Source organism: Aptenodytes forsteri, unplaced genomic scaffold, assembly GCF_000699145.1.
Source record: "Aptenodytes forsteri isolate BGI_AS27 unplaced genomic scaffold, ASM69914v1 Scaffold61, whole genome shotgun sequence".
NCBI lineage: Eukaryota > Metazoa > Chordata > Aves > Sphenisciformes > Spheniscidae > Aptenodytes > Aptenodytes forsteri.
The window spans coordinates 2,137,523-2,207,640 of record NW_008794443.1 but is presented as its reverse complement, the minus strand read 5'-3'; the positions used below and the strand labels follow the sequence as shown (position 1 = coordinate 2,207,640).

Below are 70,118 nucleotides of genomic sequence, written 5' to 3'. Positions count from 1 at the left end.
CAACCGGCCCACAGGCGGGTTTGCTACCTACTGAGCAACCAAAATATTAAAAATTGCTAACATGTGGAATCTATTAGGACATTTAGAAGGAATTCACATTCATTGTTTCACTTGAAATATAAAGGTTATAAAACTTAATGGCCACATGACAAGGAAACTATATGAAACACTCGGAGATTTACAGAGCAACTGCTATGCTCTTTAGGCATGTGGGCTGAAAATTGCTTTACAATAGGCAATGCAACTCTGGTTTGAGCGCTGAGGTTTTCTGGCAGTTTTCTTTTTCTTTCCTTTTTTTTTTTTTGACCTTGCAGACTGGTATTCAGTTACCACAGCAGCTCCAAAGTAAAACAGAAACACAGCTTGTATCTTCTTTCAAGTATTTATTTCTTTTGTCCTGTTAACATCAAATAATGAAAGGAATTGTAAGGATTTTGAAGGGGGGGTTAAAAAGAATGAAAGCAAGAAAAAGGAAAAAAAATACCAACATAATGGCTTATTTCTCACAGCATGTGCAGCACAAATGAACAGTAAACACATACCACAGAAAAACGCAAACAAAGGCTAAAAGTTTGCTAAAAGTTCCAAGAAAAAAAGCCATCGTGAGTGCCCCCAAGCAAACATTTCTGTGATTAAATCCTCAGAGCCTTTGCATTTCTAGGGCAATTTAGCACAGCAGATATCTTCCCCTTCCCCCAAAACACACCTCGGCCAGCCAGCAGGGAGGAGCCAAAGGGCCGGGTTTTCAAGCCTTGTTTTGTTTTCAGGCATGGAAATGTTGCAGTTATGGCGTTAAGAGGAAGCTGTAATCTAATCTAAAGGGTCAATACAAGCGTGAAAATCCGATTACAAATTTGCCACTAGGGTTTGTCTATACAGAGTGACATAATTAAGTATGAAACAGTTCATGGGCGAATACCGTGTTTTGCTGTGCTTGTCAAACCTGGAGCTTAGCAGTGGCAGCACTTGCACCTGAACCGTAGGCCGGGAACTTACGATCTAGGCTGCTATCATCCAAAGGCCTTCGGGTGATCCGAAGGGTTATACCATCAGTGCCATCATATATTGTCTCATTGTGTGACACCAGGCAAGACTGTGCAGTTTTCTGTTTCACCCTTGCCCTGTGCATATAATAGAAACTGAAACGCTCCGGTAGGGCAAGGTTTGCAAAGGTGTACATCAAAGTACTATGCTTGCACTTCTGATATAGGAGTTTCAAATCTATGCTCCGAAGTTGGAGTGAAGAGGGAGAAGATGAACATCAGGTGAATAGAATTATGCTCAGCAGCAAGCACAACCTTTCTGCTAATGCACCTGTGTTCTCAGTGCATTCAGACATTCTGCTCTTTTTCTACGTTTGCTCACTTTCCAAATTTAAGTGGCAGTAAAACTTTATTCCACTTGTGGTTTTATTTTCTTAAATGAACTAGGGGTGAGTATGCAGCAAAACAAATCCCAAAAAATCATCATGCCATTCCCCTCGTATGGAAATATGCCATGCCCTGATGTCAGGAGGTCACTTTTACATTAACTAACTATTTCCAGGATCAGCACAGTGCAATTTTTTTCCCCCCTGACAATCTGAGTCTAAGAAAGAGGTGAATCCAGTGAAAGAAACAAAACCAAACTGTGAAAATTTGCTGCTATAAGTAAAGGCAAATGCACTTTTGACAGTATCCCAAGTTAGGTTTTTTTTCCCTTGAAAATGTCTATAAGCACGTTTTCGATCACAAGATTGGAGTATGTCATGAGAACGCATTCAAGTATGCATTTGCATTAATATTGTTGCCAGAAGCCATCTCACAGTCATCATCAGACATACTGGAGCCCCTAGAAAGCTTTCTGTGGGATTGGAAGGCATCCAGCCAGGGGAAAGCAAAGCCACCATGTGATTTGGATGGCCCGTTCCACAGGAAAACTATACATTAATGAATGGCAAGCACTCAAAGTGGTAGTTAATGGTGAATAGCTTGCAAGCAAATCATTGGCCGAGAACCATTAAGTATATAAAGTATTTGATAAATGAAAATTTGAAAGAAGGCTATTTAAAAATAATCCATTGAAAGAAAACAGGCTGATTTTACAGCAAGAATTGCCCATGTCAAACAGAACTGCTAGCTGTAATGAGGATCACTAGAATATGAGTTGCCCATCCAGCCTTAAAGCACATCCAACATGATACGTACTTTATCCTGCAAAAGGACACTTTTAGGTATCGTTAGAACAATCTATTTTAATATTCCTGAATGGTAAATTATCAGAAGCAATCAAACAGCAGTGCTGGGTACCCTGCAATTCAGGGCTTGCACCATATTTCCATTATTCACACAGATGGAAAGGGTTCATGTGCTTTACTGCCCGTTTATTTTCTACTTCAGTACTGACCTAGAAATGCCAGTAGATCTACAGTTCAATTCTTTGTCCCAGAAAGCGGGGATGTTGCACCTAATCCTACCGTTTGCACCCTCTGGACTTTTCATGCATATACTGCCCATTTCAGCAAACCTTCCTTCTTTCATTGCTTGACTTTTAGCTTACGGTTCCCCCTTTAACTATAACGTGACGTTCTGGCCAACCACTACCTAACAGTCCTTCCCAGCTCAAATTCAAATCCTGCAGGTCTTAAAAAGGATATGCAGTTATCAACTCGTTAGGCAGAAATAATGCTAGCTCTCTGGGCTTTTGGTACACTTAATGCTTTAAAGGAAGCTAATTCCGAAGATATTTAGGGCAGTTTGCAGTGTTAATGTATCAGAAGGTGTGGACGCAGGCACACACAGGTGAGAGACTGCCTGAAGGGAAGGCGCAGAGATGAATAATCTGCACGCACAGCATTCTGGCTCAGAAACTCTCAAAACACAGTCCTCCCCAACGGGAACAATTGGAAGAGACAGGCAAAATGATGAAAAATGAAGGGATCAGCAAAAATCAGACCTAATATAAATCCAACTAAAACAAACTCAGCATGGCTCCTGTGGCTCATTCAAAAGAAGGTCTTCTCTGAGACTTCATTTGCAAGAACTCAGTTCGCTGAAGAAAGACAGAATATAACTTCCTCTGTTGTGTGCTGTTAGGAGCCATTGGCAAATCTGACTGACAATATGAAGAGGATTTTAAAGGGAAGTACTGAAGATTGCAACGCTACCTATCAGATTGCATCACAGGAAACATGACATCTCCTGCCAGGAAGTGTCAGTGCTCCTAAATACTAGGCTTAAGAGTTTGAAAGAATAAAGATTGTTTTCTTAATTGATGTAGGGAATGAGAGCTGTGGGGAGTACTTGTCTGAATTGAAAAACAAATTATAGTTTTTACATAAGAAAAGTTACAATTCTGTAATTTGTTTGAACAGTGGGGACGTGTATCCGGGAAACCTATTTTTAAAACGAATGAAGGTGTATTGACTCTGAATGTTTAAAGCAATCAAAATGAGGTCAGAAGGTTCAATGCATAATCCTGTAATGATGGAACAGCGCATTCTATTGAATGATTAAATGTAGCTGTTTGTACATGACTTCTTTGTTTTTTTAACATATGTAGCAACTTTTGCTGCGGGACATCAACACTTTTTTTTTTTTTAATTATTTTTCTGTGTCGGCATCAGATTCCTCCTAAAGAAATTCAAAGCTGTATTTCATTTGATTAACATCCTTGTTAAACCTCAGCTATGCCGACAGGACAACAGAGAAGCTGAATGTGTTTTAGGGTTCAAAAGTATTATAATAGTTGATGTGGGCGAAGAAGGTTTTTTTGCAATAGCAGGCAGTTGATAAACATGTCAGATCGCTAATACTGAACATTCAAGAATATTAGAATATTGAAAGCGACAGACTATTCAGCTACCAAAGCACACACAATATTGCTTGCTGGTGTCTCTCTCCCTACTGTCTTTTGCCCAGCCCTTAGAATAGTTAACAAAATACTGCCCAGCTCTGCAAGTATTCTCCATGAATTTGCAGCCCTGATGGGAGTCCAGAAGAGACCACAAGGTATTTTATTGCTGGGGGAAAGCAAGCCAAGCAATAGCTCACAGACTGATTTGTGATTCTGTGTAATCCTATTGCTGATTTGAGTCAATCATATTCTTCCCAGTTTATTTATTATTAACAAGGGGAAATGTGACCTGAGACCTCAAGGGATCAGCTAGGAGATGCAGTGTCTTTTCTTTCTGGTACCCGAGAGAGTCTTCTCCGTTACCTAAGGCTGACACTGAACCGAAGAATTGCTTTGTTCTCTGATGAGTGGATTTTTTTTTGAAAAAGCTCTTATTTTGCTACATGCAACAGTTGAGAGAGCAGAGACAATGAGCTTGTCACCTCTGCTATTACTTATAATAGGCAAAGTTGCAGGGGGTATAATGACCACGCGAGTGAACTGGCTTCACTATGGCATGTCTGCGTGAAATCAGCATTCCCAGAAGGCTCCAGGAAGAGGAACTGCATGTATGGATATCACTTGTTTTCCGTTATGACCATTTCCATCTTCTGTCAACATTCTTCTGAGATGAGCCCTTATTATTATAAACCTTTATTCCACAGGACAGCATTTTTCATGTAGCCAAAATATTCCAGAAACCGTATCACCCCTGCATTTATTTCAGTCCTCTCTCTGCATAAAGGCACACGTAGTTGACTTTCCTGGAAAAGATAGCAATGAATCGCCTCCTTTTCTTACAGCTAATGTTAATACTGCAATGTGCCAGAACGGTATCTGGGAACACTCATCAGATCAATAGCAATGCCCGAAGCAGAAGCAGCAGGTGGTGGCTATACTCCAAAGTGCCTGATGCTAAAAAAGGAAGATGAAGAAGCGTTTCAGTTAGTGTATTCACAATGCCCAATGTTCGCACATGGTGGTTCAAGGGAAGAAGCCAGTCAGGGGTCAAATCTAAGGCAGGACTTCTGGGAGTCACATAGGCTACTCTCAGGCACCTAAGGGCAACTAGAGACCTCTAGTACCTGCAGTACTTGGTTTTGTACTGGCTGTCACATGTCATCTCATTTTTTTTTTTTTTCCCCAAAAGTGTCCTGTGGGACCAGAAGTTTAAATCAGTTTGTTCAGTGATTATATGTACTGCAGCTTTCCATGCAGTCTTCCTCTGTACTAGTGCGCCGTAATAGCGATTTGCTCAGGTAACCAATCTCAGTGGCAAACTGCCTCAGAAGACATGTAGGAAGTCAATTTTGGAAGCAAGGGTCATTTTCATGCAGAAGCCAGCAGGCTTCTGAGATGTCTAGATTTACGGCATTGATATTCCAACAGTGTTCCTCTACATTAATTCCACATTGCTTGGGGAAGAAGATGCTTGGGGAAGATGTCAAACAGCAATCTTTCACTTTTGTGTTCTTTCCATTATCATTTGATTAACATAGACAGGGAAATTTCATGCTTAGGATGCCTGTCTGTGAAAAGCCTGTACAATACAGAGGCAACTCTTTCAGATAAATAAAATGCAATTAAAAAAAAAAGCTTTTGCATAAGAAAAAAACGGGAAACTGAACCACATCTACTAGTAGCACTAGGTCAGGATGATTACTAACACAAGCCAGAGAACCCCATGTCCTTGTAATACCTAGGCATGATGGATGACCTTTGCAGGTGGCTAGGAAAAAGTGAGTGGTGAGTCAAAGTGACCCTTCCTTGTTTTTACTTGTACGGGTTGCTTTCCCTTCCTCAAAAAGACAAGAGGCAGCAAACAGTAACTGGCGTATTGGGGTGTTCCGAGCCAGCAAGCTACAAAGTTAATGGACTACTTTCTAGGGCACGGTGACCCATAGGAATGAGCAGGAGTAACAACACGCTTCTTTTATAGACTTGGTATTTGGATGGAAATCACTTCAGGAATATAAGGTGGCGTCTTGCCTCTGTCTGTTTAGGGCCACCACACTCCCCCTAAGATTGCATCTATCTGCTATTTTGTTTTCTCATATATGTACTCTTCGGTCACTCTCAAGCTCAAATTAGAGTGCTTTCTTCCCTCATTTAAGAAGGAAATGTTCTTTTCCAGATTTATGCAGAAAAATCAGCATATACATTTGCCTTGATTTTTTTTTCTGTGTTAATACGTCACGATGCCCATAGCAAAGATGAGCATAAGGAACGAGTAAGTTTGGACTCTTTGGGAAGGTGTGAAGATATAAATTGTCTCCTCAGAGGTCTATTCTTTTCAGTTGTATCCAGTCCACACAGGCTGGATCAGTATGTTTCTGCTAAAGCGGATCTGTTACAGAAACGAAAGAGGGTGTTACGTTTCAAGAAAAGATGACAGGAGCAGGGGGAACTCACTACCTTCTGTGGTACTGGCAACATTCAAGTTGTGTCCTGTGTCTTCCATCTGTAGTCTACAGGCTGGGGTACCTCAGCCCCATCAAAACAGAGTCTGGTCTTCTAACACGTTGCCTTGCTGATCTGACTCTGCTCAGGAATACAGAAAGGGCTGTTTCTGTTGAGGCTGTCAACTCCCTGAAGGTATTGAAGAAAGGTACTGAGGTGATCTTAGTAGAATAGAAGGTGGGAAGAGGGGCAGTTTATCAGTCAGAAAAGTGACTGAACACTGGATAAAAGAGGACGAGTAGCAGGGAGAAGGTAAAGTCCTGGTTGTCTTCATGTCTTTTTCTAAGTTAGTTGCTGAAATCTGTGAGAGACACCTGCCACTATTCACATCTCAAAATCTCCTTCAGAAAAGGACTCTAACAAAGAGGATTCTGTTCGCTAGAGAATATAACTGCTGCTTGTGACTGACAGGTTTCACTCAGTCTCCAAACTCCAGCAGGCTGAGAAGCAATACCGGGTTGAAGGATCTTAGCACCACGGAGGTGAGAGCTACAAAGACAGTCCAGAATATTCTGATTCTCGGGGCTGATGGTTGTTTGGTGAAAAATGCAAAAGATTACATTTGACATAATCTTGCTTTACCCCCAAACTTATGAACAAGTGTTGTCAAAAAAAGTGGCTGTCACACAGATTAATTAAATCCACATGAAGACATAAAAACAAAATAGATGATCCAAGGTCACCCTGTATTCTTTCTCAACAGTCGCATTTCAGCTAGAAGAAAACACTAGGCCAAATTAATGTCTCCTACAAACAGATGTGTTCTCTTTGAAATAAATGCACCCACTTATGCTTTGCCTGCATTAAGTCTGTTACCGGGTTTTTATGAGATTTGGCAAGTGCGGTGCTATCTGTTAATATCTGAAGGTGGGAGTGTTCAGGGAGTTGTCTGAAAGGCTTGCAAGACTAGATCTGATCATATCCACCCACACTAATTAACACATTACATAAAAGTACAACAAGTTTCTCTTTGCAAACATCAGAATCACTTGCCCAGGCACTTTCTGTGAAGTTCTAGAAGAACTATAGGGATGGACTCTCTCACTTTTTAACCTCAACAGAACAATGGATGAGTAGGTAGGGTATAGTTCCCACTTTCAGGGCTCACTCCTTTTCTTCATCCTGCTAAAATCATGCCATCAGCAGGGATACAGCTGGAAGGACCTTTCTAAAGTTCACCAAGGGTGCATGAGGGAACATGATTTTTTTTTCCCCTCATCAAAAACAAAATACAAGTCAAATATTGACCATGAGGAATCAGATTTACTTACAAATGACGACTCCTCTCCCTGCCCTGCCTCGCTAATTCTGAAAATTACTCTGTACAAACACCAGCCTCTGAAAACACCTGGAACTGAAAAATCCTTCCATTTAAATAGGGTCTTTTTATGTCAGGAGAACACGTGTTCCAAAATGGCTAACATTTCTCTATCATTCAAATTTTAAACCACCAGCAATCTCCTGTATAAAAGTGATAGTAAGGGGTCTTCTTCATAGATGGGAGCAAGTAAAACTAATTTCGTATGAAACTTCTGTGACCTGCTCCTACAGCTTCACCGATTCCTCCAGCAGGATAATAAATATATACCCTGATTTCGATTTACTCCAGACTCTTTGTATGACATCTGGCTTCAAGATGGTGGCACTGAAAAGTGCAGTAATGACATAGGAAAACAGAAGGGAAAAAAATAATTGTGCAGTGCAAAGCAGGAGGCAGTGGAGAGAGCAGGAAAAACCAAAATTAAAATAAGTCAAAGGGCGGAAATTCCTTTGAGAAGGCCTTAGGCTTCAACAAAGCTTGTCCACATTTGCAGCACTTCAAGATTACCCAATACTAACCTTATGTAAAAAGGGATAGTAGACCTCAGCAGGCATTCCCCAGGAGCCTTTCTATAAAAAAAGTCTTCAAATGTATCCATCCAAATTTGCAAGTAGCTCACTGGACGGAGAGCATTCTATCTTGCAACACTCACAAGAGAAGAAACGCTCTTACCCAACTCTTCCTTACTATCTGAAAAGCAAAGTCAATGTTTTCCTCATTATTTTCTGTTTGCTGCATACCTCTCCCCCACTGTGACTGCTATTTGACCTGTTGTCCGCTCAGAGACCCTGAGGGAAAGAGAGAGGGAAGTTTGTGTGTATGTGTATGAGAGGAGTGAGATGACGAGAGTCTCAGCTACGTTCTGAGTTGTTTATATTCACTAGAAAGAAATCAACAGCACTTAGTATGTAAGACAACCTCTGAAGATAGGGAACATCTTTCATGCAGTGCAGGAAAAGAGCAGATTCATCTAAGGGACAGGATTTGGGAATGAATGGGGAGTTAATTTCAATGTGTGTACTAGTTTTTACCTCACTTTTGCATTAGGATGTCATCAATGAATAGAATCTCAGCATAAAGGTTTAATTTAAAGGGGACACTGCGGGGGGTGCCCTCTTTCACCAATTCTGTTTGCTCTTGCATCTACAAGCCTGGCATGCCTGACTGTGATTAATGAGAAACTAGAAAGGATTAGCATTACCTCCCTTAGCATAAGGGGAGGTACATATAATCATCCCTTTCCCTCCCAAGCGTCTCTTGATAAATGTGGTACCTTCAGTATTCCTGGAAGATCCTGGAAGAGTTCTCCCCTGATTGCACTTGTGTTTTCAATGAACTGGGTTTCTTCTCAAAAAATTGACAAAAAATAAAGCTGAAAGCACCTATTAGCGTGGGCGTCAAAATCACAGAGATCAAAGTTTCTTTTCATGCTCTCCAGAGAGCCTCAGACATCTAGGAATTCAAAACAAAACTCCATTGTAAGAAACCTTTTCAAAGCTGGCACAGTGCTACAGCTTATATGTTCTGCACTCAGAAGGAAAGCACTGACCCAGATAGGCGAGCTCCTCAAAATACCCATGCAGGCAGAGGGGCTTGCATCAATGGCACTTTTGGCAATATCTTCCTCCTGAACTGCTCAAGAAGAGATACATCTACTGATTTGCAGTAAGGTTCAGACCTTCAGATTTTAACATTCACATCATTGCACTTAAGTAGTTGGTCTCCATTCTACGTGGCAGAACCAAAGGAGTATCTCAAATACAGCTCAGCTTTTCTGCTGTAACTCAGATCTCTTTTAGGAAATTATATACTTCAGTATATGGGTTTTTTCCTCTTCTAAATTTTTGTATAGAACCTCTTGGTTTATGAACAAATACTGCTTTTCCTTTCTATAGCATGTTCCATTTGAATTTGCTGAGCTTTTGACAAACATTTAGGTAGTCAGACTTACAATTTTTGAGGTAGGGAAACACTAGAAATACCTGCTTTGCAGGTCAGGGTGCACCTTGAAATTATGCAGCTGGCCCCAGGTCACACCAGACATCTATGGAAAAGCTCAAAATTCAAGTCAGGAGCCCTAAATTCACTCCTTTCTTTTAACCACGGGGCCTTCCTTGAGGCGCTTCATTCAGGTGTTCTCCAGTTAGGCTTGCTACTTTCCTGTATTGCAATTATATTAATTCCTCTTTTAGTAGTGTTCCAATATGTTTCAGCTACATTACTATGCCTAGTGCTGCACACTGCATCTGGCATAGGAATGCAGTGTTGCTCTTACTAGGCTGTCAAAGAGAATATATCATTACAAAAATAAATAATGTCTAGCTGCTTCTGGCATTTCAATCCAAGCAGTATTTATCACTTTTGGCTGATCAGTGCCTGATTCAATGCCCCTAAAAAACAATGGGTGTATTCCCAGTTGAATTCAACGTGCATTTAATCAGGTCTTTGCTAACTGTGCTTCCAAACTTCACATTTCATGAGCACTACAGTACTGTCTCTTCTATTTTTAGAGCATTATTCCACTTACTTCACTGTGCAGATTGATACAATGGACTTTCCTCTGCATGGATTATGTCAGTGAATGTATGTTTGTACAAGCAGGCTCTAGTGTTAGTTCTAGATTTAGTTCATCCCCAATGTGATGCTGCCTACATGCGTGGCAATCTGGGATTAATGCTAAAAATATATATATTTTATCATAAATGAACAAAAATATTCAGAAAGACAATTAAATTTCATATGTGAGTTCAGTGACAGAAAGAATCTTCCACTGTTCAAACTGTCTGTTCTTCTGACTGAGCATTCCTCTCCAGCCTTCACAGGTGAAGTAAGACAGCCTTCTTGGGCCCAGCACAGTCCTTCCAGACAGAAGTCCTGGGTGGCCTTTAATAAAGAAAACATTGCTCCACAGTTAGCTCCTTCTCTGAGTTGGGAACAGCTTCATCAACGGATGTGAAGTGAAGGAAGGAAAGGAAGCTTTCATTAAATGTCCGTAACTTTTAGTTCTTCAAAGTATTTTTTAAGTTCCCCATTCAAAAAGCTGAAATGAAACCAGTAGCAGTTTGTAATTGCAGTTCCTCTGAAAAGAGGGGATAAAGTATGGGGTGTGATGTACTGCCTCTCAGCTGAGACAGCCTACAGACACTTTAGAAACAAAAATTACATCTTAAAACTATGAGTAGATTTAACAATTGAACTCTAAAGAATTAAACATCATATAAACATTTCACACTTTTTGTTTTTCTTTCCAAGGGTCCATAGTCTACTCATTCAATCCTGTGCAAAGGTCATGTTACTATGGATATGACCTACAAGAAATGTGTTGCCTCAGAGCAGTGCAAGTCACATGAGCAGGCTAAAAGCCAAGACTGCTGATTCACAGTCTTGTCAGGATTTTCATGCTTGTGTTGGTTTCACTGAAGAATAGTCCTTGCACCATCAAGTCTATGTTCGTCCTTTAAAAGTGTTCATGCAGGTGTAGCTCCCAGAAAACTTGTGGATTTCTTCAAGTGCTGCCTGAGGGAGAATGCTGCAGGAGAAGCAGAAAGAAAATAAGCAGACCAGCCAAACCTCTTAGTCTATTCTAATAAGAGGATGTGTAAATATGTGTTTAGGTACACACATACATAAGTACACATATTCTCAAAAATCAGCTAGTGAGAGTGCACAGACAAAACGTGTCAGTATCCTGCTGTGAGTAGGCCTAAAAGGAGAAAGTTATATCAAGTCACTCTTTCTCTACAGAAATACTTATCCAAAAAGGTCTGTAAAAACTGTTAACTTGGAAGATACCAAAATGTTTTATTCTTCCCAAACATTGTGCAGGATCTTGCATTCCGAAATACACAAATTTAAACTGAGCTCTCTGGTTAACTTGCCATCTATTTGTGCTAGGCATGTGGCCTCCTTATCACAAGGTATGGATATAGATCTAATTTCCTGACAGCTACCGTAATGGAAAATAAATGATCAATTCTCACAATAAAGGAGAAGAACAGCCCTTTTTCAGTCTGTAGAATTTCTGGGAACTTTTGAGAGTATCCCAAATTTTACATTCAGAGCAAAGCATTTATTGTGAATTATTTTTTCTTGTTTGAAATGCAATATTGTAATTATTTTCCACAGAAATCTCATGGCCTTGTTTCAATTCCTGACTGAACCAGGTTTTCCAAAGGCTTTAGTGCAAACTCTCATGGAAAGATGATGTTGAACGTCCTTTCTCTTTAGTTGTTTCAGGATATGAAGTTATGACTTTCTTTCCTTAGGGACTTCAAAATTCCTGTCCTAATCATACACAAAAATATTTTTTTTATACTTTCATTGCTTTAACACAAGCAATGCTCTCTAAATATAGCTGTGATGTACATACCTTATTGTACAGAAATCCTTTACAATATAAAACCCAGAGTCCAAAGAGTGCCTTACTAAATCAAAATCAACTACATGCACATGTTAATTGTTAAGAAATTTCCTAAATACAAATACCAGTTCAGACTTCAGGAATCCAAATTTTGGGAGTGAAACTGGTTTCGTAACAGGGTTATAACCAGGGAAAACATCTACAAGGGGAATCTCGGAAAGTTTTCTCCCTTTTGCTTCTATGACTGTCTTTCATGGGAAGGGATGAACCGATCTGTTCCTGGATATCGTGTTACAGTCAAACTGAGGTTTGCCTTGGTGGACAGGCATAGAGGACTGTAAGCCAGCCTTGCCTAACTGGCTAGGCCATTGCTGGGCAAAGGAAATACTTACCTTTTTAGGATGACAAGAACATGCATTGTCCATGGAAGGAGCAGGAAGGCTTGATTCATCTGAACGGCTTCTACTGTCCTCCTAGCCACTGTCTCTGGCTTGAGAGGAGGAAAAAGATTAGGGAACCTGAATAAATAAAGTAAAAAATAAAATAATTATTTGTTAACCAAAATCCTTCTTTAAGATGTCACTGTCCAAGTCCTGTTACTCACTAAGCTATCACTGGTTACTGGCATTCAAACATGCCCCAAAGCAGGCTGGAAGAAGCAGAAAGTTCCAGTTCCAGCCAGAAAGCTAGAAAGCAGAAAGCCCAGTTCCAACCGGTACTACGGGGTTAGCTAAATGGTTAAGAACGTACATGTTGGTGCCTTTAGGGAGAAGTGGCAGAGTGTATTCAGAACCTTGATTCAGGGAGTTTCTTAAACTGTATGCAAACCAATACCAAAATACTGTCTTTTCAGCAGTGGTGTTTTTCCTCTTCCTCTCTGTTGCTCTTTGCTTGATTCAAATTCTTCACAGGTGAAAGACAAATATTATCCCCCATTGCTTTTAAAACCAATCATAAGGCTTTTCCCAGCTCCAGCAATAGCTTGACACTGTGTTTTTCTTGACTAAGAGAGCACAAACTATATTAACAGGTTACTTTGTCCATTGTAAAAGATTAATTTGGTCAGCCGTTAGTCTCTGAATTTAGCTTGTTCTCTTAGATAGAGGTAAAAAGCAGGTACTGATAGCCTTACTTCAGTAAGTGGCTGTCATTCCTTTCAGTGGGAAAGAATTAAGTATTTCAACGAATAAAGAAGGAATTTGTACTGTTCGTTCTCAAGTAATTTGTAGACTGCTCCTTTTGAATGACCTCAATTTTCAGATTGCCTCCCCTCCCTCTCTGGTGGCTACATATGGCCCAAATACACTCAGGGAAAAATAGCTTTCAATTTTCTTTGTAGAAGCAAATGTCTCACTCAGTACAGGCACGCTGTATGAATATGCCAGCAAACCGAGGGAACCAGTCTGATGAGTCCCAGGTGGCCTAGAGTGACCCTCTGTTCCCAGGCAGCCAAGTGAGACATCAAATTCTCTTAACTAAATGAAGTATTAATTAGGAGTGTATTCTGATGATTCATTTAAAGTGAGATGCTTTATTCTAGTTCCCCTGGACTGACCTGATTCTCATGCCCTGAAACATCTCTGTGCTCGTGTGGAAGGGCAGGACTGTTGTGGCATTCACTCCAGGACAGTCTAGCAGCCCCAAGGTCAGGCTCTCCATAAAGGCAAAGGACGAGGCTTTGGAGGTGCAGTAGTCAATGGCACCAGGGATGGCTGACAAGGCCAGGACAGAGTTCAGGCAAACAATGTGTCCATTCTGCAACTCCAGCATCCTTGGCAGGAATGCTTTGGTGGTCTGAAGAACAACAGAGTGGGGAGGGGAAAAAAAGTTTGCTCAGCAGAGATACAACAAGAATTATAGTTACTGAAAAAAATAAGGTGACACAGAGACAACAAGCCAAACTGTGTTGTTCATTATGCTAGGAAAGGAGTGGGAGAGTACCTTGTTGCTTTGTCATTTTCTGAAAGATTCTAAACAGGCAAAATTTGTGTAGAACCAAAACAAAATCTTTCCTAGCACGTAAGTAAGCAGTACCCACAGATAAAGGCCATGAACAGAATGCTTTGTATGTTTAAGAACTTCTTGTAAAGGATGAAGTCTTCAACGAAGTGATGAAATCACAAGAAGCTCTTTTTTTATTACTATTACCTAATTCAAAATGGAATGAGTTTCACACTAGTTTCCTTCCCTGAGCAATACAGTCTCATGCTCCTCTGATGTTCCATACACATCACTGTACAGAAAACTATCCTCTGTGAGCTCAGGCTTTCTCAAAAGAAATCAAATGTTTTACTGGAAATCACAGAATGGGGATAGAAGAGCATCAAATACTGTGTTACTACTGGAAGAATTACATTTTTTTTAGACTTCTTTCCTCTGGCCTTTGTCCCTCACATTGCTTTTTTCTGTCTCCTTTTCACGTCAGACTGATTTTACCAACCATCATTTAGAAAGACCTAGTAGCAGCCAAGTGTTTACTGGCTGTAATCTGTCACTCTCATTCCCAATTCTGAATACATGTGACATAAGAGCTTGTCTTACCCAGAACTGTCCCAGGGTGTTTATATGTTGTGATTTGAGCAGTGCATCATCATCGCTGTCCATCAGGCTCTTACCGTGGACCACAGCAGCATTGTTCACCAGGATAGTGATATCGCCCACCTGCAAAAAAAGCAAGTGACTTGTTACAACTAATACCTCTCCTCACGAATCAGCAGTCACCATTATATCTGAATATCTGTTATTGCCTAAATACGTTATTATTTTCATAGCTTTTGACATTCTTGCCTATAGGCCTCGTAATCCTTCTGGATCACTTAAAACAGGTAGCTAGACTTTGTACGACATAATCTGGATGGTCACCCTTCTTTTTTCCCAATTTGCCAATATATTTTTTTTCCTCATCAAGTATGCGTTGTTACTAAATTCTGCCCACAGTGTTTCCACAGACACGAACCTTTTCCCGCACAGCTTTGGCTTGCCGATAGACCTCCTCTCGATTTCCTACATCACAAATGAAATAATGGCATTCTGTCCCCATCATCCTGATTTCCTCTGTGGTCTCCTTCAGGCATTTCTCAGTTCGACCCCACAGGATGATCTGCAGCAAGAAACTTTTGTTAGAGCCAAACTGCTTCTGCTTCAAATCTAAACTAATTAAAACATGCTTCTAACTTCAACAATTTGATGAACATCTTTAATGTGTTTTCACTGCCAGCCCTGTTGCATTGTTTCATTTAAGACTAACAATGATTTTCTATTACACGGGGATGGGGCTTGAGTATCATGGCGGTAGCTGTATCCCACTGCTGATACTCTATTTACAGGTTCTTTACAAGCAACACAATAGCTAACACAAAAAATCAGATCTTCAGCCTAACATGACCAATATATGAAACACTTGGCAAATTTTCTGTATCATGAAATTTCAAATCTATCCCTGCTTTTGCTATACACGCACAGAGAAGGATAAATTTATTCTAAAATCACAGACCTTCCTGTGTATCTGGTATGTTATCTACATTTGGAGATAGTATCTGCTCTGCAGTAAAACATATTTTTTCAGCATATCATATGTAAATATTTGCAATGCTGTTTTCAGGCTGGTGTCCTAGGTGTATTTCAAACGAGGTTCATCCTAATACAGACATTTAAAGTGAGAAATTTCAAGCACGAATTTATTTTGCAACTAATATACGCAAGATTTCACTTGCCACTCCCATTTAACACAGTAAAAATGATACAATACTTCTTGTACAAAGAACGGTTCTGAGTATCTTATAGCATGGATTTGATATATAATGAAGACATAACCAGCGCAACCCTATCTGTATTTCTACACCATCATGGAGGTCAGAAATAGAAATAACTTGAAAAGTTACCAGGTTCATTAACTTTCATTGTGGGGCTTTATCCAGTATGATTTTTCCTAGCGAGACAACAATATCGGTCTCAAGTACGAGGTGGTGCTTCCACTGCTGTCTTTGAAACATTAATCTACAGCTAAACAGATTTAACCAAAATATTTTTTTCCTAGTATATAACCTTATTTTCTATTTCTTTTAAGGCTACTGGAAGGAATATAATTTCATCTGTTACCTAAGACATCTATATATGAATCAATCTATCCTTTTTGCTCTTCAAGCTAAGTCTTCTCAGCATTCATCATGTTATGAATGGTGAGTCACTTGTCATTCTGCAAAATAAATTACTGAATGGAGTATGTTACTGAAATCAGCTGACTGCTCCGAGAGTCAAACAGCAAGATCCAAAAGAGAAAAAAGAAAAGGTTGCTACTGCTCACAATTGCAATTGTTGAGCATTGATAATGCAAAATTACTATTTAGTACTAAAGAATAAATGCGGACATTCACGTAGTCAAATGCAGGTTTACTCTGATCAGGGGACTGGGAAAATGGGCTTTGAAAATGGAAATAGCTTTGTTGCTCTCAGAACGGTGCTATTTCCAAGCAGTGGCCGTATCACCTGTGATCCAGGATTACAGTTGCTTTCCATACCACTGTGCATTGACTATGAATCTGACTGGTATATTGATTTTTTAATGGTTAAAAATAAGCACACTTAAACTTTACAAATTTAATAATCTTTGAGTTTTCCAGAAGTTGAAAGGAGAGGGAAAAAAAGTCTAAATTATATCACTCAATTAACTTTGTAACAGCAAGATAAACATAAAAAATTAGGACCTGTAGTATTCCCTCCCCACAACAAATCTCTTGCAGAGAACTTTAACATGCTTATTTTTAAGGACTAGTTAAGCTTATCTCATAATGGGTACTAAAACTAATCTCTGGCAGGGTCAAAGAGCTCTTCCAGTGCAACTAAGCGAGGCTAAAATGCAGAAATACCTGGGTCCTCAACTATTTCCTAAATGAGTTAAATTTACTATTAATCCCATTTATAAATCATTGGCACATCTGTGAACATAAACACATACAGACTGATCGACTTCTATTCTCAAAATCACCAAAGGACTAATGAGTTAGTTAACCAGAAATTTCAGAGCATATATAAATATGCCAGAGCCATTTCATGGGAAATGTTATCTCAGGGGAAGTAATTTTCAGGGAAAAAGCTGTGAGCAGACTTAAAAACTGTAAGAAAGCATATGGCTAAAAATGCAGCTTGGATATTGGCCTATCTTCCAAAGTCTCAGCGTATCACCCTTGGCCAGCAGGCTTCAGCATCTACACAAAGCTTGTAAAACTGATGGCTATTTACTCGCTTCCGAACTCAGAGCTAGACTGGGTGATATTTCTTATGCCTACTCTGCAAAGTTGAAGGGAAATCAAGGACATGTGAGAAATTTCGCAAGCTTTCAGGAAATATTTACAAAATACTGTTCAACTATAAGCATACACACTTACTTGCTCTCTCTTTCACAACCTACATCTCTGTGGAAAGGGGAGAAAAAAAAACACTACAAAATGTCAACCGTAAGCATCAAGTTTGATGCCCACAGTTTGCATCAGTGGGAACTTCAGCCTCTTAGCAGGATTAGATCAGCCAAATGCAGACACCAAAAAATTAACTGACAAGTTGAAGAGCGATGGAAGGTAGGAGAGGAAGAGGAAAGAGAAATAACGTGTCAGACAAGGGGAGTAAGGCAAGAAACTGACCTCACATCCCTAGCACTCTAGGGTTTCACACTGCTATTGCAAAATAAAAAGTAGATCACTCACTCTTCACTTTAATCTGTTTCAAACATCCATACAGCCTCCTATTCCCAAGAGTTGCCACTGATGCATTGAATGTCAGGAAATATACATGGAAGAATAGTTAAGCAAAGGACAACCTGTCAAAGGAACATCTGTCTGTGATGCAACTCTTGGACATAACATTTTTTATGCCCCAGCAGTTACTTTGGGACCCTTAATATCCTACAGGCAAGTCTTGCAAAGTGACCCCATTAAAATCTGGGCCATCTGGGGAAGACAGAATTTGCTGGTTATCCTGCTGACAGCATTAACTTCAGTACTGATTTTTTTCCATGGGAAGTTTTCGTGTCCTTGATACTGTTCACACTCAGGTGAAGGCTTCAGCCTGCGTAAGAGAAAAGCAGTAAATAAAAGACCATTCTTTCGTGAGAGGTGAAAGTTCCCTAACGACACAGTGGGAAGTGAGGTTTCCTGCTGTCATTTCTGCTACTTTTTACAGATGGATAAAACTCAAAACTCAATACAACATGCTTTTGGTCCAAATTCAAGCTTGACTGCTCCTACAATATCATATGAGACTTTCAATTTCTCTCTTACATCTGGCCAAATTAAATTGGCACGGCCTTCCCTCTGGCCTCCTAGGATATCAGATCTTACACAGAGACAAGACTTTCAGTTGCTGCATTAGCCTCATAGTTGAGGCTTCTGTTGCTCCTGAACTCTACCTTTACAGAGAGCTTTGGCTTAGAGTTTCTGTGTAGGCAATACTTCTCTCTTCTTTTCTTGCTTGCAGCGGTTTCATCAATGTTTTTCTAGGTCCTTACTCTACTATTGCCTCCTGAGATTTCTACAAACCTACTCATCAGTCTTCTGCCCTCCTGAATTCACCTCTTTCTGCAGAATCTGCAATTTGACAATTTGCTGTTTGGCACTCATAAGGTTGTGTTATTTTTAACATTCTCACTAAACCATTCCACTAGACAGCTTAAGAGTCAGGAATAATCATGCATATTCTCATGCTCCTGAACAAAAAGTTTTGCTCACTGCTGAGCTGATGAATGATTGTGGGCCTGGGCCCGTGTTTCACTGATGCCCCAGGAGCTCCAGTTAGCCTAAAGCTGCACAGTTGGCACTTCACTTCCCTTTATATGCAAGCAAGCATGTAAGGAACTCTCATTTTATTCTTTGCTCAGTCAACATCAAGAAAGGCATCATTTAGCTTTATCCTGCCCTAGTTAGGATTTGAGGGCTCTGCATTTGTAAGGAGTCTAGATCTGCAGTTTAGGATATGGTCCATTTTACTAGGAAGCACAATTTTCAAAATGTAGACATGGGTCTCAGTCTGGTCTGTGACCCCTTTCCTTTTTAAGTTTAATTCTAAATTGGCATTAAGTGTGTCCCAACTGGAGGCTAAGTCCTGGAGAGAATGACTCTTACAGACACAGAAGTTCCTGTCTGGGACAGAGAAAAATGCAGAGGAATAAAGGAGAGAAGAGACACAGCGTTCCTTATTACACAGCCTGTCAGGATGTTGCACAGCCACCCATTCACAGTAATTTAATGGTGGATAGAGGAATATTTAATTTGTGTTTTGGAGAAGTTCTTGGACAGACAGTTTTCCGTCCTGGAAAGAATCCAGCCACTATTTCTTCTCCCCCTTCATCTCTCGTCATCCTGTCCAGCCTGCCCCTCCCTACTGCACTAGACACGCTCTCCTTTCAAAAAGTTACTGACCAGAAAATTGTTGAGGGCAACAGCCCAGTGAGGCGGTTAATCCCCGCTGTGGCAGGCCCGCTCCTGGAGGCTTCCTGCCCTGTGGTTACCTCTGGGTGACCCCAGTGGTTGGCAGTCAGGGATGCAGGTGGAATGTTAAAGCAATCGCTTCTGCTCCAGGCTGCTAGCGAGAGGCGATGAGAGCCCGGGCAGCAGCAGGGTAGGAGTCTTCCTACCACTGGACATATGGAAGAATAGATTTATGATGACAGAGGAACTTAACACGCCCTCCTCTCAATTAACTTTAAAGTGGGTAAGGGCTGTGACATCACAGCTTAGTGCAGATTTTCCCAGGATTTATTCATGAGCAGATTTTTGCAAAACAAACCTTATCTCTAGATCTTCTCCCCTCTGGCAAGTCACAGAACTCCTTATTTGGCTGTAGGAAAACCATTTCAGCTAGAGTGGCAGGCTCAGTAGACACTGCATCCTCCACTCCCAGAGGACTCGTTTAACTCTGGACTTAATCTGCTAATGAGACATGCCCCGAGGTCGGAGGGGAGTCAAAAGGAAGGTTTTAGCTGCTGTTGTACTAAGGCAAGACTTTCTAACAGGGGCCTGCGCTGGCTACTTGCCAAAAGCCCCAAACCTGACTGCAGGTTTAAATCCCGATTTTCACCATAACACAAGTTGAGTAAGAGTTATGCTTTTGACCACCACAAAATCAGATAAAGCCACTAATTTATATAAACTGGTCTAGCCTGAAGCTGCTATCAACCACAATATACACACATGATATATGCTTCCAGAGTCTTAAGTATATTATTGGTGCAGGAGATGAGGTTAGAGCTAATTTTACATCATTTACAAGGCTATTTAACTTGTTTGGTCCGATTTTATTGCTAGCACAATTCAAGAACAGCAGCAAAGGAATGTTGTCCTTTTACACTGTCAATTAATTTGGCACTGTATCTTCAGCAAACTCGCTGTGCTAGACTTTATCCCTCCAGTGAACTAGACCAGTACTGGAAAGGTGTCCCACAACAAAAGCATTTCTGAGACTGAACGTGTGCCATTTCTTGACACTCCGCTTGGATTATCTGGGTTGTATTTTAGTACAGAATTGTTCACTCTTACTCTTTTCCAACACAACAACGTGCGTTGTGATTAGCAGATATAACTTCCATTCCAAAAGCTTCTGCATTTTATGATTCATGAAGCAATTCTCTGTATCAATTTGAAGACACTGAAAGATTAAAGTGTTGCAGAGAGACACAAAAGTGCCCTTCCTGCCTGATCTCATTATTGCCGCCTCTGCAAATCAACCACAACTCTTAGCCGCAGATCAGCAGAGATAGGAAGTAGTTGGTAGGTCAACACATGAAACAAAAGTTGCTCTGTTTGGGTTGGTATCTGTAATTGCACAGACTGCTACCTTTGTTCAAACAGAGAAAGCCTTTCTGCACCCAATACTGAAAGTTCCTGCATACTTTTAGGAAGTACAAAGTGTAGATAATCCACTGAAGTATGTCAGTCTTATCCCCATATATTTACAAAGCCTGGTAGCACTAACTCACAGTTGGTCCTCTGAAGAAATGCATTCCAGTGTATCCCATAATCCTGGCAGAGTTTTGCATATCATGAGGAGGCTAAATCCTACAGCCTCAAAAGTGTTCATGTATTTTGCTTGTCAATGGCATAAGGGTTTTCTCCTGCACCCCTTCCCTCTCTTGCCCCCAGGGCAAAGTCAGACAAGTTCTTTCAGGAGTTCTTCATGGGAGAGGCATGCTAAAGACAGATTACTGGAAGAGTGAAAGGTGTGGCCGTTCAGTGTGAAAAGCCAATCTTTGCTTTAGAAAGGAAAAAAGAACCTTTTGATGCCTGAAGTAGGTCAAAATACTTAACCCAGCCCCTTAGTGACACTTGTATAAAAAGTAAGCAAACAAAGCAGGCCAGTGGCAAAATTTTCTCAATTCCCACCGTGGAAAGTGAATATCAAAGCTGCAAGGGATGAGTATAAGAAAGATTACAGGTAAGCATGGGGGAATCAAGAGAGTAAGCCCATTTACCTATTTTACACACAAACTTTTCTAGATTAGTATTTAGAAGTTGTAAAGACATTAGACTATAAGAATTTAATTTAAATTTAATCCTGCCACCATGGTGAACACAAAACACAGACTTTATTATAAACTGATTTGGGTTAAGGCCAGGAGTAATATACAGTAATGAGATTAAAAGTTAGGTCTAAAGAGACTTCAGAAGGAGACTAAAAGAGTGAATTCCAATTCCTTTAGTCTAGAGTCAGAACTTTTATTACTTTACATGTTGACTTAGCACTCAATGGGATTAACATTATTCATCTAAATCACCGTCAATTCCAATTGTACCCCAGTCACCCTTTTTTTTCCTCTGAAGAAAACAAAACAGCACCTAAAAAGTCACAGAGAAGTATGTAAACACCTGTCTCCCATTCAATAGAGGCCTTCCTTGGAAAGAAAATTTGTAATTTTCTGTCTGCATACAGGCATTTAAGACCAGCTCCCTCTAAAGAAGTGAACAAATGCCTACTGTTCTCACAGTCAGGACTATTTAAGGACAGGTGGCCCCACGCTGACTTTTTTCCAGTGGTTTTTCCAATTGCTTTCGTCTGCAACATGAACTGCGACTCCAGACTGCCTTGGGAGCAACACTTTTCAGCTCTGTTGTACAGAACAGTTGAGGAAGGGGAAGGGTTAGGGTTGTTTGCAAGAAGAGGTCATGCAGGAGTCAGCCTTTACAATCCTATTAACGCTGGGACAGGGTCAAATGGAGTGCACGTTCCAACAAAAGCACCAAGTGGCCACAAGCTGTCACCCTGCAAAGGTTCATGGAAGCATTTGTGGGGGAAAAACGACAGATTTTTAATGGTGAATGTCTGCCACACCATGTGTTAGAACCGGCCTCTGCTCCAGGGAACCAAAGCACACAAAGAAATATCCAGCAATAAAATTCTCTGGCTGCAAAGCAGAAAGAAGTGGCATATCTGGGGGGTAGGGAGAGGGGTAAGTTTTTTTAAAGTTATGTATTTGAGGTAAGGCTTTGAATATATCTACCAACAGAAATATAGTACTCCATCCTGTAAAAATAACTAATGTGCTGCCGCCTCCATTTGCTTGGCATGCCATCCCTATAATCCAGATTCATATAAAAATGTCCACAGAGATCTCAGGAAATTGTGGGGAGGGTAAATACGCAGGTGCAAAAAGCCCTTTCGTATTGCAAGCACAGCAGACAGGATGAAGGGATAGAAAGTCAGTAAATATCATTTCAAAGGAAAAAAAAAAGAAATTACTGGATCTGCTTGACAAAAATGCCATGGTCCAACAGGGCATTTCAAAATAGTTGAAGCTTTGCTGTTTGCACGTTTTCCTTCCAAAATGCTGCACTATTATTTTTACTTGTTGCATATACCTCTCAGGGTAAAGAGTTCTTAACATGTGGCAGGTTAAATGTTCATGTAATATGTAACACGTTTACTATGACAGAAAGTTATGTTGACACTGAACAGTAAGAGTGTTTGTTTTTGTAAAGATAAAAACAAACAAAAGTTTAGATTACAGGGAAATGTTAGAAGTAAGGGACATGTGAAATTAAAAATGTGGATCCAACACAGTATTATTTCTATCACCTGACTGGGTGAAAGTAACTCCTAAAATTGCCTGGTTCAACTAACATTTAACTGAAAAGTCTGCTACTTCTTAACTAACAAATTGGAAAAAATCAGACCTGACATAAATTTATGGAAAAAAAGAATTAGAGAGCTACAAATTGGGTGCCAATAGAACTGGATTATTTTTTAGAGTTTGCCTTTATATTTATGAGATGATTTCTGTAACAGAGTGCCTAATCTTGAAATGTTGAGCGGTTTTAACTTCTGGTGGAGAAGGCTGGCCACTGCATCACCACCTTCAAGACAGCCCTCAGAGACTGCGAGGGCTAGTCCCCTGTATAGCTTACAAACGTTATCAATTATGCTGGATTACCAGTTTAGAGAAAAAAAAATTGTCAGCTTTAATTCAGAACATCTTCAGTTTTGCTTTAAGCTAAATCATTATGAGTATTTCATCAGCACTTTACTTATTTTAGGGAATATATACAATTCCACTACAAGCTCTATAAAAAATAATAAATACAATTCTATCAATCAGATGCTATACTCAAAAGGTAACTTAATTAGCCTTCTCATGCTGGACCGGTTCTGAACTTTGGCAGTAATCTATGATCACTGCTATGTGAACTGGAGCCAAGTTTACTCCACGCTGTTATGTAGATCTGTGATATGTCATTATAGTCCTGTTACCAGTCAAGGGGACTTTGCATTTTGCTGTACTGTCACATTAGCAGAATCCAAAAGTAAGGTGGACAAAATGGTAAATGTATTAGAAGCTCTGATGAATGAGGAAAGCCACAAGGAACGTTTACAAGCCAGAGGAAGGCATAGGCAGACAGACAACCCCAACTCTTGTAGGAATATCACAGTAAAGGAAGACTAGGGGAAGTGTTTAAATTTGTTAAAGTGGAAGAAGGCTTGCAACGAACAGACATAGAAATGTTATTCATTCTTAGCTTTCCAACGCCATCATTATAAACTACCCTCCAGAAAGACCTAAAATATGCTCCAGATCATCCATGTGCATAATATGATGCAGCTCTTGACTGAAAAAGTCATTTCTCATGAGGCTACTGGAGAAGTATTGGGAGTTAAAATAGCCTACATGAAATTCGAATATAAACTGAATGCTAACAACAGCTCCAGACAAGCTTCCCTACAAGCCTCCTTTCTTTGGCTCCAGAAAAAGAGAATTGCTACCATTTTAAAATCATCTAAAAGCTGTCAAAAGGAGCTTTTATTATAAGTATTTTAGTCAAAGAAATAAAGGATACTGCTTAGAAGAAAGCTTCAATATTTAAATGCTTAACTGGTTTCCTATCTTTTTATGTACATTTCAAAATGTTATTTTTTAATGGTGGCTGTTGCTATGCGACAGGGCAGAATTTCTAAAATCTATTCATCTGTTGTACAAATGACAGTTTTCAGGACATATTTAACTCTCTCAGCCTATTAAGTCAAAGAAGGAGGATGGAAATTGGAGGATTGTAAGCTCCCAGAGCGTGCATCCCCAAAGGGGTACAGCGTAGCTAAAAAGAGTCTTTCACTGATTATACCAATTTTTTCAGTGCACTGTTGAGATGAAGTAGCTACCCTGCTTCTAAAAAATGTGAAAAACGGCACAGCTCTAGTTAAATAAAATGATAGCTAAATGTAGAAACAAAACTTAAGATCATTACTTTTACCCAGAAATGATCAAAGCAATTCTAATCAGATTCTGCCACAATGATACTTATTTAAACTAGAAGGGCTGGTCAGGCAATCACAAATCAAGCTCTAGCATGTTAAGAAGTTACAGCTCCCTGGAAGTTACCATCCTTTGGATGTGACTGCCTATCACATGCGTGCTTTTTAGGCTACTGCAATGCAAAATGAATTTAATTCACTTCAACATGAACATAAAATCAATTAAACTATCACAGAACATGAGATAAGCTTTACTTTCCAGTAAAATGAACTATATAAAGTAACCTAGTCAGTAACTAAGATTTAGCTGAGGGGGCAGTAATATAATATTGACGCACGATAATTCCTTAATGTGTTCAAAGTCGGTAACAAGCACAGTGCCATGCCATAAGGGTTTTCTACCTACCGGTAGACTGCAGAGCACTGGGGATCTGTAAACTACTTCTATGAAGTGTGTGAAATTTAGCCCTAAAAAACAGGCCTATTTTTGGTTGACTCACATTCACTGTAGAACAGTCTTTACTTCTACTGAAAAATATTTACAGGTACACAAAAAGACTAAAATAATTGAACTAACTGACATGACGTGCAGGAGTGCTGACTGGCAGCTATCTCCATGTGCATCAGTGGGAAATCTGTAATGTATTGTCACTGTTGAAATTACACTTAGAAGCCTAAATCCTGATACAAATAACGCGACTTGGCCTAAATATGTGACTCAAAAGCAAACCAAAAGTATTTTAACTGTTTTTACTGATTGTAGTGGCTAAAGAAGCCTTCTGACTTCACGTATTGCAGAATAGTTCATCCCAATTATACTGACTCCCTCTGAGATGGATCTTTTTTTCAATCTACAACCAGCATTCTGATTACTTAGTTGCACTAACAATTTCAACGACAACATGAAATACAGTTCTTGCAATATAATTTCAATGGTTAAGAATTTTCTACCTTTTATTTTCCCTTTTAACGCAGTCAGGAAGAGAAACTAAAATAACTTTATAGAAGTAAGAAGCTTTTCTAAATTTCTGATTTTGCAAAAATGCTGGACTAAAATAAGATACTGACAGTGGTCAAATCCATCAGCATAGCACTTCCTCTGCGTGAGCAGTAAACAAGTGTAATGATGTCATCAGGAGCTGGCTGACCCACTGATGAACCCCGGGGCTGTAAGGGAGATGCAAGGTGCCAGATCACTACACACACACACACGTACCCACACATGTGCATACACACACACATCCTTACAGCATAAGAACAATCTGCAACAGTTGCACGTCATCATCTAGGGAAATGAAACCCTGAAAAACCCCTTTGACGGCTAAACATTTTGCTTTAAAGAGGCAAACCTCTTGCTTCCATAAAGCACACATTCAAATATAAACACAACATAGACAATAGTCTCTAAGGGGCCTGGATTAAAATCAAATAACAAGCAACACAAAGAACACTCTACAACATTGCACAATCAGCATATCTCAAAACCCAAAATCAAACAACTCAGTTCAGTGAGACAGGACTCCCGTGTTTCCCAAGAGTCTTGGAAATGTTCTTACATCATTTCTGACAGCTCACTGTGGTCAGAGCCAGGCCTGTTCTATTACCACTTTGGGAAAGAAGTATTTGTACCAGCTGGATGTCTTTAATATTCTACTTGGAAGCATGACCTCTTCTCTTTAAGGCAGTAAGCTGAGTTTTGTCCTCACTGGTAAGGTTTTTTTTAGGAGGTAGGGCACAGGGAATTTGAGTCTGTAGTCAACATAAAACCAAGCTGCTGAAAGTGGATGTCAGGATTTCCCATCCCCTCTCCAAACTACCAGAGCCAAGTCTCGCCCAGCGAATGTACTGATCCAACAGAAAAGGTGTCTCTGTTTACGAGGAGATTAAAATGACAGATCTAAGACAAACACTAATTTAATCTTCATGTAGAAAATATCTGATTGTCCACTGTTATTGTTGACCCATTCTTTTTAAGGGCATAGAAAGATGAAGTGAGCAGTGTCTTTACAACAACATCCTCCACTCCCATTAATTTATTTTGTCTAGTATATTCGAGGTTTTTCTTAAGGTCCAGCACCCAGAGTTAAAAGACTATCGAACAGTTTCTGCTTTCAGTTTAAGTGGTGCAAGTTTGTCCGCTCCTCTGGTATGAAGACAATCTTGAAAAATGTAACTTGGGTGTACCCAGTGATTCAAACAGCAAACAGAACGAAAAACCAATTATAATTACTTAAAATATCACGCTTTTTTTGGGTGGTAACTCCCGATTTCTTAACGTAGGCCTAGCTATACAGGAGACGTGCTGCACAGTAAAGCTTCTAAGAAACACTGAAATAAGATTCTGTTCAGTGTCTGCAGTTTTCACTTTCTGATACAAGTCAGCACTCATGGAAACTTAGCTAGCAGTTTCAGTCCAGGACTTACTGGGAAAGAGGACATATCTAAAAGACAAACACTACCTATTGATACAACTGGTGCAAGCAGATATCTCTGCTGACCAAGAGAAGGAACACTGGGAAGTCAAGCTTGAACTCCATTTGCACCTATTTTAAATAGTTGTTTCATTTAGATAAGAGATGAAATATATTAGGCAGGTCATACCAACTGCCACCCCATCTTTATATAGACTCTTTCTAACCTGTGGCTAAAAATATGTCATACTACAGGATAATCACAGCCCAGAATCTTTCCAGGCATCATTTTTATACCACCTCAAAATACGTACAATTTTAAGTTGTTTAAGTGTACTCAGAGGTACAGCTGCCACCGATTACACACTGAGAGCCAGATTTATCTCACAGTCACATACGTAAAGCGTAAGTGATTTCAGCAGAGCTGCATTTGTGCTTTCAAACACTATTTTATTGCCATAAGTGGAGCACTGACATTTGCTCAGTCAGTGTTAGACAACAGAAATCCCTATGTTAATCAAAACAAGTAAGCTCTGTAGCACCGTATTCAATAAATTGTAATTAAGAAGGTGGCAACATAAGGGTGGCTGTCCACAAAATCCTTTTGTAATCATGCGTAGTTTATGGCTAAGCTAATAGGATGAACAATTTAAATTAGTTACAAACTCTGCCAAGGTACCCATCTATTCCCAAGTCTATTAATTAGAATCAATTTAATCCCCACTGGGATAAAGGTCAAACAACATGTATTTGACCCTTTTCTACTGGCGTCAGTGTTATCAGCCAATGGATCTGGCAGTGCCTGGGTCTGACTTGTTCAACTCTTCAGCATGTTGACATGATGCTTTGAAGAACAGAGTCTGGGCCCAGCTAAAAAGATCTCTCTAATAATTTCTGCTTTATATTCCTGATAAGCACACAGGTTTAAAAATTCCAGAGTTTGTTCTCCCCTGGTGGTCAGCTCTGAGGCTGTTGTTCTGTCTTTAAGATTTTTCCTTTTCAGTCTCCCTTTCCTACACAATACCTTAAAGCAGCAATGGTATTAGATTTGTATCTTCAATTCAGTCCAGAAATCAAACTGAAAAATTAACATTAAAAACTAACCTACATTTGTTAATGGATTTTAAAACAAACACTCAAAATCAATAATCATTAGCTGACATTTCCAAACTGTCCAGGAGGAAAGATACAGAATTTCTACATGCTTGTCCAATTTTATGGGGAGGAAATAAAGAGAACTGTTGTCTTTTTTTCTTCTGCCCATAGTTCCTGTAGAATTAACTGGCTACTTCTGTGGAGTTCATCATCATCATCATCTATTTGTCCCAGTTCTTTTCTTGGAAAAATTGTTGTAATGCTTTCATACCTCTCAGGTTACTGTAAGGCTAAGTTCCTGGTCTTGCCTATGGTAGTATGATGTAAAATCAGCTAGTTCTTGATGTACTAACTTTGTGTATGTTCTCTTTGAATGTTGCTGATCTGTTTGAGGAATACGATTCAGAGTCTATTCAGTTTTCTAAGTTCCTCCTTCAAATTTTTACTATCCACTGCATAGTATCACCCTATCAAGACAGGTTTCCACAGCAGGGTAAAAAAAAAAAAATTATCTTTGATTCCTTCTAAAGTTGTTAGTTAGAATGCTTAGAAATGTATGCAGGGCTTATGGTCACTCTTAAAGCAAATTGCTGTGCCAGACTAATTAGACATTAGCTCAACAGCATGTTTAATTCATTTCATAACGCAGTAAAAACTACCTATATATGTCAGTGCTTCAGATGGAAATAGTTCTACAGATCTGAGACAACTTTTTCCTAGCCTGTGTCAGACTCACGACATAAACGCAACAGAAATACACAGCAGCACATTTACGAGTCACTGTAGGTGTTGAAACCACACAAATAAAATGGGGATGAATCACTTCAGATAAGGTGAAACATCATAGACCAAAACCATCTTGTCAGCCATGAAATTCAGAAAAGCAGCCTTTTTCCTTTCTTTGGTACAAATAAGACTAAGATCACAGAATCACAGAATAGTTGAGGCTGGACGGGACCTCTGGAGATCATCTGGTCCAACCCTCCTGCTCAGGATCGTATACCTAGTCTACTGCTTTGACCAGGTCAACTCTCATTTTGAATTTCACTGCCTCCTCTTCAAGCTTTCCAGATCTAGGCTTCTGTATTCACTTTCAAGGCTGCTATCCCCATATTACTGATCACCTTTCATTTAGCATCAGAGCTCCTATTGCAGCCTTTACCTCCCAGCATTAATTTTTCAAACAACCTTTGTGTTTTCCACCACACTGTCTGCACCTCTGTAAACGTTCCCCAAAACTCTTTATTGTTGCTCTTCAAATCCCACCTTAAAACCTCAATTTCTGTGATGCCTTTCCAAAACCTTAAAAATGGCTAAAAGCGTGGTGCTGAAATCACTTGCTTTACAATCCCCATCAGTACAGACTTCTGTGTTTGTATTCAGCTGTTGCCTTTTGGTTTATACCTACATTCTAAACCCAGAGGTAGGTATCGTCTTTTTCCGTTGTCCTTATACAGCACAGTTAGCATCTTTATGTTATATTACTTCTGGTGCATGAGTGGGTTTCTGAGGCACTACAACAACATTAATATATAACCTCATCTTTAAAACTTACCTCAAAATTTCTTACATCATTGACACAGTCCTTATATTTTGTGGGAAGCCTCATTTAACTGCCTCGATGCCAGTCCTTAAGCATTTTAAGAAGTGCTGGATTTTGGTGTGCCAGCACGGCACGGTCTCACTGGGACAATATTTTCACAAGATATCACTGTACCCTGATGTGAGATGACAAGCCTGTTACTCTGCAAGTTCCACTTCTTGTTAACATTATTTATTCTCTTTACAACATACTCAGTAACAAAAGACAGGTATGTTCTAAATTATAAGCTAAAATAGCTCCAGCCGGAATGCTGCTTCACAGACATCAACAGATCCGATATCTGATAAATTCTGGCTGTGCTTGCCAACCAGAGACACTTATTTAGCATGTTATTCAAACTGCTGGCCTTGGCACTAGCACACATAACAGGCTTAATGCCATCTAAGCCTGGGACTTGAAACGAGGGTTCTCCTGCCCATCCTTAAATTCAATCAACAAGGAAGTGAGCTGCCAACAGGAAGCCATTAAATAAAGTTGCTGTCAGTATATAATCTTTATAGAAAGAAAGCCTTTCTAGAGACCATAAAGCGACTCAATAAAACCTATTCTCTTATAGTTTACCAAAAGTTCCAAATTAATATATTATTTCGCATGACATGGAAAAACATTCAATCCCCAATTCTTTTCACGTACTTCTGGTTACTGGTAAGTTATGACATGCTCTAATAGTTAGTTCACTGTAAGATTAAGTGCTTAAATTCAAATAAGATTAAAGCAACCATCAATAAAAATATGCCTGAAACTGTTCAGTTCCTATGGTGTTTTTTTTCCAACCACACACACAACAGGGAGATTAATTACCTAGAAGCTGATATTTGCACTATGGGTAAATATTCTCATTATACTGAAATATCCACAAGACAGAAAATGCAAAATTTCCTTTTAGATTACATTATCTCTTTCACTTTGAGACATGTCAGATTGCCTTTTCAAAATGGCTAGTTACTTATTTGCATTGCTAAATTACTACAGAGAAATCCATTAGATACATGGACTATATGTCATTCTGGAATCTCCACAGGGCATAAAAAGCATTCAGTATGTGGAGAGATGCTCTCTTGACAACACTGTCTTAGTTCCGGAATCTAAAAATATCTATGTAAATTTTACACTGAGCCTTTTAAAAATTATTATACACCAGGCCAACTCAACATCTGTTTGTGCAGTACATTTGCATACTGCATTTGCATTGGGTAAAGTACATCAGAACCGGGTCCATTTCTTTTACAAACATCATTTTAAAGGCTTTATGGTAGATCATGGTGCCTGTTCAAAACAAGTACATGGTGATTAATTATATTCTACGGAAAACCAGTTCCTCGCAGCTCTGAAATTATGTAATTTAAAATCAGTTCTTTTCCTTGAACTAATCTCCTTTGGGGTGACCAGATCAGGTCTATTCATGTTCTGAACTCAGAGTGAATTGCAAGATACGTGTCAGAAATCAGTTATTACTTGCAGAATACAAGTGCCTTCTTGATGACTGGCCCAGCCGCAGTGGATTTAAAAACTGACAGACAGCAAGCAGAAGGACTTGCTGAGTTTACTTCAGGTATGCTATCTCATCCCTTCCCCACTCCCCCAGCACATTATCAGAAATTATACGCCTTTGTACATGACAAAAGAAATGTTTTCAGGTTTGGAACACTACAGCCCATCTGGATGGAACTCCGTGGCAGATTAAAATTCCTGTGCATTAAGAATTTGATGTCAGGCTCTTCTTTAGGCAAGAGCTAACTCTCAAATACAGTTTAGTAAGAGTATTCTGCAGGTTCTGAAAGTGAAATCAGAGATGAATGTTTGAGAATGACCAATATTTTTAAATACATTTTAGATTAAGAACTCTTAGTGAAATTCATGTGAGATATAATAGCTTTTGTCCTACACCTTAAAAAAGGTCACAGCTCTGAATGACTTTTAGCATCAGTCTCAGTATTTTGCCCTCACTTCAGGAGATTACTATTAATTTAATTTCCAGCTCTAGTCACAATGCAGTTAATCTTTTATCACATAGCATTGGTATATGTCATAAAGAAGTTTTTAAAAGGTATATACTAATTCATAGAAACCAGGACAATTATTTGTCAACACAATTCATAAAGACCAAAGTGAAATATTCCTAGAACTACAGATGCAGTTTGTGTAGATAATGTGGGAGGAGCATGCCATTGTAGAAACTCATTTCAAAACTTTCCAAGTTTTCCATTCCTGGGAATACAAGGCTAAATTCTAAGACCTGATGCCATTTTTTACATAACCTCTCTGCAACACTCTCATCCTAAACAGAATTTATAGCCTAAAAATCTCACTCAGCTAAAACTCTCCAATTATACAAGGCTCTCAAGCACCCGCAATTCCTCTGAGGTTTTCAGTTCTGTTGAATTCAGTGGAACACTGAGGGAAACCGGCTCCAGGTTTCAGCAGCAGTGCAGGCTGGCGCAGCTCTCATCCCTTCCTCAGTGCTCCTTCCTCCACTGACTTCTTATTACCGTCCCAATTGCAATTGAACTGAAAGAGGATAGCACACTCAAATTACAAGGTATCTTCCTAAGTGAAGACAGATTTAAGGTCTGACTTTGAAAATGTTGTGAAAGAGATGACTGAAAGAACACCTGAGATTGCAGGGTTTTTTTTTATTGTAGCCTGAACAAAATCAGGCATGATATAAGCAAAATATAAACCAAAACAACAACAAAAAAATCTCTGATCAGTTTTCAAAGCAAAAGTTTTCAAGTAGTGCCTTCAGGATCTTTGTTCACTACCCCAAAATAATCACTGTATTATTGCGTTTGTGGCATTCTACAGCTGCCCATCACGTTGCCATCCTGTTAAAAGTACCTTGAGGCTTGCAGACATAATTGTCTAGACTCCAGTGCTGACAGAGCGAGGTCATGGCTATCAAGCAGTACATTCCATGCAAGAGCAAAGTTTCCGTTTCTTGTTTTTGTTGGTGATACTAGCTCCTTGCCATCAAGTAAGGGCTCTTGTCTGTCCTGATATTCCAGACTGCTTACCTCATCCGCTGCACAAGCATGCAAACCCTTTGAGTCCCATAGTCTCCTGCAATACAGGAAGTGAATGTCCAGAGGACAAATCAGTGAAAGGAGAGATCTTTCAGTGTATTTATGAGGTCATTTCTTGCACAGGGATCAATGTGAAGAACTCTCAACAAGGTTAATAGGAATTGTTCAACGCTTCTCTGCAGTACTGGCACACTAACACAAGGCCAGGGCTGCTCCTAACCCATTTGGTATTTTGGAGACATCTCTCATGCCAAAACACCCCTGATTCCCTAGAAGCCCTCTTGTTCATTCATCAATAGTTACAGTTACCAAAAAGGCAAACTTATCACAGCTGGGGGAGGGGGGGGCGGGGGGGCAAAAAGCAAAATAGCAGGACAAAATAGGCATACTTTTAAGAAACTGAGATCACAGAAATTATCACAAAGGAGCAATAGAAAAGCACTGCTGGATAAGATCCCTTGTAGATATGCTGCTGAAGATCCATACTGCCCTCAGTGTAAATAAAAAACCTAATGAAAATCAATGGCTTTTGACCAGTCTCCCAACAGGAAAGGCTAAGAAACTCTTCCAAAGTCACTGTCAGATAACCTTGAATATTAAAATACATACTAGAGTTGGGGAATCTGTTTCTATCATATAATTGTATCTTCTTCAGTTACTTTTGTTAGGCTTTGGTGACATTTAATAATCCAGAATGCCTAAGAACCAAGCATCTCTTTCCCGTTCAGTCAGACCTCAGATTAAATAATCTGTGAACAAAGTAAATTAAAATTACAAGGAAAATTTTTAGAAAAAAAGAGGAAATGTGGGGGGGGGGGGGGGGGGGGGGGGGGGGGGGGCGAAAAGCAAAATAGCAGGACAAAATAGGCATACTTTTAAGAAACTGAGATCACAGAAATTATCACAAAGGAGCAATAGAAAAGCACTGCTGGATAAGATCCCTTGTAGATATGCTGCTGAAGATCCATACTGCCCTCAGTGTAAATAAAAAACCTAATGAAAATCAATGGCTTTTGACCAGTCTCCCAACAGGAAAGGCTAAGAAACTCTTCCAAAGTCACTGTCAGATAACCTTGAATATTAAAATACATACTAGAGTTGGGGAATCTGTTTCTATCATATAATTGTATCTTCTTCAGTTACTTTTGTTAGGCTTTGGTGACATTTAATAATCCAGAATGCCTAAGAACCAAGCATCTCTTTCCCGTTCAGTCAGACCTCAGATTAAATAATCTGTGAACAAAGTAAATTAAAATTACAAGGAAAATTTTTAGACATCAAGGAAATGCCCTAAAAGAAAACCTAACAAACAGCAAGACATACAAATAACATACAAAAGACACACGAATCAAAACTTCATCACTGGAGATGATCAAAGTCAGGGCTGACAACTCTCTGGCAAGGGCACTATAATAGAAAATGCTGTAGGAAAAGCAAATGGCTTAGAGGAAACCAGAAGCATTTTCCAACTCTAACCACCAGTGAATGAACCCATTCAGCCCCTACATCCCCCTGACTACTCACATCTGTAGAGGGCTGTTCTTCCACACAAGAAATATTGTTCAAAGGGGCCAGTCTTCCCAATATTAACTTGATTATACAATATATTCTTTGCAAAACACCATTAGGCTTTGGAAGTGGATTTTTATTTCATAGGCATTAAATCATAAACTCCTAAAAATATCTCCTTCTCCCTTTTCATTAACACAGATGTACTCTGCCATTTTGGCTAACCACAGAATATCAAAAGCTAAGAGCCTTAACAAAGCTACCAATGTGTGAGACTGAGGCAGAGGTGATGCTCTATTGGTCAAATACTTCTAAGGTGTAGTCAAAATTCTCAAGAGTTAAAGCCAACAATAATGAAAATTTTGAATTTTGCAAGCAACCAAAAAGGAACCAAAAGCAACAAATTATGTTTCTCCAGCAATTCAGCAGCAGCAAAGTAACCCCTCAGCCGGCACTTCTGAATCTGGACTCATCTCTGGGGAACAGCATGAAAGTTGAATTACAATACTTGAGTACTTCCGGAGAAAATTCAATGCTATTCATCCCTCATAATAACACTAACATGTCCCGTGTCATCTGTAAACCACTCTTTCTCTGCATACAGCAAATTTACATGCTTTCGTTTTTTTCCAGAAGTGCTACAGGAAGCATTTAAATACACAATGCCTCCCATGACCAAGTAGTTTTTGAAAGCTTCTACCCAAAAGTAAAAATGGAGTATGGATCCTTTGACATCTTGTACACACCTGAACAGGGATGATCTAATGATTATAAAGTCTCTCTTTGCCTAAAATTTGCTGGTAGTCTTAAATGAAAAAACTAGAAGATACACACTTCTGTAACTGGAAATAACAACTGACACAGCTTTGTCCCCTTATTGGCCATTTCATCAGAGGCCAACAAACAACCATGAGAAAAGAAACATCACCTTAGAAGGAGATGTCTCCTAGACATTAATCTGTCCAAGTCATACTTGAGGCACAATGGCAGAGCAATGGACTTAAAAGAATGGGGTAGAGAATGGGAATCGGGATGGATTTACATGATCATGCCAAAGAGACTTCCATTCTGTTGGATTGAGAATTTCAGTCTCCATGCTCATCTATTAAGCAGAAGACACTGTATTTCCATTTGCATAAGCCCTTTTTTGATTTATTTCTTCCCATCTTCATAGCTTTAAATGCAAGATCAAATTCTACAGTAAAAAAGTTGCAGATGTGACAATTCGTAATCTTAGTGAGATACAACACTTGTCATCTTACGTGAAAACCGCTCAGATACGTCTCATTTGTGATTAACAAAACCAGCCTCTGAAAATAAAGATAGAGTGTAAGATGAAATCCAATACAGTCTAATTATCAGAGGAAATTTCATATGCTAACAGTCTCAACTAACCTATCTTTCAGAAGATTCTAATCTCAAAAATATGGTTATATATCGCCGCCTACCTCCAAAACTCCGCCACTATGTCTGTGTGCGCAAGCGCTGTGATGACTTTTCCAAGATATACTGCACACCCACTACTGGAATCTGAATCTGTTACTGTTTCCGTTCACCTCTATGTAACACTGTGCTTGGCCTCAGAATTTCACACCTTTGGTGGAAGGTTTTTCTAAACTTGGAATATTGTGACTACACCACCTGATAATCAGCATCTGTTATAAATTATTAATTATGATCAATAATTCAAGCTTTGCATATAATTGTAAAACAGTTAACTGTGTAAGAAGACAACTGAAAAACAGAATAGTTAATTTTCACAAGCCTTATTGAAAGATGACTTGCTAGCCACTTCAAGTCTTTTTCGTTTCTTTTTGATTGTCTAAGGCAAAGCATAAAATCGAAGAGTAGTGCCAAACAGAGGTCTTGCATTCCACATGAAAACTGCATTAAATTCACAAAGTTAGGGTTGAGCACAGAAGGCAGGAAAGAAGTGAAATCTCAGAGCAAAGGGAGTAGAAACTACCACATCTAGGTAAAATTGTCATTAAAAATGTTAAGGCAGAAAAGGATAAGCCTACTTCAGTGTTGCATGGAAAATGTGCCACTACCAAAGGCAGAAAGGCAGTGCCACTACCAGAGAGGATCAAAACTTGCTGAGTGCCATATTTGACTTACTGGATAGCCATGATATAACTGAAAGGAGAATCTAGTTCCAATTCAGTAAAAGCAAAAACTGAAACACCTTGATGACAGACGTGAAAAAAAAACCCATAAGGCAAAATACCCCAAAGTTCTAAACAATAACTAGCAACCACACAGCATTTCACAACATCATATGAGACAAGTACAAAGGTTCCCAACAATTACTCTCATTTATTCTTTCCTTCTAAGATACACAGAGATTTTATAGATAAGACATACAAATTAACTACAGTCTGTATCTGTTTACAGTAATTTCATCCTCAGCTCTGTATGTTAAATAGCTCCCTCTCCTTTTGGCCCATGTCACCTGGTTCATTAGGACTGACTGCCATTGTTCAGCTTCTAGCTGAACTGCAGCTAAGCAGCCCTTGAATTAGCTGTAGAAATGGTGGTACTTTAATACCAGAGCTTAGCATAGCAACCGGCCGGACTAAATAAATAAATAATGAAGCCTGGTGTTCTAACAGATAATATAAATACACTTTCAGCAAATTGCTTGGGTCCAAAGGTCAGTCAACTTGTTTGCTCTGTCTCCAAGAATTTGTAAATCTCAACATGATGTTTAAACACAAGCATATACAAACATCAAAGTTCAATGCTGACATATTTTACACCTCAAAGTTGTATGCCAGAATAGCTCTATACCACACATAGAAAACTGTAGAGCATGTGTAAGGAAGTGACAAAACACTATTCCAAACTAAATGCAAATTTTTCTTTAAATATCCTCTCATTCTGTATTTTTCTTCTTCTTTATTCTCTATTTACTCTCATTCATCCTCTCACACCGAGAAGTATTTATGCAGCTGTCTAATTTCACAATTCCTCCCTTTCATTACCCACAAAGGGGGAGATGGAACTTTAAATCTTAAGCCTCATTTCAGGGTGTGTGTATTTTGTATATATTTGTATTCCTGATTGATTCAGACATATGGAGACACCTGTACTTATGAAAACACAAAGTTTCAAGGTAAACCACCAGTTCCTGAGCTAGAGAATAGACACACCACTGGCATTTCTAGGCTGCTGTGCAGACAGACCAGTCTCTCAGCCTCTCTCCCCTTCCCTCTTTCCTAAAGGAAACGTTCAAACAGTCTCACAGCTCCTACTCAAGTTGTGCTTTTCTTCCTTGCTGGGGTCTCAGTCATCTTCCCTTTCAACAGCTCTGGGCTGGCAAAAAGCAAAACACAAGGGACTTCAGGAAGCACAAGAAATTAACTTTGCAAATGGAAAACCATCGGGGTGAAACTGAACTCTTCTCCCCACTTTCCCGAGAGAATGCGTTATTAGGACCGAGAGCCAGAGCCCTCCTGCACACACCATTTGCCCCTTTCCGAGTCAAGCGCCTCTCTTCTGGGGTGACACGCGTGGCAGCAGCGGTCTGGCTCTGCCTAAGGAGAGCTAAAGATGTGCTCAGCCTGAAAGGCTGGAGCCGGCAGCCAGCTGCCCCCCTCTCCGTTTGTACACAGTCCCAGCAACCAGGACTGCCAGGAAGCAGGCTAGTAAACAGCAGTGCAAGTGAGCACTAGCTTCACGCGTGGGAATCACATAGCTCTCCTCTCCCTGCCACAGGAAACCTAGGCTGGAGTGAAAACCTCTCCTTTGTCAGCAGAGGAGAATTCACGAGGGGACCCCTTTCTCACCTTCACATTTTCTGAGATGAGATGGGGAGAGACAGGATGCAGGAAAGGAGGAGTGGGCAACTTCTGAAATGTAGGTCAACGTAATGGCTCAGCACGCCAGGGTTTTGCAAAATGAGTGCCCCTTCTCCCCTCTCCCCTTTTCGAAGTGATCCCATCAATCCCACCTAGAGGTGAGGGAAAAGGCTTTTAAGTCTCCGAGTCGGGGGACTCCCCAGGAGAGCTGCAGGTGGGAGCGTCCTCCCCCCCCTCCCCTTCGTGCCGACGCTCACCTTTCTGGCTCCTCGTTTAGCAAACTCCCGGGCCAGATGGCGGCCGATGCCTCTGCCCCCTCCGGTGATGAGCACATTCTCCCCGGAGAGGTCTCGGAGCTTGGGCGGCAGCACCATGCACACGGCAGCTTTCACCACCAAATAAACCATCTGCACGGGGAAAAGCAGCAAAGCGCCCAGCCACTTCCAAATCATCCTCTCGTTCCAGGCAAGTCAGGAAGGCAAAATTCTCTTCCAACCCTTCACAAAACCAAGCTAACGGAGAAAGAAAACCAATACCCTTCATGCACCCCCAGATGGGTGACAAGTCTTCAACCCCCTTCCAAAACTTGGGGGCAAGAGATTCTTGGACTGGAAAAATCCTTCTCTCCCCCTAAAAAAATTGGGGTAGGAGTAAAGTAGTGCAGAAGACCAAGTCACTCCCCTGTTTCTTGATCGGTGTCCTCTGGGATTGTCACATGCAGGTAAAACGGTTTCCTTGCTTTTTAACTGGAAGACAGTTTTTTTAAATTAAAAGAGAGAAAAAAGTAAAATTAAAAGTAACCATACATCCCTCCGCTTCAAAGACCGACATAAAAATCCAGTATCCAAATGGAAGGTTTTTATACTTGGAAAAATAGAAGAAAGCAGCCTATGTCTCCAAATTTCAGCCTGCAGTGCCTTCCAGGCAGCTCATTTCTATTCTTAGACTCAGGAAATTGCTTAAATAAGACAGAATTGCCAGGACCTTCTTTTTAAGAAAGGCTCTATTCAGGGTAAGGTTGTTGGTTTTGTTTTAATATCTATAAATATCTATAGACGTTCTGTCCTGAGCCCGTTGCAAAGGTTGAGCTGATAACCGCCTCTCTCTGCCCCCTCTCCTGTTTTTTTCACTTGGAGTATCTGTGATCACAGAGCAGGAATTATGCCGTACCCTATTTCAGCTCTGGCTCTCACTCATTTCTCCCTATTGCTCTCTCTGCCTATCACGGCCGTGGCGCTGGGGAGTTTTTATACCCCATTAAGCCTGATTGACAGTTAAAGTGTCGGGGAGATTTCACTACTGTTTCTGTGAGTGGCTGGCTTTGCTCTCCCCTCCCCCAGAGCTATCTTGGAGCCACTGCACATAAACTCACACATGCAGGCAGGCTGAGGCGGACGCTCGCTTCTGAGCTGCAGCGTGCAAGTCGGGGCTTGCTGCGTGCCACGTTGGGCTCCCAGCTGTAACTGAAATACGCTGCAACCGAGCCAGGCAACCCCTGCCTCCTCCCTAACGTACCCACACCAGAAAGAAGGTGCTGCGGTCTGACTTGAGCCCAGGAAAAAGCAGTTCCAGGAACAGTCAGGGTTAAGGCTGAGTTCAAGGGAGCCATCTCTGCTTCACAGAGCTCTGGCAGAGAACTGCTTGCCCAAGATAAGCTGGTGTGGACGGGAAAACTTCTTTCAGCCCTAGATTGCCAGGCTGAATCCAGCCGAGGCTGATAATCATCAAAATCTATTACCATTGGGCCAATGTTTTTATGGACAACGTGACAACTCGCGGATTTTCCAAGCTGGAAGATGCTTGCATTGCTGAAAACTGGTGATTTAGTAGCAGGGCAATAAAAAAGGTAGGCTCTGAATGAAGGAGGGAGACTCACTTTCCCACAACAAAGGATGGGTTTTTTTCCTCTCCTTTTCCAAGACTTTTTTGTCCAGTTACGAGGGCATAGTTGCAACACAACAAGGTCTCCATAGCACTTTAAACTATGTTGTAACAGGAGAAAGGGCAAAGTGTATTGTAACTGGGTCCCCCAACTTGGTTGTTTGCACTGTTAAGCATTAGGCAGGTAAGTTATGTTTTCAGTTGTACTGATTAAGCATTTCTGAGGAGGATCTAACTGCACATTTGAACTCAGAGCTGTTCATGCACAGTTAGGAGCTGTGGCAGCAATCAGAAATAACCTAATATGCAAAGCTTTGAGGATGTCAAAAGATGTTCAGGGATGTCAAACCTCACATTGCTGTCTTCACAGTTGAGCTGGAAAGAACTTAGTTTTTATGACTGTATATATAATTAAGAATGTGCCAAAATGAATCCAATCCCACATACTAATTCAGGAGGTCTGGATCTATATCCACTATCCTGGGAAGCCATCTAGTGGTAAAAACTAGAATTACTGAAAAATGACAAATTTGGAAGATTCTCAAACTTCTTTACATCTATAGTTTCTAAAGCACCACTGCAATGGAAGCGTGTGAGTCTAAGCATCTATGCAGAGGTAGCCAAGTTATATTACACAACCAATAGAAGTGAGTTAGGAAGCTGATTCCCTTTGAAAATAAATTCAACTTTATGCTTTGGAATCAAACATGTTTTTGAAACAGGCGTTGTTCGAAGTGGCCATATGGTAAGAGTGTGTTCAGGGGTTATTTATTTGCAAAAAGAAGAGCAATCGAGTTTCTGGTGCCACCCACATTTAAAACCTATATCACACATAGGTTTTTTTAACACAAAATATGAACAATTATCTAAATCCTTGAGTTTCAGCTCTGTTCAAAGTTCCACAAAAGTTTTCAGAAAAAAAGAAAATAAAATTTAGAGATAAACTTAAACCTTACCTTTAAGTGCCAGGTTAGCTCATATGAAATAGGCCATATGACTATCACTGCATCATCATAAAGAGTCAGGAGAGAGGTTTTTGGAGAGAAGATGAAGCATTCTAACCAGAAACCGTAAGTCTGCACATATTGTCAGAATCAGGTGGTATTCCCTAACTTAGCTGCATCTGAAATAACCAGAGCTCAGAGAATTTCCATTGCCGCTTGGCAGCATTTAGCACCTCTGTGTGTTTTTACAGTAATACCTTTAGAAATGGAGCTAGGGGAGGCACCTGGCATTACAATATTCCTCTCAGTCCAAAAACTCTGAAGGGGAGAGAGAAATTACACAGAGAGCCTAGTGTCTGGTTTAAACAAGAATGACTCAGTGTCTGGACTGGTAACAAATATAACAACTTTCTGGTATGGAAATAAGAAGCAGTGTTAAAAATGAAAGGATATGAAGTTCATCAAAGTAAATTTGATTTTTTGATTCATGAGTTCAGTCTCTTTATGCATAAATCACCACAGACATTTAAAATAGAAAAGTCAGCAATATTACACAGCTAACCTGTTCAGATTAAAAACAAAATTAATTATTAATTTAAAACATTTGCAGGTCCTTTGAGGCCAGTGGGAATGGAATGATCTTGTGATTATTGATTTCATGTATCCGTTTCCAGCTTGAATAATATTCTAAAATGTATTGGAAGTGTTTTTTTTTAATTCGTTGTAATTTCGGTTTATTGGTTTACGTGCAAAGTTGCTACCAGATTTGGAGTGGGAGTAAAAAGATAGTTCTAGATATTTAAAATTTTCCTAACCTGCTCTTCACATTTCATGAAAGTATGAACTATTTTACTTCTTTACTACGTTACTTTAGATTTACCTTGAAGCAGTGAAAACGAGTAGTTACTACATTGTGCAAATGTACAAAAGCAAGAAGCAAAAGCAGACTTATAGTAAAACTGAAGTTACTGCATCTTGCCTGTAATAAATATGGTGAAAAATATATGCTAGTTATTTTAAAATTCACCTAATTCAACCCAAAAGTCAAACAGCTGTAAATTCTACACATACTATATAGAACACTGAGAACAGCTGAGGTTTGTCCCTTTTAATTGCAGTTCCACTCTGAAAAGTGGCAAAAAAGTAGTATTCTGGGATTTCATCTGATTGTTGTATAGTAACCATTGCGCTTTTTTTTGGCAAGAGGTCTTTTTCCAAACGTTCGCCTTTACAAAAACCAACATGTGCTTTTGTTCAAAAAGTTCATCTCTCGTAGTGAAACCTCCTAAACTATACCTTCATGTAGGTTTGATTATCCAAACTGCTTTCAGCAAATGTCTACAGGCGCAAACAGACACATTACATACCTCTGTTGATGGTAACAAGGATCTGTCACATCACAGCAGTTGTTCCTAATTGTAAGTTGAAAGTTGTCCCAAAGTGAATCCCTTCCATGTTTCTACTCAGAAGTCCTTACCCAGTGCACTGGACCATTCAATAAGCAGGCCTGTGAATTTTGTAAAATTGCGTTAGTTGCTAATGCTATCACTTAGTTGCAGAATTAATTCTGCATTTTGAATAGTTGCACAGTACTGAACTATTTGTTTCCTATACAGACACTCACAACAAAGTATAAATTGCAAAAAAACCCAAAAACTTGGGTTAAGCCATTTTCATGGCACTTTAAACTACGTTTTATTCCAGTTTGCAACAAGAGCAACAAGGTAGTCATGTGGTACATCTCAGTGGTAACTCATTCCAGTTTCGGCTTCTGCTTGCCTGTTTAAATTTCTGGGTTTGTACTTCTTAACAGAAGTGTAAAGGAAGACGGCTAATACAGTTTTACGAATCTATTCTGAATTAATAGGTTTAAATTTAGATCATCCCTGAATGACCTGTTCCTAGGACCATAGCTCAAAAGATGCGTTTTTTGAATATTTAACCACAATAGTGCCTAACTGTAATAGTCCAGCTTAAAACTAAACCTGTTGTTCATATTTAGGCTAGATAAAATAAAGGTAAGTTACGAAGGCCTATAGTAACCAAAACCCAGCCTTTGGATTGTAGTTAGTGTAGATTTACTCATACTCTCAATAAGAGTCATAGAAACCTACTTTTTCTTACTTGCCCTGTCTTGAAGAAATAAACAGTAGTGAAAAAGCAACTTTTACCTCCAAAACAAGTTGATGCACTCTCTGTACACATCACCTGCATAACACAGGTCCATTTTTGCAGAACAGTGTTACACGGATCTATGAAGAGGCTCAGGCAGAGTGTCTGAATGCTTAGGTCTTGATGTTGCACCGATATATATTGGCAGAACTCTAAATTTGTTCATAGAGCCTTTGCAGCCAAGTTCCTAGCAAACTTGGAAGTCTGTTCGTGCAAATGAAGTTGCTAAACTGCAAGAACTTTTGAAAGGAAAAGGAGCTGGACATTAAAAGTATGCTCAAGGCATGTCTGAAAGCCATTTGGGCTAACAACTCTGTGTTTTCAACTTAAAAAAACCCATCCAAATTATATAGAGTACATTGGTAAGCAGATGTGAAAAAACTGGGAACACAGAACAGCACTGTTACACAATGGAAAGTCTGTGTTACGAGGGTGTCAAGTAATACCAGTTTTTTACATCAGTGCAAGGTTCTTGACCATGGACAATCTATCACAATCACAGATTAAAACTAAACCTCCTTTAAAAAAGGAAAACCTTTTGCCAAGCTGATCTGTTTCTTGTTACATGAAGTACTGCTGTCAGATTTGGATAAATCAAGAGCTAAATTTTTGTGCTTCTTGATTTCATTCTTCCCTTGAGTTCACATTTTCCATTTGAAATGTGTCCCAGTGGTTCTGCGATTTCACACTGTCCTTCTATATGCTATTAAGTATTTAGAGGCTGATACTGTTGCCTTGTAAGTGGAGTTTTGCCATGGACTAAGCTCAAAGGGGCCAGGTTTCTGTTTAACTTCCAGCCTTGACAGAAAACAGTCTGTGTCCAGCCTTGTGCGAAAAGCTACATTTGGATGTCTTACTGCTTTCCCAGGGTCTCACAACAAATCAGTATCGTGAATAAAGATATAACAAATGTCTTACTGAGTAATTCTAAATTCTAGATGACATCCCTTTCTAGATTCAATATGTGTAAAAATAATTGTCTTTGTAAGCAGAAGTACAGTGTTTTCAAAGTGCAGGTAGGTGCTACCTGGAATTCAGACAACGGGATGCAACATCAAGAACGTGGTATTTCTTTCAATTGCTTAGTCATTTTAGTACATTAGATTTTGTCATTTGTACTCATTGCCCTTCTTTTTTCTCACCTATCTTTAATTAGAAGCCAAGTCTTGTCTCAATCTGTTAGCCTGCTTCTTCATATTGGAAGAGAGAACACTGAAAAAATACCACATGTAAACAGGAATGGAGTGACTACATTTTGTTAAACTGATTGACTCATCTTATGTTCTCTTTAGTACATTTACCTCACTTTTACGCCAATATTTACCATTCCTTCTGACTAATTCCTCAGTCCTGACAAAACTTCTAAGACACATAAGGAACTAGGGAGGCAGAAGAATTAAGTCCATAAGGCCCTCAACATTAGAGAAGCTGATTGTTTCAAGAGTCTGAACTGAAATCCTACTAAACCAACGTGATATGGATTTTGACAAAAACAGAACAGTAGGCTAATGCCTGTAATACATTTGCACTGAAAGCTTGTAAACTAACTTAGGAAAAAATCTCTAGATAAAATGTTCCCTGAATCCTTTCTAACAATGTTTTTAAAATAATTCATTACATGCAGCTGTAATTTCTTTTCAGAGTTAGTGGTTCACTAGTACACACAGAGGTGAAATAATTCAAGTCCTCTAACTGTCATAAGCTTCTTCAAACTTGACAATTCTAGAAAGAAAGCCAAAAAGAGGAGGAATGTTAGGAAGAGAATGCTGTTGTCAAAGGCAAACGTTTTTGGTTGGAAGGCTAGGATGGATCAGCTTCAGGTGTATGAATCGATGTGAGGGAATAAGATCACATTATAAATTGATGATGGGAAAATAAGATCTCTGGAGAGATTCAGTTGAGCTAAGAGAAGGTACAGAGGGATGCTGGGTTCTTCATCCAAACAGAACCCACAGCATTTTTGATGATGGTCTGAGCAAGGATAAGGTTTGGATTTTTAATAATTTATCTGGGTATTTCTAGAACTTTACTCACTGTTACCAGAAAGCCAATTTGCTCATTCTTGCTGAATCACTGCCATTACCCCTACAAATTGGTACCACTCATCTTTTTAAGGGAAGAGCAGTTCTGGAGGAAGACATTGGAGCAAGTGATACATGGGGTAAACAACACAGGGCTTCCAAAGACCAGCTGATCCTTTAACTCATTTATGGGGACTGCTGCCTTTTTAAAAGTTATTTTATCTTTCCTGATATGCACAATGGCACAGGACAGTGAGGATCAGCTGATTCTTTGGAGGAAGAAAGATCCGTTATAACAGCAGCATGCATAAATCCAGATGTTTCCTAGAAGATGACCTGTAAAATAATTAACAGAGATGCTTTTTCAGAACTCTCATCCCTGCCCTCCGATTAAACTTTGTCCAACACGATTTGATAAAAAAAAATTCCACTAAACCAACCAACCAACCGACCTCAAAGTCCAAGAACCCCTCTTCACAGGACTCCTACCTCCTCTCCAATCTCTCATTAGATGGTTGGCTGCTGGTCTGAAAGTCTTGATATCATGGGAAGATAACCACGTATATTGGGAGCTCCTAAGTGATTTGGCAGAAGGTAATTGATATTTTGACATTCAGCTTTTATGAGGGGAAATCTGGATATTCCATGATCTACTCAGATGATAATATCAGTGGGGTGTTTAAATCCACCACAAAGAGAATTAAAAATTAATAAAGAAGAAATGTCTTTGAACTTTCACTTGTCATATTTAAAAGTATGTTTATATGGAGACATTCAGAACTTAAAACCTATTAATTTTAGGATGGATTAGTAAAACTCATTAAACCCCAACTTAGATATTCCTTCTCAGAATATAAGAGTAGCCTTAATTTTTGCTTTAATTTATGTTGTTTTTTTTTAAAAAAAAAACATTCCAGTTAGCGTACCCCCTCAGGTCTGGATGGAGTAAGAAGTTGGGAGGGGCTCAGTTAAGCATCCTGCAGCTCACAGTGATGGAAGAGCAATTATCCCCCAGCTTAGTCAAATAATTTGAGTCAGTATTGGAAAGATGCATACTATGATCACAAGTTCCAGGCCTGCTGAGTTAAGCCGAGAGTTCCATGTTATAACTTACATGGATTTCATGGTTTTCTTACCCTTAACAACTTTTTATTTATTTATTTATTTTTTTATTTATTTATTTAGATTTTAAACCACATAATTCAATCAGTTGTACTTGCTGACTTCCACTGAAGTTAACGATGAGACCTATTGTCTTAAGAATCCAGTCTGGTCACTCTTATCTCTTATGACTCCTATTGTTTACTCTCATTCCACACAGGTAAATACTTGTTTACCCTATTGACTAATTCACATTAAAGTTTCTCGCTCTTTCCTGTAATGCATATTTTGCATAAATGGGATTTTTCTAAGCAGATATATTTCATCTGCTTCTTTTAAGGGTATAAGGAAAGCTAGAAAGGACTCACCTTTTTTAGTCAAGATCCCACTTTCTGAGGGAATACCACTACAGGCTTGTTAGCCAAATGCAGAATCTTATGGCTCATAAAAAGGAGTATTTCTCTTCTATGACCACGATTACAAGCTTTTATAAGGGTTTTAAAATGGAATATCTGAGAGATTAGTGGGGATAAAGAAATATTTCAGAGTGTTCAGGGATAAGCATAGGTTGTACTGATTATGTCAAGCTGAGCTGATGTTTGTTCGCTTTTCACTTTTACCCAAACAAGTTTTGTCCAGTCACATGGTGGACAGAAATGCATGGAGTTGCACCTGGCTACTCATTCCTTCACTATCATCACCTCTATTGGTACAAGCATTTGGCTAGTCATATGGTCTAATCACAGCCTAAATTACAACAAAGGATAACGTAGAGTTGTCTTGGCAAAAAATAGCAAACTATGAATTGTAAAAACATCAAAATCCTTTCTTTAGAATGAATCAGGATAGAGGGTTAGGGCCAAAGTTCTCCAAGTCAAGGGGAAGTTTCCCTCTGATATCACTGGACCATTGGTGAGCCCAGAGACCCTTGCTGCACCCTCAGATAAGGAGCTTCCAAATAACTGATAGCTCTATATGAATCTCTAAAAGCAAAATTTCTTTAGATGTACTTCAGAATGTCTGTTCTAACTGTTTTGGCCAGCTGTCTGCCTCAGCAATACAGCAGGGGAAAAAAAATCAGCACTAAGCAAAAAGCCTTAGAATCGTAACTCAGACGTATTCCAAGAGCAGAACCATTAGAGTTCCTCAACACAGAGACTGGAGTTCAGCATTGCACAGTCTTCCATGGGTTCTTAAGTAGAGGTAGTATCTTTCATTACACTAACTAGTACACTTGCAAAAAATCACACATAGCTTTTCAGGCCCATAAAGCAGAATACAATTAAACCAGATAAAAAATAAAGTTCATTTGCAATTTTGGAATATACAAAATAATGACATTTCCTGGATGTGAGTCTTCTATGTATTAACTTTGACCATGCTAAATAAAGTTGTAATAGCCGGATGTTTGTATGCTTCTAGCATCTGGCAGCCTTATCTGTAGGAGGAGGGCGGAGGAATTTTGGTATGCAAATTACTTCTCTGTGGAGTCAGTCTGGAGGATATAAATATTGACAGAAACATATCAAACAGTTCTCTAATAAATTATTCCCACCAAAGAAAAATGGAATCCTTTTATGCTCTGGCTTTAATAACAGGAATTCTGGTTGCTTTTGTATTACTGGTTTTAATTGCAACTTATCATAATTCCTTCAAGGCAGAGATTCCTCCTGATGTTGACCAGCCATCAAAGCTCCGCTTATATCACTGCGTATATACTCTGATGGAAATTCTGGTGAGTTTATCATGCTCTCTGATATTGTGATTTTCAGGAAAGGAAAAACTTGAATAGAACTATGAAGATATGCATCTAAATATTGCAACTATGTGTAATGGGAACCACACAGTAACACAGATTTAAAGATAAAGGCCAAAGTTTGATTTGGTATTCTATTACTGTATATAAAAGCAGCCAGTATGAGGTGAGTTCTTTTAAATACTGAGATATGCATTCTTATGCCGCAATTGTAATTTGGTTGCCTTCTATAATGAAATGATTGGTCCTGTGGATGACAGGAGGGTTGTGGATATCATTTAACTGAATAATAATAACCAAACATTCTGTGTCTCAATGCACTTTGATATATTTAAGGTAATTTCCCAAATTTTGAACTATCTGCAGTAATTTTCTTACCCGTGATTCTGTTCTTATTTCCGCAGTGACCGAATTACTGTGTCTTAGTTAAATATCATAGAATCATGTAGGTTGGAAAGCACCTCCAGAGGTCATCTAATCTAACCTCCTGGCCAAAGCAGGTTCAGCTAGACCTGTTATCACTTACTATTTAAGTATTTGTAAGCCAGACTCACTGTGCTGTGTACTTTGCCATCAGAGAAAGAAACAGTTTTTGTGCAAAAAGCTTTCAAAGAAGGCAAGAGGAGTACATAAGAGCAGCCTAAGCCCTGTCAAGTCTGGCACATAACACGTCAAAAGAAAGCCTGCAGGAAAATCAGAGAGTGGTTTCATTAATGTTTGTACGGAGCTCATCTCAAGTAAAGGTATTCTCTAATCCCCTACTTATACATAATGAACGTAGTAACTAAGGCCCACATCCTGAAAGGTGATTTGGGGCACTATAATCTATTAAAGACTTATGTGGGTTGCTTGAACTTACGTAGCAGCATTCACCAAATCCAGTTATTGTCCCTCATTCTCCAATGTCCTAGGCCCCATGTACCTTTCTGCATTGTCTGGCATGAAAGAAGAGTCTGCTGTCCTTATGTATCTCACACTGCTTTTCATGTTAAGCTATACATAAACTTAATATAATAATATGACCATAATAGAATAATATGACTGTATGTTATTAAGTTCTCTATGTTTCTATACTTGGTTGGATGAAAAGATTCTTTCAGATGATTCTTTTTTGCTTTTACATTTACAGCTTCTAAGTGGCTGTTATGCAATAGTATGTATTCTATCGTCATTGATAATACATTCCAGAAATTTCAGCTTCCTTTTTCTGGATAGTTTTAAAGATGCATTTCACCATTTCCTATGCCTTGAATCTATTCTATACCTAATTTTATTTCAAAAACCTTTAGACATCTGCTGGTACTTTTGGTGAATTTCTAGGTTTATGTTTATATTCACAGGAGTAGCCCTCGTAGTGAGGACTTCACAGGTTTCTTATAAACTGTATGATGCTTTGTGCATTGCACATGTGCAATGAACATATCCTGCTCATTCTGATGAATGCTGCTCTTGTGCCAGTGATGTGTCTGTTTGTACTGTATGTTGCAGTAAAGATCTCTTTTTTCTGCAATACAGGACAGTCTTTTCCTCTTTTCTTCCACCTTACTTTCGATATGTCTTAGAAAAGCTGCATCAACAGTTAAATTTGGATCTTCTACAGCATAGGTGTCATACATACGATGCTCCTGCTGCATCTATTCACATACTCTGTCATAAAGAAATCAATGACAATCCCAAATGGAAGAGATGAGAGAAAGCCTCTTAGCTCACATCCTAGCTTTTGTTTTAATCTATTCATACAGATCTGCATTTAGACTAACTGTGCATATGGCACTGTGATATAAAGCTTTGATGATAATTATTTCGGCTGGCAAAGCATAACACTTCGAAGTGACTGACAGAAAGACTGTCTAATGTAGTCTTAAAGTCCATGAAGCTCAAATCGAGTGTTTTTTGCTAGTTGGTATGTGATTTCATAATTATTTTAAAAGTAAAAATCTGGTCCCCATATGATCTTCCACATAAAAAACCAGTTTGTGCCAGAATTTAGGTGTTCCAGCAAATAGTTTTTCAAAGACCCTATTTCACAAGAAAAGGTAGGCTGACATGCTCATCTGGGTCCTCTTTTTCTTACACATATACACATTTTAGAACCTAGCTTATATAATATGTTTCACCTACTAACACTGATCACATCTGTCTAGGAATAGTCATACCTTTTATTTTTTGAGTGTACTATTACTGGTTCTGAAGTATTTTGTAATTATTGATCAAGAAGTTTTTCAACAGAATACATATCAAATTCCCCATTCTCCTTCATGATAGTGTTTTTCCTGAATTTGAAGATGCGTCTGTGACGTCAGGAGCTCCTAAGATAAGGAAAGGAAAGAGGATATTTAGATAGAATGCTCTGATACCAAGTTTATTAGATATATTACTATCTGTCATCTGAAAGCTCTGTAAGAACTCAGGGACGTTAGAAAGTACAGATGAGATTAAATAAACAGGGTATGGCAATTCTGCCAACTTCAACCATTCCAAAATCATAACTCTGACAAAAAGACTGACTTAAGAGTCATGAGAGTTTTTGAAAATTGCTGTTTGGGGAAGGTTATATTGACCCTGTGGTTTCGGCCACGATTGTTTTGGCTCTTATATTCATCTTCCCCTTTGCCATGATAGCTAAAAATGTGCGTTTTCAAATGTAAGGCAAGAACTGTATCTATCCATTTGTCTCTAGGAACTGGGACTTAAAATACCCCAAGCACTGCCAGCAGTTGTGGCACAGAGTGTTATGAAAAAACTCCAGATCATCTCTGGGTTCCCATCTTAGTTTCTAAACGATTTTCTCTCTCTTCCATGGCTCATGGTGGTTTCTTTTATTACTCCTCACCCAGCTTGTTTATGGCAGCCTGGTCTAGATTATTAGGAAGAAAGAATCTGTGTTGTTTGAGAAAGGCCTTGGTGAGGAACTGGGTGTTGCAACACACGAACTACGTGAGATTTGGCTTCATATGTACATGATAGCTGGGATCATGCACCTAAGAAAGTTCTGCTTCTTTGTCTTACCCTGGCATTCTTTCACAGCAAAATTACTATTTAAGGCCAATATCTGAATTGTCTCTGAGACACAGAGCAGATCTAAATTAAAGGCCAGATACACAAGGTAGGAAAGAACAATTTACAAAAGCATAGCTGGCCATTAGTTTATAAGGCATTGATACAGCAGTGTATATGGAGACTTCTGTTGCTCAGAAGAGTGCAATACATTTGTAAATTGCTTGTGATGATTATCATCATTCCAGAAGAATGAATTATAATAGTCCATAAGGGCAATTAAGTCACCATTTAATGGGAAGGGAAATGTTGTCCCTAGCAGGAAATGCATCCATTACAACACGTGTTCAAAATAAAGGAGGATTCCAGTGTGATCTTCAGGCTATCTTAATTATCAGCAGTTGACTGGCCTTGGATAAGAAAATGTTTTGACACATTTAACAAACCTCCCCTGTCTTCAGAATATTAGTTTTCCCTGATTAGATGTAAGAAACTGACTGCAGAGCCATTTCATGAATACCTGTGAGATCTTGATAAAGGCAACAGTTTCACTGATGGAGAAGGAGATAAGATTCAGAACCATTTCATCAGTTCTTCATTTAGGCCAGCAGCCCTTTCTTATTGATTATAGGCAGTAATGGTTTTCTTAAAGCTTGTTCTTACTGACCCTGTGGCATGGAGATGACCCAAGACCAGTAAGTTACTGAATCTTACACACAAACTGGCATGAGTCTTTTTCTCCCAGTAAATGCTGTCATGCTAGGGACATCTTCATCTCACCTAACCTTAAATACTTTAACTGAGGCATCTGAAGTACACAGCCTCCCTTTATAATCAATGGAGATGAACAGCCATCTCCAGAGCATGATTTAACACACCTGAAATTGGAACCGTCCTCAAGAAATGCCTTTCTCTTACTGATTAGAAAAGGAGCCTCAGGCCTCATGACTCCTAACTTCCATACCTAAGCAAATGCCTCATGTTACTTGTGGTAAATCCAGATCACAGAAATTAGAAGGTATTCATATAATACATTTCATGGAACAAGTATTACAACATTCTTCCAGAAATAATGGTACCTCAAATCATGAAGACGTACGTTTCACAAGCTGGAATCACTGAAATCGCAAAGCCACTAGCGTTATTTGTGGTAAAGTAGCAAATAACCAATACAATTATCTTAAATATAGTATAGAGGAAGGTAGCTTGTGGCCTTTATAGAGTGGGAAGACTTGAATTCCCTATACTAATTTCTCATTTTTCCTGTTATATCTATCTAGGCAAAGAACTTAGAAAGTTTGGGTATCTTTGAGGAGCACATACTTATGAGGTTGATCGTTGATGGACTGCCAGCATGCAGGGATTCAAAGCTCTTCATAAAGGATCTGCATTTTGATGAGGTGCCAGTGAGGATTTACCTCCCAAGAGTACCATCTGCAAGCAAACAGAGAGGAGTCGTCTTCTTCCATGGAGGATGCGGGATGTTCGGAAGCATCAGTAAGGAACTGAAAGAGAAAATATGATTATTTAGGATTGTTAACTATATATTTTTAAAAACTCTCCTGAACCTAAGAAGTGACTGAAGTTTAGTTTGAGAGACTGAGAGATAGAAAGTACTTAATGTTTATTTTTACATTTTAAACTCTCTAATCTGCCCTTATTTAGTATCTAAATTATTTTTTATAGGATATAACACTCTCTATGGCATATATATTCCTTACAGTAAGTGGTGCTGCTAAAGAAATAAATTCTTTTTTGTCTGAAAACCTGACAGAAGTCATTAACATCTGCATTCCTCCCTTTGAACTCTAACTGCAGCATGTTTGTTGGAACTTCTATAAACAGTGTTCATGGCAATTCAAGTGGCCTACAGCAGCCATTTTAAAATGTGTGTCCATGATGTATGTACTTTAGTTATGTTGTCTTTTTTTCCCAGTTTAATTTATTAGAAAAAGCAGATAATTGCAAACATGTAATTCAAAAAGTTCTAAAAGATACTGTTTCTATAGGCAGTAGACATGCACACATATAAATGGTGTTAGGATTCTGTAATTGAAAGAACTCATCATTGAGCAAATATCTGTAAACCAAATCTTCTAAATGCAGCAAATTCAGAATTAAGGTTGAATGGAATAATTATATAATTAGGCAATTTACTATAACACAATTTGGATGCCTTACATTTCTGCCTGAATTAGCCACACAGAAATATACTGATTTCACAGAGGGTATACCATCTGCACCCTTCATTCTTCAGAAAATAGTCAAATCTCTGCTTCAAATACAAAATGCATTTAGACCTAGCTATAGTACTACAATTAGCATTTCCACAGCAAAATGATATGACATACCTAAGTCAGTCTCAGACTCACAGTTACTTAAAACAATGTAATAAGCTTTTACAAAGATCTCAAGCTATTCTATCCCTTACAACCACTCTAAGCAATTGTGCACAATAATCATAGAATGGTTTGGGTTGGAAGGGATCTTAAAGATCATCTAGTCCATCCCCCCTGCCATAGACAGGGACATCTTTCACTGGATCAGGTTGCTCAAAGCCCCGTCCAACCTGACTTTGAACACTTCCAATGATGGGGCATCCTGTTCTGGGCAACCTGTTCTATTGTCTCACCCCCTCATCATAAAAAATGTCTTCCTTCTAGCCAATCTAATTCTACCCTCTCTCAGTTTAAAACCATTGCCCCTTGTCTAGTAGTAATAATCATAATAGTAATTCCTTATTTTCCTTACAGATCAACAATCTCCCTAAATGTATGAACTTTACAGTGTGTCCTGATGATCAAAAGCCTAGATTATTTTTATCCTAGAGAAAATTTGGGTAGCTCACTAAACAGGCAAGGGGCCCACACTCCATCATGGCAGTATGTCATAAAAAAATAAGGGACGATATTGCTTCAAGTATTCTAACAACATTTGTTCTTCAGGAAGTCATGAAAGAATATGCCGGTACATAGCCAGAAAATCTGATTCAGTGGTTGTGTCTGTTGGGTAAGTGAGCTCCACCCAATGTTACTCCCAGAATTAGACAGTTCCACTGCTTTCCCCTCTACTTCCCCCACCCCCCTGAACAACGCCTATTCTGTACTTACATTTCTTTGAATGTAAGAAAAGAAACTGAGCTCTAGTGCTGTCTACCGCTATGTTGTTGATATGTGTAAGCAAGCATGTGCCATGAAATGACAATGAGAAATACCTGATACAGGTTTATAGTTACAAAAGTAATATGTATGCCAGCTATTTTCAGAAGAACAAAGAGATCTGTTCTTTTTACATTGTTATCACCACAAAAATCATTGCCTTTGTTCGATAATAAGGGATTATAAGCTGTTTTCCCAATTTCAGGTTTTAGTATTTAGGGGGCTTTGGGGATGATTTTAAAGAGTAAACAATAAGTATTTAATTTTTTTTTTTTTTTTTTTAAACTGCATGGACCTTTGCTTCCTTTTAAAGATGTTTTGCTTATGGAAAATAGCTGATGGTATGAAGAAGCTTTAGTTTCCAACAAATTCTTCCATGAAAATATTATTTGCTAAAGAATTTTATTAAGTTGGGAGGAATTGGTTTTGAGAATGAATTGCATATTCCATATCTCGTCCGAGTAAGTCACTATGCGTTTAAAAGTGATTCTGAAATAAGATACTGATATCCTTTTATTCCCTGATTATTAGGATGTTTACGTTATGACTCCATCGAATTAATTTCACAGAATAGTGAAAAAACAGAAAAGCAGAAGCAGTGTGCCTCAGCAAACAGTGAAGGGTTAAGAGAGAATGCCTGCACTGTTAACCTTTGTAGTATTTATCCTTTCCTTATTAAACTTATCTTCTCCAGAAAGCCCTAAGACCACGAATACAGGGAATGAAGAACCATGGCTGTTAAAAATGTAGTCTCAAAGTAGTCTTATATGTCATTGGAATCAAATTACAACACTTTAATTTGACTGGGTATCTGACTGTTATGCCTGCCTTGCTTTTCATCACATGAAAGTAAGTTGTTAGTTAAAAATAAACAAAGGTATTGTTAGTTTAACATCACTCCTCTATAATGCACTTGTTCCAATTAATAAAATAAATGAAAGAACTGTCTACAGGAAGCTATTCTGTCACCACAGTACATTTACTGTATGGTGTTTTATAATATAATATATTATTAAATTATTCTTTTTATATTAAAATGTAATAATAATGTACAATACTGTACTAATATATAATAATACAATAATCAGTGTCCCCAGTATAAAAAGCTCAGGAGCCAGAACTTGGTTGGACCTTGTGGGTAAGCAGGATTGACTCATAGCTATACATACATGCAAGGTCAGTCCAAATGAGAGAATTGCAGACTTCCCTGCTGGCATGAACTTTTGATTCCCAGGCAGGTACACTCAGATCAGGAATTGAGTAAATGTGTGGCTTTGTATAATGTGGGTGACCGGACCGCACTACTCAAGCCCTCATGCTCTTAAATTATGCTAGAATAAACCTCAATGATCAATGGTCTCTGTGTTTTGACAGAAATGGGAGGGGAAGCTTCTGGTTTGCTTCAGTATGCAAAACTTTCAACTAAATAAATAATACTGGTTTTGGTGAGTTTTTGCAAATATATAATCCACGGATGCATTTAAGATGACACATTCAAGCAATTTACAAATATATGTATTTGTAGTAATTGCTGTCTTTTGTACATTTCAGGTACCATTTATCTCCTGAGCGTAAGTATCCAGCCCAAACTTTGGACTGTCTCACTGCTACTGTACACTTTTTGAAGACTGCAGAAAACTACGGGGTGGATCCTGATCGGATTATTGTTTGTGGGGATAGTGCGGGGGGCACTTTTACTGCTAGTGTTTGCCAAGAACTGGTAAATAGAAAAGATATCCCAAAGATACGTGCCCAGGTACTGATCTATCCATTTCTCCAAGCATTGAACTTTAATCTGCCATCTCACCAGAAAAATGCTTTCATTGCCTTCTTGTCCCGGGAACGTACAGTCCATTTTATTCTGAGGTACTTGAAAAAGGATTGCTCTATGAAGGAAGCTATTTTGGCAGGTTCTCATGTTCCCGAGAGTATGAATTTGAAATATAAGAAATGGATATATCCCGATCTTATCCCAGAGATATTTAAACTGGGCTATAAACCACCATTACCCACCTCACTTTTACCTCAAGTCCATGAAGAAACAAAAGAACTGTTTGACACAAGACTTTCCCCGCTGTTAGCAGAAGATGCTGTTGTTTGCCACCTACCTGACACTTGTATAATTACCTGTGAGCATGATGTGCTCAGAGATGATGGATTGTTGTACAAGAAACGGTTAGAGGACAACAATGTAAAAGTGACCTGGCACCACATGGAAGAAGGCTTCCACTGCGCACTGGGATTTTTTGGTTATGGTATTTTCTCTTTTCCATCATCAAATAAAATGGTGAACCACACTGTAAACTTCATAAAAGGCTATTAAAATGTTTTCTTGAATACAGTGACCTGGTATGCAGACAGACTGTATTTCAATTAACTATTTACTAGCTATTTGTACATTAGAATCTATGCAACAAACAGGAAGTTAAGATTAGCATGGTCTGCTGAATTCTGATTTTCAATTGCTATTACTTGGGAACATGATGTATTTTTCATCTTCTTTTTTCTTTTTTAAACCCATTAATTGGTATGCTTGTTTTGCTGTTCTCTTCTTAGGTTGTAAGAATTTTTGTTCTCTTCTTAGGTCAAAGAATAAAAACTCACCATAGCAAAAAACATTTTAAAACGTGCAATATATGAGTAATCAGCAATGTGCATATGCATATCCACATAATACACACAAAATCAGCATGACAGCACAGATAAAATGCCCCCCCAACGCCTCAGGAGATTGAAGATACTTCTGAGATGAGTAGTAATCATCATCAGACTATGTGTATAGGCAACCAGTAGCTTTGGACTTGGTTGTAAAATCTGAAGGAGGGAATTGGGTGTACTTACAAATCTGATTTTAAAGGGAAATGGCTGACACAGCAGGGCGGTACAGAAATGCGAGCTATATGAGATGGCTACCTGTAAGGATCTGAGACTGGCAACACAGATGCAGTGAGGGAGAACTGCACAAACATAACTGAATATCCTCTAAACTATATTCTATAAAGTTCCTTTCTGAGAAGCATTTGGTTGTATTCAGGGAAGACAGAGACATAGTGTTTTTTGCCTTTTTGTAATCAGATAAATAATCAGCTTGTTTACTTGGAATTTGGGGAGAAAGTATGTAAACAGCATGGAAGCTGGAAAAATAATTTCTGTGAATATCCAAAACACAAAGGAAAAAAAAAAATCTCAGCTCAATTGTTACATTGCTTATTAGGACAGATCCACCTCTGCTAAACACAGATGCCAAGCTAATTGCCATTGCATGTCAAAATAGCTAGCTACGCAATGCCTAGGAATTGTGAAATATTTCATCATTGTTATGCAACCACCTTGCACTTGTAATACCTATGCACACACAAGTGTGGAAAGAGGTTAGTACGTATCTTCATTCTCTGTCAGCCAAACCGTGAGTAGAAAGAAAATGGTGGGTTAAATTCTTTCGTTGTCACCACATTAATTAAACATAGTGACAAGTTAGCAGTTACAAATCTCTGGAGCCACAAGTTGTTACTTGTGAATTCTTGTTCTCCAGTCCCTCTCAGCAAAATGAAATTATGTTTCTTCAGGCTCTGTTGACACAACAGATATTGTGTTTCATTTTTCCTATTGCAACTATTGGCAATTTACTTTTCAAGCAAAAAAATTCTTCCAGAAGTAAATAACATTATGAAGTTCCAAATGTTCCACTGTTTGAGGATTACAGGATTTGCCTTGGTTACGCAACCTGATGTGAAATTGGGGATTCATTTTGGTTTCTGATCTCAAGATGAAGGTTGGCTTACCAGCTTACATGTTGGTAGCTGAGGCCAGGCCAGCAGAGTCGGTATCTGCTGTAAAAGCTATGCAAAAAGCTGGTTAACATTTGAGCAGTTAATCCATGTCTGTTCTGCCACGGCCGTACTGTTTCTGTACATGAGCAAGCTGGCTTAAAGTTAGTTTGGGTATGACTTAATGAACTTCAGTCATGTGAAGACTGTGAGAGTCATTAGGCTTATCTTTATTTAGGATCATTTTTATTCATGTACCGCTCTTTGCATCTTCTATACCAGGCTTTTCTTTTGATGATTATTTGCAGGTACAGAGATGGTTGGAAATGCCAGAACTAAGGATGTCCATACAATTCCACTTTGTATGTTTTAAGTTATGAGATGATCACATATGATCACATACTATTTTACACACATCTCAGTGCAGTGTGTATCATACTCCTTGTCAGTTCAGCAATCCAATACTTGTTTTCTTTTCATTATTCAGTCTCTGGACTTATGCCTCAGTTATGGGCCAATGTCCAAACTCTACACTGATCTACTCCTGAGATTATTCCATGGTCCTTTATCTGTAGGTCTTAATTTACTACAAATATTAATAAATTTATCTTTATAATATTTCATCTGAAATATTAGCTCTCTTGAACACATGCATTTTAATCCGTATTGAGGGTTATAACAATGGTAGTGCAGATGGATAAGCAGAGAACAGCAAGTGCTGAAACAATGTATTCCTTTTTTACTAGCGACTCCCGTATTTTCTAAAATTTAGAAAGTTGCAAGATCTAATTGTCTCCACAGAAATTCCTGTCCTCTAATTTATTTTAATTAATTACACATCTGCTACGTATCTTGCATTGCTAAGAGAGAATGTTTGTTCACTTGAAGACACTTCATAGTTTCCAAAGTGTGGAATTAGTTTTCAAAATTATCACTCATTTAAAGATTTTTCTTTTTTCTAGGGAAAGATACAAAATAATTTTTACTAGCCTCTTTACACAGACACTTCCTGACAGCATGTTCATCTCACTGTTTGCACGTTCATTGAGCTACAGTCAAGTACTTAAAACACAATCAAGCAAACTTGCAGTGCACCTACAGAATTACGCACACCAATGTCTTTCCACAACGAATTATGCATACAGAGAAAAAATTATAGACACAAAATTCTGCATGCACGGAGAAATTATCACACAAAACAAGCCGTTAACAGATCTTGTCAGTGCTTTGCATACAAGCTTACAGCTAACGGCAGTCAGAGTATGTTGGTGAAGACTTGACTAGGCTAGCTCGGTTTTCAAGTTCAGATTTCAAGCACCAGATGGCTCTCACGCTCTGCAGAACTCAAAAGGAGCTTCCTGGGTCAAGCAGCCACCTCCTCTCGGGAACGTTTCCCAGTATCCGAGTACAGGCATCCATTCATACTCGGTGTGTCGAGTCTAAGCAGGTGAGTACCTAGTTGCCACCTAATCAGCACCATGATTCAGAGACAGGCAGAGAGTTCTTGGGACCGCCTGAAGACTACCTTGCAACTGGCTCAGTCTCTGCCTCCCCTAGCGTGTGCAGCTACACAACAGAGAAAAAGCTTAAGGATGCCGGCTCAGTATTGACAAGAGTTCAGGCACTGACATTTAGCTCTGCACTGGAAATTAGTAAGAAAATGAGTTCCTGGTGTAGGAGAAAATGGGATTTTGCCCTCAGAGACCAATTCCTCTGGTCTATCCTACATGAGCAAGATATAAGGTTAAAAATCAGAAGCCAGAGAGAGCATACATTTGAAAGATTATTTAGGCAATGGTTCTCCATCCTGGGACTCAAGCAAGCTTGTAAATTGCTGAGTCTATGCTTATAAAACATTATTACTCTGTGTACCTGCAATGCCCCCCCAAAAAAAAACCAGTTTATTACTTCAGGAACCAACTAGCTTGTTTCTTCTACAGCTGATACCAGATTCCAGCACATCCAGTCTTTGTGTGGAGCCTCTGGGGTTCGTGGGGGTGCTGTGATGTCTGGACCTAGTTAACATGCCCAAAAGAGTCCAAGACCTACCAGCTGTTGGCAAACTGGCTACCATAAGGACTGGCACCAAAAAGATTTAGAAAACAAATGAACAACAGGTGGTAAGAACCTTAGTACAAAGGATCAGTCACAAGTGTCAGAAGACTACTTAGATCCCCAGAGGGGCCAAATCTGATAAGTATATTTAGACCACACCTAACTCATTGGGACAGCAGAGTTAGGCACAAAGATGATTAATTATTTTCACTATTAAATGCTAAACAAGGGAGCTGCAACCATGTTTTGTGTAACAGTATTTCCTAATGATCTACCCAGCTATAAGAAAGCTGAACCCTACACGCACCTCTGTCCTGATGGGTTTGAATTCACCACTTCCATTTCCCAAGGGAGTGTCCCAACCACCAGGCAATGTGCCTTTCACCAATGTCCCCTGTCGAGCTGGGCAACTGTATCAAGTGCCACAAGGAAGAATAAACAAAAAGGAACCTGATTTTATACTTAGCATGTAAACAACCTTCTGGCAAGGGAGGGAGAGGGAACGGGGACATTGGGAAATGAAAGTCTGCAAAGAGTTGTTGGATAAAATGAAGAAACAGTTTGGGCAGAGGCAGCAGAACACGGAATCAGCTTCTTCTCAGAGAGCGTATCACCAGCCTCAAAAATGAAGTTCCTTCCTGTTTATTCTAAACAGTTAATAAACAGGAAAAAATAAGTCAGGAATCAAGTCTGAGGTCTTCTTTCCTATGCAGATTATGGATTATGCATTCTAAAGCTCTGGGGTTCTCTGCATTTAGTTTCATTTTAATATATATCTCAAGGTCAGCTCATCCCTTGTACTCTTTTTTTTATTATTATTTAAGGAAAAATTTTACACACTCATTTTACCCATACTGCTATTTTTCAGAGTGAGAATCTGTTGCCTTCACAGTTTGAGCAGACTGGTAAAAAGACACTGTTCCCAAAGGCGACATCATATGAGCTGAAAAAGCTTTGCTTTACAGATTTTCTGTTTCAGGTTAAATCTTTCGACTAATAATTTGTGTACTGAAAAATATGTTAGTTCCAGAGGAAGGCACTGATCCTAAAGCTCACCGCAGAGTATACAGAAAAGAATGGGCTGCTGATGTCTAGTCATTGCTACTAGCACTGAAACCATGAAGTCCAAGTCTAGTTTTCATCAGCTGGAGTTGTATTTCTACCTGGAATGACACCTGTAAGTAATATATTCATGAGAAGACAGAGACTGCAGTACTGTAAGGCTCAACCAAGAGGCCGTTAAAAACCAAACACAAAACAAACAAACGTAACAGTTGGTACAGGTTTTCACCTGCTGGAGACAAGATCAGTTGGTACAGGTTTTCACCTGCTGGAGAAAATCAAGGAGGATCAAGCAAGATGCAAAGCACTGACACTTCAGGCTGCAGCTGCTTCTGGTTCCATTAGACTCAAAGATGCAATGGCATAGCAGTGTACAAAATCAGTCATCAAATGTGATGAAATACGTTTGCGATACTGAAACTTTGATTTCACTAAAAGTCTGAAGAAGTAAGGTGAGAAGGCACAATAAATCAAGAAACTGAGCAGCTCTGAAGATGATTACTAAGAAATCCTGTTCCACAGGAACTCACAGGAACTCAGAAATAATACAGACTTGACTGTATTCAAGAAATAGGGAGAGACATAACAAGTTTTTGTCTTCTCATAACACTGATGCTACAAATGATATATCAAGCACTGGTTCTATGGTGATGGGCAGAGACTCAAAACATGTTAGCTGCAATCATGAAAAACTGCTTATGCAAGCCTCTCCCATGACTAATTGTTACTGTCTGTTTAATTGTATGGTTTGATTGTCACATGTTTTCATCTTCCTATTGGCATTTTTAAAAGCTGGATGATGGGATATGGAGAGAATTGCTAATCCTGCGCCTTTACCTTGAGAAATACTTCAACAGTCAGAGGGGGAAGGAAGCCACAGTTGGTTCTTCCACTTGGCTCCTAACAGTATAGTGAGATGGAACTCCTCCTAGCAATTTTTCTTGCTGTTTTGACTGTCTTTGTGGCAATGGCATTCTATTATGAACACCCCAAGGCAGAAATCCCTCATGGATTTAGTCAGCGCCAAAAGCTTTACATTTTTCATTACATCCTGAACTTTGGGTTTGGTCTGGTAAGTGCAACTTGATTAAAGCTGGAGTTTTTAATTTAATTTCTGACAGAGGGGTAATGGATTGGTGAGGTTTTTAGAATCAATGTTTAAATATATTGCAAATATGCAACTGGATTAATTTGGTGATGTGAGCACCACTGCAGATACTTTCAGCTCAGCTGGGTGTAATAGACACTACTGCTTGCTATGCAGCACCAAAGGTAACAACATGGGCAAAATAAAATTCTGCAGGCTGTAATTTGCAGTTTTTTCTGATGGGCTATGTTTTAGCTTTTTAATTCTGTTGCCTCAATGCAGTGCTGAAAGATGTAAGAAGCTTACTGCGCTGTGTATGTGGAACTTCTGCTCTGTATAACACAGTGCTTATTTAGAGAATGAGCAACTAAATGATGTCCGTGATCTCAGTTCTCTTCTACAACTGTATCACTCTGCTTCCAAGCCATCTGAAAGACAGCTGCCACATTCATCATCTTTTGCCTTTCTGTATGTCTATATGACTTTCTTTTTTGGGATAGTATACATAACATTAAAGCTGTCTTTCTGCGTCATTGGTTTTGGCACATTTTTGATCCTCCCTTGGTTTTCATCCTTGCTTCTCTTCAAAACTAAAATGGGACTTTCACTTGTCTTTCTGTTTCATCAGTTATCCTTTCCTGAATTAATTGTTGCCTCTGTCATTTTAAAAACACTTCTTCTGTGATACCTAAATCAAGCTTCTTTTCTTTTAGTTGTTTAAATTGTGAAAAAAACCTTCAGGTTCTTCGGCTTGTGCATTACATTTGACTTCAATTCCACGTTCTAATGGTATTATTTCTTCCTCCCTTTCCCTGCTACATTGCTTATTAAGTTTTGTTTGAAGTCAGCCAGTAAGCTCCTAAGAATATGACTCATCATGTCTCTTGAGAAGTGCCCCACCCAGGCCTGAACACTGCTACAAGAGTAAAGCAATGCAATAAAATAGGATAGTAATAGAAGTAAAATTAAATTTTCTTACATCTACTATACAATGTGTGGTCTTCCACATTTTCAAAACACTGTACGAATACTCTTTATCCATCAGACAAAGTTTTATCTTTGTGTAACTCATATGGAAAAAGCTAAACTGCAGAATTTAGAAACTTACTGGTGATTAATGCAGTTTTTAACTTCTGATCTTATCATTTTGTATCCTTTCTGCTGGCCAGTGAGAGGCCAAGCAAAAGCACTGTACCACATCACCTCAAAGGAGCAGAAACATAAGAATATTAACGTATGGTTATACAAAAGTTTAAATGCAAGTAAAGTCTGGGTCACGTAGCAACTCTCGGTATTGTTGTTAGGCCAATTACTTATGCCAAAGTAGCCAAATCCTTTCAAGGGATGACAGCCCATGATGTCAAAACTGCAGGGAAAATCAAAGTTTACTAGCCTATCCAGTCTGCAGCTGGGACAAAAGATGCACGTGAAGTCACTGGAGACAAACCAGTTTGAAGTAGTTGTGCCCAATCTAATAGATTTTATGAAGAAATGTCTGCATTCACCTATGAGGATATACTTAAATAAAAACAGCTACATCTTAATGTTAATAAAACTTCTTCACTGAAAAATCTATTAACTCATCCTTTCTTTTTTCATCTAATATTCAGTCTATAAGAAGAAAAATTGACATATCAGTAAAGCTAAACAATAGCCAGGGGACTTAGAACTGATCCTGTCTGGGAAATAGAGGGGCTGATTAAATTATGCTACTTACTGTGTCAATAGTTTGTAAGCATCTTGTACCCCATTTATTCTAGTAATGATTTAGGTAGAAGGGCTAGCACAAAGTGCAATTCACATGAGTTCTGGGGCGTACATGGTAGGCCTTTGTACCTGTGTAAAGAGGACAAAGGACCCTAACACCACGGATAGCACAGCTCTGTCACATCCCTCCCACAGACATTATTACTATGTGCATGTTGCTGCAGGCCCTAGTCCTTTGCCTGAACATGTATCTGCACTCCCACTTCTAAGCTAATGCAGCTCTTACACAGCTTTTCTCCTGGTGCATGGAAATCTCCATGCCAGTGGGATCAGTTTTTCAGTATTTCACTGTGAATGCCAGACACTGTTGCCCTTAGTGTGACTGCAGAGGTTGAGCTAGACAATGCTTCAAATGAGGTCGCAGTTCTCTAGTCCCATACTCCGACTGTCTTATGCTACCTGCAAGTCTTTATTAATTTTCAAGCTGTCATGTCAGCTATAGTGTTAGAAGACCCTTAATGAACATATAACCAAACTCTCCAATTACTGGTTTACAAATTATACTACTAAGCAGTCACACTTATTTACAAATGTCAAAATGTCAGTCATGTTTGACTGACTTGGTTAATCACCTGCAAAAGAGCAAGCTTTATGAACGTGAAGATCCTGAAAGTGGGATTTCTGGTAATAAAGAAACCAGTGACACATAGTCTAGCTATACTTTATGTACACATAGCCCAGTCTTGCAGCTGTCATGCAAGTGATCACTTTTTTCCAGAAACTGTAGGCCAAAACCCAATACCTAACTTTGAGGGAGCATATATACTAAAAAATGGACTTGAATCAGAAAACAAAGCAAAAATGCAAATTCTGCTGGTTCTTGTAGAACTTCTATTCACAGGAACTATACAATTTAAAACAATACAATTTAAAACAACACCACAAGATTAAAATTTCATTTGCATATTAACAGAAAGAACTATGAAGATTATGCGTGATGATACCAATTACGGATGTCTGCCGTAACTGTACATTGTTGCAGTAATCCACAGAAGATACTCACAGCTAACAGTGAAGCGACTAAGAACAATAAAAATAAATGCCAATCTCTATGAAAGTTGACCCATGAAGCAACTGCAGGATTAACAAAAATGAGATGTCAGCCTGCCAACACTAAACACAGCGGTTGATAAGGACTCCTATTTTTTGTCAGTATTTCCAAGACAAAGATGATCTGTATATTATATACAAACAACATAGCTAATTACAGGTTTAACCTTTACTGTTACAAAAGTATTAGTGTGAGGAAAGAAAATACCAGAGGGAATTGGAGGATTAAAGAAACAAAATTATTTTCCCATGGACATCATACAGGAGTTCTGTAGAAAGAATCAGTGTGAGACTAAAACTTGGCCACAAGATGATCCTTCTTGCATACGGGATCAGCTCCTCAAATGGCCTAAAATGGGATACCTACATCAAATTTAACAGGACCATATTATTGAGCTACAGGAGGTCTGTGAAATGTGAGGTGAAAGCCACAAGACTTATTGTGGGTTTTTAAGATACATGCAGCGTATACCTTTGTATATGCAAACTTTTTTTTTAAATACATATGCATGAATAACGGCAACACAGCAAATTAAATTACTCATTAGAGAAGTGTACTGCTGAAGAAGAGAAGCACAAAATTTAATCCAATATAGTGAAAATAGTGATACTGCCTCATATTTTTCATCTTGAGCAGGAACAGACTAGAGCAGACAACTGAAACAGCTTAAAGCCATCCAGATGCAATGAAGTAGACTAGCTGAGAGTGACATAAGAATCTTCAGCCTGAGCGTTTAAGTAAGAATCACTGAGCTGTGAGAAGACCAAGCTAAGGTTCAAAGCTATTCTTGTGCAGGAGGCCAGCTGTGGTAGATGGCACAGAATTTTTTTTCTGCAAGTTAAAAAGTAGCGTGAGTTTGGGAAACTGAAGTATTAGCCACATTTCTTCATCCAAAGCTGAAGTCTAAAATGCTGTAACTACTCTCTCCTTATTTTGTTCAGACACATGGCTACTTAAACACCTGACAAGTTGAAGTATTTGACACCTTCTTTTATCTACTATTAAGAGTTTGATTTTTTTCCTGATAAAAACTAAGCCAGGATTTCACCACTGAAGAATGAAATAATTTGAAAAACACCATGATCTCATCTAACATTTCTGATATAATCTAGAAATTACCACCAAAGCTAACCCTATGTTCTGCTAGATAGTACTGGTAACATTTTTGCCAGAGATGTAAGGTGGTATTAATGAGCCAAGTTACTGCTCTTCTGTGAAAGCAACTCTCAGGCTGGCTTTCCCACAGGCTCAAAGGCCTTGCTTTTGGAGAAGCATGGACACAAGGCAGCTACAGAAGATAAGTCCATCCATTCCTGTCAAATCTGCTGCTCTTTGAATTTCAAATTTTGGTAGGTATGACATTACAATGAAGATGTGTCCAAATCATCATCATCATAACCGGCCACTTCATTGTGTCATCAGGAGACAAAGTTTGAATTGACCATGGAATTTTAAATTTTTCACGATCAATCTCCAGGTAAGATGGAAATTTGCACTAATTTGTAGTTTCTTTCCCTTTATTAACAGGCAAAATTTTTGGAAAAAGTAGGTATCACCTCAGAGGTCCATTTCCTCAGGGCTTTAATGGATGGAATACCACCATTAAAAGATCAACGTCTTTTTATCAAGGACTTAAGGTTTGAAAAGGTTAAAGTAAGACTTTACCAGCCAAAAATATCAACCACTGGCCAAAGAAGAGGAATCCTTTATTTTCATGGAGGAGTTGGACAGTTTGGAAGCATTCGTAAGTAATATATATAATATGAGCTATAACTACAAATACTATGTAGTTTCTGATCTGACATGCTATTTCTTAAATGACAAGAAGAGTTAGTAGGTTAAGCATTATAAACAACAAAATTAATTTCAGGACAGCAGAATAATTTTGTTTACATGCAGTAGGCATCATGTTAAATTGTCTTTATACAGGTCGTGTATCTAGGACTTTTATTCTCTGATCATTTATAATATCTGTTTTCTTCCTTCATGCTTACGAAAAAAGTTGAAAATCTCATTAGAATTTTATCTCTTATTTTAAAGAACCCAATTTGTGTTCACATGTGTGTGCAAGCTTGTGTGTGTGTATACTGCTGTGTGTCTTTATAGTGGCAAAACAAGGAAAAAATACGTTTTGGCATTTGAAAGGGAAAGGCATAAGAGATTAGATGGTGGCTCATGCACAAGAAAAAAATCTTGTGCTAGATTTCTCACTGGCAAGAAGATTCCCACAGACATAATGAAATTGTGAGCAATGTAATAATAAAAGATTAGACCATGCCACAATAAGAGAATTACAGTGTAGCATTAATCACAGAATAGAGATAGAAATTTCAGAATATTTTCATTCAACTTATTTTTAAAGCAAGTTACAATTCCATTGAAATATTTTGTTTTACAGGGGCCTATGAAAGGACATGCCGCTATTTGGCTAAAAAAAGCAATTCAGTGGTTGTGTCTGTTGGGTAAGTGGAGTCAATCCAGACACACTATATGATAGCCATTTGTGCCTCCTTCTAGGTTTGTAAGTCTTTAATGCATAGTCACTGCAAGCCAAGTTCCTTGTAAAGTGCATACAGTACTTATATTTAATGATCACATGTGTTTCACCAGCACTAATCACTCTTAGGAAGAATTAGTCAACTAATCCCCACTTGTTTATTTCCAAGTAAAATCCATTATAATAATTTATAATTTGTAGTCACCACTAAGAGGTGAGGATGTTTTTTTTTCCTAAAGCCATATCCAAACCACCTTAAGTTGAAAGCCAACACTGTGTTTGAAGTGTAACTGTTTCTGTTAAAAACACAGCTGCCCAGACTACTAAATACTCATTTTAGCAGTAGTTCTGAAAAACTGGGGGGGATATCCACATTTAACTTGCAATCAACCTGAGATGAACATTTAAAGTATTTTTCTGATGAGCTGTAATGCATTTTTAAAAGAATCGATTTTTAAAAGTTCAGGAAAAGAGTTGACGTCTTGGAAATTGATTAAAATTGCACTCATTACTATTTACATCCTAAAATACTTGAAGAACCGCTAACTCGTATTGATTCCGTTTATAAAGAATTCAGCTTATAGAAAACCACTGAAAACCTTTCATATTTTCACTAGCAATTTTCTATGCTCATATTCTCTAACAATTTGTTGGGAAATGTTCACTTCAATTTCTAACTAGAATTGTCGATAACTGATTCGTACATACCTGCCTTGCCACCTAATTCTACAATAACTCAGCATGTGCCTTCAGTCACCTAAAAGACAGGTAAAGAAGTATTTTGCAAAGATAGAATAGTGCACTGACTCCCCCAAATATTAACAATAGTAGCAAATAATACATCAAAAGCAATAATTACGATCAATTCTATTGCTGTAATGATAAACTCAGAGTATTTTCCTATCTTCAGAATGAAATATATGAATGAAAAGATGACAACGGGATCATTCACTAGATATGTCTATGTTAAAACACTTCCACTCCTATTTAGGTATCGCTTAGCTCCTGAGCATCCATTTCCAACCCAGTTTGAGGATTGTCTCACTGCCACCATACACTTTATGAGGACTGCACAAGATTATGGAGTAGACCCTTCTCGCATTATCATCTGTGGAGATAGTAGTGGAGGTACACTCACTGCTGCTGTTGCCCAAGCACTGGTGAACAGAAGAGATCTCCCAAAGCTGAGAGCACAAATCCTAATATATCCTTTTCTCCAGTGTGTGGACTTTAATTTGCCTTCTTATCAGCAGAATGAGGGAGTCCCCATTTTGTTAAAAAAACGAACCCTTGCTCTTGGTTTGAAGTATCTTAATAAAGACTTGTCAGTCATGGAAGCAATATTTAAAGGCTCTCATATTCCAGAAGATTTGCAACTGAAATATCAGAAATGGGTGAATCCTGACTACATCCCTCATGAGTTTAAAACAAGAGGCTACAAACCAATTGCAATAAATCCATTCTCAGAAGAGCTCTATACACTGTTCAAGCTTGTGTTTGACCCTGTTTTTTCACCACTGCTAGCTGAAGACAGTGTTATTGCTCAACTTCCTGAGACTTTCATTTTGACCTGTGAATTTGATGTGCTTAGAGATGATGGACTGCTGTACAAGAAACGATTAGAGGATCATGGTATAAAAGTGACCTGGTGCCATCTGCAAGAGGGATTCCATGGAATAGTATTCTTAGCTCTTTGTAGTGGGGCGTCAACATTCCGATCTGGAAATAAAGGCCTGGAAAAGATAGTAAATTTTCTAAGATTGATGTAAAATTCCATTTCTTGCTTTCCATTCCTGATTCCTATCTTTCATTGCTCGCAAAGATTTTTAAAGAAACACCCTCAATTTTCCTTTTCTTAAATCATCATCTTAAATTTCTGCATTGTACCTGTCTTCTTTTTACCCAATAAATTGATTTGGTGATGGCTCTTCCTTCGTTTTCTCTTATGATAGGCAAAATCAGGTGAACTTACCTTTCTTTCCTCTACCACCTCTTCAGAGTTTTGTCCTGTACCCATAAAAGGTCTGGTCCCAATGGCAAGTGTTTTGCAATGCAGTGTGGCTCAATAAAGTTCTGGCAGTATTAATACACAAACCGCGATTTGAGTACACCTTGGGGCAGGTAACAGGGCATGAATCTACAGGTTAAGTGTATAATGAGCACAGTCAATGATTTATCAAAGCCTATATCTGGTGAAAGCTGAATTTGAGGCAAGCTTAAAGAGAATTGAATATAGCAGAAAAGATTTCAGCATTAGACATAGAAGAAAGAAGTGGAAGGAAAGGAGAGGAGGTCAGGAAAAGGGTTAGGCTGGAGCTACAGATGTTCTAAAAAGTATTGGTTAAGGAATACAACATCTATTAAAAAAATCATGCTGTCCTGGTTTCGGCTGGGATAGAGTTAATTTCCTTCCTAGTAGCTGGTACAGTGCTGTGTTTTGGATTTAGGATGAGAATAATGTTGATAACACACCGGTGTTTTAGTTGTTGCTAAGCAGTGCTTACACTAGTCAAGGACTTTTCAGCTTCCCATGCTCTACCGACTGAGAAGGCTGGAGGTGCACAAGAAGCTGGGAGGGGGCACAGCCAGGACAGCTCACCCAAACTGGCCAAAGGGACATT

At 38.9% G+C, this 70,118-nt stretch overlaps 3 protein-coding genes across 4 annotated transcripts; 2 read left to right on the top strand and 1 right to left on the bottom strand.

Annotated features, from left to right (window-relative positions):
- Positions 1-10,328: 10,328 nt before the first annotated feature.
- DHRS3 (dehydrogenase/reductase 3) lies at positions 10,329-42,414 on the bottom strand. Of its 2 annotated transcripts, XM_009289604.1 has the most exons (7): positions 42,374-42,414; positions 38,439-38,927; positions 14,971-15,114; positions 14,556-14,675; positions 13,570-13,808; positions 12,407-12,532; positions 10,329-11,183 (listed from the first exon to the last, which is right to left on the bottom strand). In XM_009289604.1, exons 2-7 carry the CDS (start codon positions 38,631-38,633, stop codon positions 11,099-11,101), a joined length of 909 nt encoding a protein of 302 aa, XP_009287879.1. In that variant the 5' UTR covers positions 38,634-38,927; positions 42,374-42,414; the 3' UTR covers positions 10,329-11,098. The 2 variants fall into 2 exon arrangements, with proteins under 2 accessions (XP_009287879.1, XP_009287877.1); XM_009289602.2 differs by lacking the exon at positions 42,374-42,414 and having other exon boundaries at positions 38,439-39,374.
- Positions 42,415-47,864: 5,450 nt separating this feature from the next.
- LOC103907559 (arylacetamide deacetylase-like 4) lies at positions 47,865-56,534 on the top strand. Its single transcript, XM_009289771.1, has 4 exons — positions 47,865-48,035; positions 52,334-52,550; positions 53,999-54,062; positions 55,763-56,534. Exons 1-4 carry the CDS (start codon positions 47,865-47,867, stop codon positions 56,532-56,534), a joined length of 1,224 nt encoding a protein of 407 aa, XP_009288046.1.
- Positions 56,535-62,011: 5,477 nt separating this feature from the next.
- On the top strand, positions 62,012-69,266 carry LOC103907558 (arylacetamide deacetylase-like 4). Its single transcript, XM_019474764.1, has 4 exons — positions 62,012-62,167; positions 66,528-66,744; positions 67,399-67,462; positions 68,489-69,266. The coding sequence occupies exons 1-4, from the start codon at positions 62,012-62,014 to the stop codon at positions 69,264-69,266; spliced, it is 1,215 nt and encodes a 404-aa protein (XP_019330309.1).
- The last annotated feature ends 852 nt before the right edge of the window (positions 69,267-70,118 follow it).

Coding starts and splice junctions, on each gene's coding strand:
- LOC103907558 (XM_019474764.1), top strand. CDS start 62,012: ATGGAACTCCTCCTAGCAATTTTTCTTGCTGTTTTGACTGTCTTTGTG. Junction 62,168..66,527: donor TGAACTTTGGGTTTGGTCTG/GTAAGTGCAACT, acceptor CTTTATTAACAG/GCAAAATTTTTGGAAAAAGT. Junction 66,745..67,398: donor TGGACAGTTTGGAAGCATTC/GTAAGTAATATA, acceptor TTTGTTTTACAG/GGGCCTATGAAAGGACATGC.
- LOC103907559 (XM_009289771.1), top strand. CDS start 47,865: ATGGAATCCTTTTATGCTCTGGCTTTAATAACAGGAATTCTGGTTGCT. Junction 48,036..52,333: donor ATACTCTGATGGAAATTCTG/GTGAGTTTATCA, acceptor ATATCTATCTAG/GCAAAGAACTTAGAAAGTTT. Junction 54,063..55,762: donor TCAGTGGTTGTGTCTGTTGG/GTAAGTGAGCTC, acceptor TGTACATTTCAG/GTACCATTTATCTCCTGAGC.
- DHRS3 (XM_009289604.1), bottom strand. CDS start 38,633: ATGATTTGGAAGTGGCTGGGCGCTTTGCTGCTTTTCCCCGTGCAGATG. Junction 15,115..38,438: donor CTAAACGAGGAGCCAGAAAG/GTGAGCGTCGGC, acceptor TTCTTGCTGCAG/ATCATCCTGTGGGGTCGAAC. Junction 13,809..14,555: donor ACACCCTGGGACAGTTCTGG/GTAAGACAAGCT, acceptor GTTGTTCTTCAG/ACCACCAAAGCATTCCTGCC.